General features: G+C 40.2%; 1 protein-coding gene and 1 pseudogene across 2 annotated transcripts; one reads left to right on the top strand and one right to left on the bottom strand.

Moving 5' to 3' along the window:
• Nucleotides 1-20217: 20217 nt before the first annotated feature.
• Gorab (golgin, RAB6 interacting) lies at nucleotides 20218-40572 on the bottom strand. 2 transcript variants are annotated; one of them, XM_041662671.1, is made up of 5 exons: nucleotides 40424-40572; nucleotides 33624-33978; nucleotides 31018-31119; nucleotides 28221-28361; nucleotides 20218-21949 (listed from the first exon to the last, which is right to left on the bottom strand). In XM_041662671.1, exons 1-5 carry the CDS (start codon nucleotides 40482-40484, stop codon nucleotides 21517-21519), a joined length of 1092 nt encoding a protein of 363 aa, XP_041518605.1. In that variant the 5' UTR covers nucleotides 40485-40572; the 3' UTR covers nucleotides 20218-21516. The 2 variants fall into 2 exon arrangements, with proteins under 2 accessions (XP_041518605.1, XP_041518606.1); XM_041662672.1 differs by lacking the exon at nucleotides 40424-40572 and having other exon boundaries at nucleotides 33620-33727.
• LOC121455500 lies at nucleotides 39223-39330 on the top strand (annotated as a pseudogene).
• Nucleotides 40573-72089: the final 31517 nt, after the last annotated feature.

Here is a 72089-nt window from a genome sequence, read left to right as displayed (position 1 = left end):
GACTGTAGAACAACATATCACAGAAAGATCGTGAATAAAATTTTGTGATTCTAAAAAAGAAAAAAGAAAATCTTAGGCTATTCCTCTTTAACCTTATAATGAAATGGTGAAATTGGCTTTTCATTAAATTCCTCTGTCTGAAACTAAAAAAAAACAAAAAAACAAAAAACAAAAAAACAAATATCCAGATACTTTTCCGGTGCTTTAACAACAATAAATAATATATTTTTTGCAGTATTTTGTTACAAGCTATACTTAAATTTACTTATCTTTTCTAATGATTTTATGAAAATTATCTGTTTCAAAATGAAGCAATGGGGACTCAATAGCAAAATATAAAAAAAAATGCTACTCCACAAATAAGTATGAAAGTCAAACCCAGGTCTAATTGACTAAGCACTTAAGCACAATGCATATTGCCTTGAGTCTCTGATCACAAAGTACAGAATCCTCTGGAACCTCAGAGCCACTGAAACCCTGGCTAGATACCCTAATGACATAAAACTCACTTTTCTATCTAGGTAATTTGTTTTACATGTTGGTGTGCTGTTTTTCTCCCCTACAACTCTTTGAGTTAGATAACCATTATTATGAAGCTAAGAGGAACATTTGAACAAAAATGCTGTAGCCATAAGGGGGAAAAAAACAAAAACAAAAACTTCTGGATTCTCTCCAAGGTCCCTGGCCACTGTCTGATGCGAGTGAGATTCTCCACGGTCTTTAAGTGTTATTTTTGCCAGCATATTTTCAAGATGATGTATTAGAAGTACACTGCACTGAGGGCAGCCAGAGGTACACAGTGAGACCCTGTCTCCAAACGCCAAACAAAAACACACACCGACCACACTTGCTATACTTGGCTATCAGACGTTTCCTATGCTGGGGTGTGCAAAATTGCAACGCAGAAGAATGCAAAACACCACGTTCATGTATTACATAGTGAAATGTCAATATTTTGTTAACGTTTCTGAGATGAAGTAAGTGCACTATTAAAATTCTTCTGACCTGTTTAGTTTTACTCATTTAAATGTGGCCATCAATTTTTTTTTCATTACCTTTGTGGCTTCCATGTGTAGCTTTATATTATATTTCTACTGGCAAAACTGATCTCAAACCTTGAAATCCGAAGGTAGCAAAGCTGCTCCCTAGCCTCATGTAGGCTCATGCAAGAACAAAAGCAAAGACTTAGGGAGCTGACACCTATTCTGTCCTGTGACTTTCACTACATGTTGCCTAAATGGACAGAGTTCCTCCTTCTTTATGTATAGCGAGTTCCAAACTGAATGTCCTTCGTTTGAGACTGATTGAGAGTTATTTATGTATTTTAACCTGAAGAATGTAGTTTGTATTATAAGAAAAGGCATGGCTTTACCCCATGAGAACTATGGAGTCAGGTATCTGCCTGTAGTGCTGCTAATTTATATGTGGAAGGGAAGGGAGGGCAGGTGTGCAAAACAGAGATGTGTTCAATAGAGGCCAGTTTAAGCTCACACCAGTAACATTCTGAGCACTCTCTACGAGCCCAAATCTCCTTCCAAATTCAGCGTTCCCCCATCTGAACAGAATAGAGAGGACTGTCCAGTGTGGGCGTCCACACTGAAGACAGGGTATCTGTTCCTTGAGAAAACAAATGGCATTGTCCACCACTCGGCCCAGACACAATTGGTTCTGGAGACTCCAGCTGATTTCCATCTCGGAGGAAGGAATTGTTTCCGTCAGCCTGCCTGCCTGAGATTGCAGTTGAGTCGTATTTAGCCTCTCGTGCTCGATGTTTTAGTGCCTGGCTCTTTTTAACTGGCATATGTTAAGAGGTTTGAATTAACAGGTGCATAAAAACTGTCAAAAAACACTTAAATCTCAAGACAGACTGTCAGTTGTATTAAAAAATATGGTGTTATATAACCACGCACTCTCAACACATCCAGCATGTTACAGCTTGGAATGTCCTTTCCACCCCCAGCCATACAATGCAGAGATGCTAATCCACACCATGAAACAAAAGGCCATGGTCCTTTAGCTGGCAGTGGAGGACGGTGGTTATGAGCATAGAGAGCTGGGTTGGGACAGTAGATCCCAAGCATCAAGGGGAAGATTTTTCTTTTCCTGCAATTGAATCTCCTTTCAGGTTTAGAGATTGATTTATAAGGCCAACTAACTAAACGGAAGAGGAGCTAGCGCTCTAGAAGTTTCCTAAAAGCTGTTCCTTTTAGGGAACATCGCATCACAGGGTTGTGGTGGAATTCAAATGTACATCATCACAGGACGATAGAGAAAACCCGTCAGAAAGTTTTAGTTTTAGTTTCTATGTATGCATGTTTTGTCTACATGTGTCACACGCATGCCTGTTCCCTGAGGGCCAGAAGAGGGCACTAGGTCCACTGGATTTGGAGTTACAGACAGATGGATGCTTCCTCATGAGTACTGGCACCTGAACCCAGGTCCTCAGAGGAGCAGCAAAGCTCTTAACCACTGAGCCATCTCTTTAGCCCCACAGAGGAAATGCATTGATTAAAGCTGTGTGAATTATTGTCATCCAAGCGAATGGATAAAAGACGCAACTTCCCTAAAATAAATGGAATCAAGTATGAGCCAGTAAAAGCATAGGACAAATCATGTTTGCATCTATATTAAGCATCTTCTTATCATATTTCAAAGACAATAGTTATGTTTCAGTAACTCTGAAATTGGGATAGAAATAAGTATTTCTGATAACTGCTCCTTTGCATATAACATACACCATAAAAGCCTTTTTTGAGTGTGAAATTAAACTAAAGTTAGACTTGACCTTGGCTGTGTTTCAGATTATCTCATGTTCGGCACTGACCACTGATCTGCCAAATAACTAGATGGCCAGGGACAAGTCAATTAATTCTTGTAAGCCTTGCTTATTGTTTTTAAATGTAATATAGAGGAGGATGGGTATGGGGTATGTGAAAAAGACTCAGCATTCATCTTAGTTCTAAAAATAGTAAATCCTTTGATGGATAAAATTCTAACACCCTTCTAGGCATTCCTCTGTTGAAGGCTAAACATTACATTGAAATTATGTTTTTATTTTGCTTTATTGTTTTCCTGTGTTCTGACATTGGCATTGCTGGGTCTTGGATTATGATTCCTGTCTGCTGGTATTTTAAAGTGTGGGCTCTAGACCTAGATGGCTCTCACACACCAGGTTTTCAGAGAGTTAGACTCTGAAATGGAGACATGCACACAGAAGTTTATTAGAGAGGATGTCTGAGTAAAACAACGGAAGGCTGGACCGGAAATGAGTGCTGGACAGAATGCAGGAAGGAGCTAAGGAGCTCCAACCACCAACCAGGTCTCCTCCAGAGCTGTGGGGGAGCTCTGGCCTCCAGATTGTCCCAACTTGAAGTAAAGAGACAATCATTTGTACATTTGTAATTGTAATCTGGCTTCTTGCCTACCACCCCCCAAAAAGACAGCACTTTGGCAAAGTGACCCTCTTTAGCCTAGAATAACAGGAGTCAGCACTCCATGAACCACAGTCTCCATCTCAAAGAGGATGCAGGATAGCATCCTCACAGAGAGCTGTGACAAGATACCTAACCCTACCTTTATAAACCCATACTTTCCTTAGTCCTAATTCGAGAACCAGGTAAAATTATAAAGACAGGAATGGCATTGTAAACCATCTTAGAGTGTGTGGCTGCCCAGGGGGTTCTTTAACTGTTGGGCTTCACTGTCCTCTTACTAAATAATAATCTTTCTTCATGAATAAAATAATGTAAGAAAATAAAGAAGTAAGAAACATTAAGTTATCCTTGAGTTTCATCTACAAAAGGAAATGGTGTCCCCCTGGAAGTTGTCTTATTGCCTGAGGAGGGCTGGCACTTCAGACTGTATCATATCATCCGGAAAATGCTTATCTGTAGGCACCAATCTCTGCCCTCCTCCTGTTTCCAGTGTGATCTCAGCCTCTCTAACATCACTCACTACTTAACGCCAGTGCCCTAGGAATTGAGACTGGAGGACTCTCCAGAAAGGTTAATTCTGCTCTCCTTTTCTATTAATGTGAGGGACATCATTAAATGTCCTGCCAGTTTCCTCTGAAGCTGGCTGAGGAAGAGTCCTTGGGCAGGACCAATGGGAGAAGTGCAGAAGTATTTAGCTGTTTTGCCAAATCCCTTTTTAAACACAAACCCAAGCCAAAAATAGTTAGCACGAATACCAACAAGCCGCTTTCCCACTGGGAAGTCTTACTCAGTTGACCATTTAGTTAAGTAGCATTATCACATATAGTCTATTATACATTAATTATAGTACTAAGTTGTTGTGATTACTGGAGGACTGACTTTTTTTGTTATTTTATCCTTACTGAATAGAAACAAGAAGACAGTTTCTTTAAAGAGAACCAAGGAGAAAGGATTTTTCCCCCAAACAGTTACACATGTTTTTTGTTGTTGTTGTTTGGTTTTTCAAGACAGAGTTTCTCTGTGTAGCCCTGGCTTTCCTGGAAATCACAAGACCAGATTGACCTTGAACTCAGAGATCCACCTGCCTCTGCTTCCCAATGCTGGGATTAAAGGCTTGGATCACCACCATCCAGTTAACAGTTACATTTTAAAACTCAGGGTGTTCAGGTTTCAAATGGTACACATCCTCTCAGAATACGCAATCTGAAGATCATGTTTGAAATTCCATAGTGCATGGTAAATCATCAGCACTGTCTTTATTGTTGCCCACTCCCTCTTTCCCTGCTTCCTTGTTCAGAGCTTTTCCCATTCCCGATGCCAGCTCATCTAACCACCACAGTACAACAGCGGGCCCCAGAAGGAGATGCAAGGTCATAAAACACATACTACTAGGGAATATTCTGAATTAAACGAAACTAAAATAAAACCAACTCAAACCAAACAAAACATCTCATTTCTGAAGTCAAGGGACGACACTAAGAGAGGGAAGAAAAGCACTGAAAAAAAGCACCTAGCTTCCCGATATCAGCATTTTTCTTCTCTTTATTCCTCATCTTCCTCTTTCTTTCCCCCTCCTCTGGTTCTCTTCTCCTTGCCCTTCTCTCCTCCCCTCCTCCTATTTATTTATTTTTGGTTTTGATATGCAGCTCATGCTGGCCTCGAATGCACCTGCCAGTCCTGCAAACCCTCGGTACTAGGATGATAGACAATTATGCCACACCCAGCCTTGATCATTTCTTTAGTTGGGAGATAATTTTGATTTTGAAATATGGAACAGGAATGTCTTTTTTTTTCTCCAAACATTAGACAGAAAATCAAGCCCTTCTCAGCCCATCAGGAAGTGGGCTGTAACCATGGTGAATTTAAACTCATAGCAGTAAAACAAGCTAAAAAGGCCCAAACAAATAAAACCCATTTTCTAGTCCTTGCTAGGAGCTAACCAGCCACACTTCATGGGGGACTTGGTTTCACTTCAGCTTCTCTGTATTTAGACACCCATCATCCTCTCTGATGGAGTCTAAGGAGTTATAAATATGGAAGGGAGTTTTATATTAGCAGTGTTCATTGTTTTATTTTGGTTATTATAAAAGATATCAGATGCCTATTATTGAAGCATGTAACCGGTCTCTGAGAAAAACTATTGAGCTATTTATTTTAGTGTTTTAGATCTCAGGAAAGGACACAAGTGTGTGGTTTCATAACTGATTAATATGTGGCAATTATGTCAACATTTAGCAGAGTCTGTTCATGTAATATGATTTAAAGTAAATTAAGTCTTGCTCTGAGTTACAGAGTTGTGGGTGATCACAAGACTCAAGGAAAAGAATGAGATGGGGGTGCTGGAGGTGCTCCTGCCCATTCTAAACATCTCCAGAGAGTCTCTGGGAGCCCTTGGATGTTTAGTCCCTGGCTGCCAAGTCAGCCTGGCCTGGAGGCTCAGGGATGGGCCACCCTTTGCCATGCCCATGGTAAGCCCTTCCTCTCAGCTGACTCTCACATGTCAGGGAGCATCTGTCCCCTCCCATCACACTGTGAGCAACAGCACATCACAGGCATACTGCTCATGCCGCAGTATCTAGTGCTGCATAACACAGAACGATGCAATCCAGAAGGCTGCAGAATGAAGGCTCTCTGAGGTAAACGTCCACCAATGACAATGAGTAAAGGTGGGGTGTGTCAGACAAATGTTCTCTTCTCCCTTCCACCCATGGACCAACTGATTCGAAGCATTCTTTCTCTCCCTACAAATGCTCCTACTAGAGACACTTCCTGTCTACCCAGCTAAGTCTCCGTCCTATCATTGCCAAGCAGAGGCCCATGCAACCCTGCCATATATTTCTTTATTCTTTACTAAGTCGACCTCATAAGTAAAGTCACAGCAGCAACTTCTTTGCCTCAGCATTATTGCCCTGTGGCCCCAGTCAAACAGCGAGGCTGCAGGAAGTCTTCTGAGAACATGACCATTTAGCCGAGCACATCAAACATTGTTTGAATCCTAGGAAAAGGACACATGCATGAGAAACTCTGCCAAAGACTAGGGAGGGAACGGTGGACTCTAAGATGCTGGTAACAAAGGATGGCACAGATGCCCATGTTTCAGAATGTCACAGTGTCTCTTTTTCCTCAAAGCAGTTCCTGGACAAATTAGGTGGACATGTTTGGCCCTCAGAAACCACTGGATAACAAGTTAGCCACAAGCCTCAGCAGCTGCACTGAAGAATCATCAAACATCTTCATAACAAAATGCCTGAAAAGCCAGACAGCAACAGGGCAGGAAGAAATACAGCGAGTGGCGCACCTTGGTACAGGAACATGTTCGGAAAAAACCTGTGTGATACCTCTTAGAAGGTTTGAAGCTTGTAAATTTGGAAAGGGCCTCGAGTGTTGACAGAAGGGTCTAGAAAGTCTGTAAAACCAATTAGAGCAACTTTTAAAATGTAGTTGCTGGGCTGGGGATGTGGCTCAGTCAGTAAAGTACTTGCCCAGAAAGCATGAGTTGAATCTCCACAACCCTTAGAAGGAAAATAAAACAACAACAACAAACCGGTTGTGCTACTGTGAATTGTTAATCCCAGAGCTGGGAATGCGGTAACTAACAGATCACTAGAGTTCACCAACCAGCCAAGCAGTGTTCTAACTGATGATAGAGAAATGTGCAACATATGTGCAATAGAACAGTATTGATCTTATAAAAGAAGGTAACTTGTCATCGTATCGATTAACTTAGAGGGCAATATATCAAGTGAAACAAACTAAGAACAGGAAGGGAAGTCTCCCATGGTCTCAGCTATGTTTGGAACATAAAAACACTGAATAAATGGGAGCCAAGAGAAGATGGTGGCTAGAATGATGATAAGGATAATTTAGGATAATTTACTAAATTTCTGTAAGTGAGGAGAGATAACTTCAGAAAACCTAGTGTACGACAGAGTCACCACAGTTAAAAGCAATGCATTGTGGGCCAGTGAAACGGCTCCGTAAAGTAAAAGCACCAAACCTGAAAACTTACACTCCATCCCTAGAACCCACATGGTGAAAGTAGTAAACCAGCTGCCACAAGCGGCCTTCTGACCTCCACCTTTGCACCGGGGCATGCACATGGCGGCACACACTACAGACGACTTTAGGAACAGTGATTTCTTCAAAATTAGCAAAGAATGCTTTACATAGTCTCAGTCCAAAACTTAGAAGTCTCTGACATGATCCCTAGTAGACACTTAAGTAGACAGATTTAGCCACTTGTCAGCCTCAGGAGACAAGAGTGTGTGTTAGCAAAAAAAGAGAAACAGAAGAGACAGAAAACCCACCGAGGTAGGAACCTGGAGACTCGTTTCCTCAAAAACACAGTAGAGATAGCAAACACATCGATTAGTCTAAGCTAGCACCCAAGCGCACTGGGATTCCATTCGGCTCTCAGCTCTCAGGTGTCATCTCACTCAGGTTAACTCTCAGCGAGAGGCAGGAGCTCCCCACCAAGTTCTCGGCTGCACCATCTCGGGATGGGGACTCCAACTTTCTGAAACATGGTCTTCATTTTAAAATGTGCCTAATCCTATTTGGGGACTGATGTAACAGGAAGAGCATTGTGTTGCCAGCTACAGCTCAGGAACACTTTGTTCATGTAAATCTGGTTTTTAAATGTGATCATTTAGGATGAACAGACGCCTGTGGAGGGTTCCGCTCAAGTCTGACAAATGGGAAACTGTCATTCATTTAGCGAACCAAACGGGGCCTTTGATGCATTATGCAAAATATGTACTACAAACTAAATCAATCCCCGACGATAGGGCCATCTTCTGTTTCCTGATTACTGATGAGAGTCAGGGGGTCCACCGTTTCCATCAAAGAGCTTGACCCACATCCTGATGCTCCCAGAAAGGAGCAGCTCAGAATTCAGTAACCACCCAGGGATATGAGCACAGCATGTGGCCGCTGAAAGAGGGAATGATCAGTGCCAAATAATACACAAAAAAAAAGGTTAAGAAAACTTTCTCATCAGATGTATATGAATGACAGAGGATACCATTTAAATCAAGCTTCAGGAATCGGTAAAAGATGGGAAACAACAGCAAGATGGTTTCCCTCAAACCCACTGGAGTTAGCGAACAAAGAATTCAAGTTTCTCTGACCTGTTCCCAAAGTTGGTAAAAGGGCATAAAGACTGGAACGTCTTTATTGTGCTACTGCTCTGTTTCTGATATTCTGTTCCTTTCTGGAAAGAGCAGGGATACAAGGCTGATGACATTCCTCCAATACAGTAATACAAGATAACAGAATCAGGAAGACACCCATGTTGGCTTGGTGTGGTGACTCATAACTATGAGTTCAAGGGCAGCTTGGCCTAGACAGTGAATCCTAGACGAGCCAGAACTATGGAATGAAAGCCTGCCTCAAAAACTGAGAAAGAAAACAAACAAACAAAGCAGAAAAATAAACACTAATATAAAAATCTAAAGTTTAATAAGAAATAACTGATAGACAAAAGTCACCTTTTCTAGTTAGTATACACTGTCTTATGAAGCCCTGGGATGGATAAATTTATAAGGTTAGGAATGTATGTATAATATAGACTAGAGTCCCCAGAAGGATGAAAGAGCAGAATACACTGAACCAAAGAGAGTCACAGGCTAGAGTAAGAGAAAGAAAGGGACGAGAGGTGTCCAGGCATGTAGCTCGCATGTCTAATCAGACGCTGGCTGGGGTCGAGGGCTGCAGAGTCAGAAGCCAGGTACCAGCTACTTTGAATTCGTGGACTTTCTGGAAGTGTTTCCCCTATCCGCTGTCCAGTTCTGTTTCTGACCCACTTCTGATCAATTTCTGTGTCCTCTCCTTTGCCCCTGTGCTGTTCCGGACTCTTCCATTCTCTGTTGGGATGATCACAACATTTAAAAGAAAACCCTCATTGCTTTCTGCTCTTCTGGTTGGGGAAAAAAATGCAAATAGGAAAAAAATGAGTATGGGAAGAGAAAAATGAGGTCCATCGGGCCTGCCTGTAATCACAGGTACCTCATTATGGCTGATTTATGTTTGGCCAAGTTAGACAATGTTTTTACCAAAGCAGCCCAGTCCTAATTCTTAGAGCTGTGTAGCCTTTCACCCTCAATCTGACTTGAACTACTAATGTGATTTAAGCTCTTCAAGGCACACATTGCCCGAGGCAAGGGTTTAAAGTCAGAGTCAAGTTTGCAGTCTTTCACAAAATATACTTTCTCACCCCTTGTCACTTCTCCAGTTACCAAATCTTTTCCAACCTGTCTGGACCTTCGGAGGCCCACGCATAAATCAGGAGAGATGTGGCTGGAAATGGCTTCCTTCTCTTCAAAGCAATGTGTACCCACCTCAATGGAGTGCTAGCAGTCTCTAATGGGGCATGTGGTTTCCATTACGTCAAGGGAAAGCCTGTCCCCACCGCTCCAAATCGTCTGTGGTTTATAGTGATGAAGCCTCTCCTCTGGACAAACCAAACCCATTTTTAGAAACCTCAAACCCCTAGGTTAAAATCCAAGACATCAGAGACTGGAGAGATGGCTCAGTGGCTATCTTGGCCATGCAAGCTTGAAGGCTTGAGTTCGGATGCCCCCTAGACCCTAGTAAAAGCCAAGCCACACACAGCGTCACTTCCGTTACCCAGGGCGAGGCAGATGGGCCTGGGTGACAGAGGATCCCTGGAGTTTGCTGGCCGGTCAGTCTAGCTGAAATGGTGAGCTACGGGTTCAGTGAAAGACCCTCTGCTCCACAAATGAGGAAAGGAATCAAAGAAACTCTGCTGACTCTCAGGCCTCCAGATGTGCCTACACAGGTGGGACATATATACAATACACACACACAAGCAGAAAGCAAACACGAGCCTCCCTGTGCACGGGCTCTCCCACGTGCACCTGCACACACACACATAAGCACCCACAGTCAAGGAGAGAAAGGATTATTTAGTTTCCCAGATCCAGTCGCTCACTTTGATAGACACTGATGACACCGATGATTTGGCAGTTTGGCATGGTCTCTGAAGAGAGATTCCACTTCAAATACCACTATCCTTGAGGGATTTCTGACACTGAGGCTGTTTGCAGCCTGAGCCAGAATGGTCACGGAAGGCCTGGGAACAAACATAAGACACGAAACCTTGTGGCAACAGTGGCGCCGTCACAGCTTTTCTTGCCTCGTATTCCTGTCCTCTTTCCCTCCTCCTCTCCTATCTGCCCTTTACTTCTCTATCTTCCTTCCCTCTTCTCCCATCTTTCCCTTCCTCTTTTCCTTCCTTACTCAACACCTTCCTTATTGTTGCTTTGGCTTTGAGTTTTAAATTTCATTGTGCACTCAACCCTCTACGCACATGGAAAGGTTAAATCAATGACCCAGATACACTCAGGTTGCTTGTTTTCCCTGAGATTATTTTAGTTTCCCTGTGCCCTTGCTTCTTTCAGGGAGAAGCAGCACTGACGCTTGTAGACAATTGGATAAACAAATAGCCAAGATTGTGCCAAAGAGAGGCCTATAGGGAAACATGCACCAAAGTCCCTTGCAGAAGAGATGAGTGTATAAGCTCGGGGGGAGGGGGGTGGAGGGAGTAATGTCTCCTATGCATCAATTCAACTCATTCAATGAACATTTACTGGTGGCTGTTATTCTAAAAAGTCCTGCAGGTGTGACATAAACCAGTGATCACAAAGAAAAGATACACCCTAACTGCTTTACTTTGGAGTTCAAGGGACCAGACATTTTTGGATATGTAACTTTGATGCTCTCAAACTAGATAGTATTATTTCTAATTTACACACAAGAAAAATAAAAGCCTTGATGATGTTAATTATATAATGTTATGCAAAATAAAACCAATTATTGAGGTTTATTAGGAAAAGTGCCTGGATTTTTAACCAAAAATCCAAAGCTTTGTATGTATGTTTTTTATTAGATTGCAAAGTGTTAAGAGACTAATGACGTCCTAAGAGATGCCTAAGGAAGTGACATCTAGTCTAAGTGTCAATTGAAGGACCTGACAAAGGGCGGGGGAAAATTTCCATGAAATTCTCAGGAAGGCTTGGAGATTTAATGTCTGAAAGACAAACACAGCTAAGACGAGAGAGAAGAGCCACTGAGCCACTAAGCAGACAGCGCAGAGACAGGTGGCTCCATTTAGGGACATTGAATAGAAACGGCTTAAATGAAGGAGAGTTTCATAGGCAATAATTTCAAGGCAGATTTGAGTAGGAAAGTCTGGTGCATACTGCAGTGCATTTGGAATATGAACAGCAGCCTGGACTGTTAGCGTATACAAGGTTGCACTTAGACCCTTGACAGTAAATAATCAGTAGCTAATCTATGTGATCCTCTCCTTTCAAAGTTGCATCATTCTTTGAAATTGAGAATAATTGTGGACCTATTTTTAGATGACTTTGAGAGTCACCAACTAATAAAAACGCTTGTAAATTTCTATACAGAATGGCCAGCACATGATTAGACTCCCATCCTGATTATATGTTTTAATACTGACTCAAAGTCTTCTTGGAGCAGGCGTGGTGTTCATATAACTGGATACATAAGTATCGAGCCAATAAAACTGGTTGAAGAATGTGAGAAATTTATCTAGTACATGAAGTCATTGTTTCATATTTGTCTGAGGCTCCCAGTGGACTCGGAATACCAGATCTTTGCTTCCTTCTGCTTTCCACATTGCTTGTTCCCATGAGGAGACTCTTTTGATATCAGCATGGGGTATATGGAATTCTTTGGGGGTGAAAGGTGTACCTTCTGTTGCAGTAACTTTTTATTTAACCAGTTCATGCCCACGCAAAAACCCCTACTGATGCAATAAAATTTGAAGGAGCATGGCGGGTCTGTTTGGCTCCTCTGTTGGGGGACAGTTACTGGGCAAATTTGTTGAGCAGCTGGAATCGTTAAGGCCACACTAACATTGAAAAATGAAGGTCTTGACATCAACATACTTAAAGATCTGAATAATCTTGGGCTGCTTCCAATTTTGAAACCCATTCTTCTGGGCTTCTCATTTCTTCCTTTCTTTCTCCCACAGTGGTTTCTGACTTTCCCCCTTTGTCTAATGAGCCCAACTCTATGTGGATTTCTAAATTTTGCCGGCCATAATCCTAACAGTTCCTATGTTCAAACCTTTAAGTCAACTCTAGCAAGCATTATTGGCTCAGTCTGCTGGGGTGTGTGGGTGGGGAGAGGGGGATGTCTTTCTTCTTCCCAGATCTTGGTGTAATTGCAGGAATTCTCTGATTTAGCTTGCATTGCAAATCCATCCCAAGGTGCTCTGGCTGCAGAGATGGAGGGGTTCATTAATACATTCCCTGCTGAAATACTGACCTGAAAATAATGATGGGGAAATCAACCTTGATCGCAGCGCTTTTCTTTCCTCCAATTTCTTCTGAACTTAAGACTGTAACTTGTTTTTTTTTTTTTTTAGAGTGATAGCCCCAGGACATACTGGAGTCTAACCAGGAGGGTGCTGAGATCTGGATTTTCACACCATGAAACTGGTAACAGTTTTGACTTCAATGTCTTGAAAAGTAGTGATTTCAATTGCCCTGTTTCCTTTCAGGGGAAAATGCTTTCTTTGCACCTAAACAATCTTCCGGTGCCTTTGACTGACAAGCATATTGTTGTGATTATGACCGGACTTCTTGACTCCTGCAGGGATGGCATTTAAAACTGCCGGAGACTGGCACAAATCAAAATATTCATCAACTTAAACTGTGTCAGCTAAAATGGAAAAGCCCAAATCGTAGTGTTTTATATCATGTCAGAAACCTGTGAGCAAAGTGCAAAACTACTTAACTCTTTCCCTGCCCAGAGAAAATTCAGTGTGTTCACATATATAATTGAAGGAACCAGTATTTTTCCCCTACAGTCATAGCTACTAAATACTTACTATCTCTTTATTATTTTGTTATTTTTATTTTTTATTTTTTTCTTTCTTTTTGGTTTTTATGAGACAGGCTCTCGTTTTTTAGCTCCACTAGCTTAGACAATCCTCCAGCCTCAGTTTCCTCAATCTGGGACCATAGATGTATGCCACCACATTGGTATACAAACCATAGCTCTCACTCAAAGAGAGTAAGAGATTTTTTTTCTTCTTACATATATTTATTTTATGTGTATTGGTGTTTTGCCATGGGTGTCAAGTCCCTTGGAACTGGAATTACAGACAGTTGTGAGCTGCCATGTGGGTGCTGGGAATTGAACCAGAGTCCTTTGGAAGAGCAGTCAGTGCTCTTAACGTTTGAACTATCTCACCAGCCTGTAAGGGATTATTTATTCGGAGCAAATATGAGTGACCATGACTTAGAAACAGGATTCAGGGTGCCCTGAATACGTTTCAGTGTGGGAACAACTACATAAAATTTTATAGTCCTAGAACAAAAGAAAGTCATAAAATGCTCTTACCAAATATATTGGTGGGGACCGCAGGTTATAACAAAGCAAGGAGGAAGGCGCTCCACTATCATTCTGGATGCTATATGATGACATATTTAGCTTTGGGTTTGGTGGAGGCTATGATCTGCTAAATTAATACATTAAAAAATGTTTTGCTTAATACTTGAAAAAGAAGGAAGATCTCAGGCCAGATACAGAGATGGGTGATAAGTGTCTATGAGGAGGTATGAACAGCCCAGGATCATTTTGGTATTCATCAGCCTGTGAAATCTTCAACAGAGGTGTAGGTTTTTCTGGGGGACTTAATTGACATCATGTGTGTGGCTAATATTATCAACCCGACAGGACGGAGAATGAACTCGAAGGCAAACCTACGAGCATGCCAGTAAGGGATCAACAAGACTGGTTTAAAAGTCAAGTGCACCGTCCTGTGGACTGAGGTCTTCGGTGGACTCAAAAGGAGAAAGTGAACTGAACACTGGTCTTCTTCTACCCCTTGCTCTCTGCTTCCAGACTCTGGATGCAATGACCAGCTAGCTACCTTCAGCTCCTTCCCTTAATTCCCCAAAGAACACACACAACATTGTACCCTCAAACTGTGAGCCCAAACACACCTTCCTTAAACACTTTGATCAGGCATTTTGCCTCAATAATGTGGGAAGTAACTAAAATGCTAGGTATCTCTCTCCTTTTAGAGAGTCCATTGATTGCTTGAACTTACTAACTCAAAGAATTCTTCCCTTCATTCCTCATCCATAAATCCATCTGATAATTCGTTTTGTTTTTTTTTTTTAAATTTCAAATCTGCAGGGCTCTATTTGCCGAAGAGGAGCTAAATTTGTGCATACAACTTGCTGACAGTCCGTTAGAACAGACGTGTCCATAAGAGCAGTAAGGCGAGGAGCAGGGTTGCTGCGGGGTAGACCTGCGTCAGCTCTTAAGCTTACTTGGTAAGGTGGAATTACTCTCACTCAGGAAGTGGTGAACTAGACAGTCAAAGACTTGCCTACTCAGTCTTCACTCTCCCAAGTATTGTCTTTTCCTCAGGTGGCAGTAGATAGTTTGCAGACCCTTTGGGAGCTTGTCTTTTTCAGGCTCCTCTGATGCCCATGGGCCTCGCTGGTCCATTCAGAAGCCCCTCCTCTGGAATTCAGATGCCAAGGGCAAAGATTTTAGTGTCAGCTGAGTCCAGGGGACCAGATTTAGGCCCCTCCCACCAAGAAGTGAAAGGCAGTAAGCAGGGATGCATAGACAACATTTGGAGAAGAGTAGAGACCAGAGAAAGGACATCTTTTAAATCATTTCCTATCTTCAGGGCTTTCCCTATGCAGAAATCTTTCCCATCCCTTCTCCTAGTGCCTGCATTTCATCTTCCCTGGAGAAGGGGCAAACAGAACTAAGTTGGTTCCTATTGGTTACTTCCCAAGAAACCTATCTAATGCCCAAGCTACGTAGGCAAAGATGAGTTTGTCTTCATTTAGCAGAGAGTGGGAAAGAGAATAAAAATGTCAATGTAACAGGCTAATATTTTGATGTATGAGCCAAAGTGTTTTCCCCCATAATTTCCTGTTACCCTTTACCCTCCCCCACGTGGGCAGTTAGACCACGAGTCATTCGTGCCTCAAGGGAGGGTTGTCACAGCAGAGTCAGAGAACAAAAGAGACAAATTCTTGGCATTGGAGTTGAAAAAGCTCAGCTTCAGGCTTCAGACAAAAAAGATTTGGAAGACTATTTGATCCATTTGAGCCAATTTTTTTCCTGTCCACGTAAGATAAAAATTCCCCTGGCTGGGATACAAGAAGTGATTTTAAGGCAGAGCCCTGGGGTTAGAAGCCATGTGGTCCCCAGGGAGCTCCATGGCTCTATTACCCCTTCCTCTGGCTAAGTTTTGGAGGGAATGTAGGGTTATTTTTTTTGTTTTGTTCTTTTGTCGAGACAGGGTTTCTCTGTGTAACAGCTCTAGCTGCCCTGAACTTACTTTGTAGACCAGGCTGGCCTCGAACTCGGAGATTCACCTGCCTCTGCTTCCCAGGAGCTGGGATACAAGGCGTGTGCCACCACCACCCAAGGAGAATGTGGGTTTTTAGCTACTCAGTCAGTGCTCTATTTCTTAGTTGGGATCCAGAAGGTGGCAAGCCTTAGAGATCCTTATACCTGATATTATGCAGAGAAACTACCTGGAATATACGGACTGAAGGGTCTGAGGTGACCTTAGAGAGTCCTCATAATCCCAGAGAGATGAGGAAGTGAACCTAAAATTTTCTTTTAGCCACCTCAGAGCTGGGGAATCCCAGTTTGGCCGGTACGTTAATAGTATTCCCAAGGGTGGGTATTAGGGCTAGTGGTTCTGTATACTAGCCTGGAAAGATAACCAGACTGGAGCTGGGGACCAAGTCAATCTGTTCAAAATAGAATCTAAGGTTGAAGGAAAACTTCAGATATCTAGCAGGATCCTGGCTCAAAAACAATCAAGCAGCCTTAAGACTCAGACCCAGCAAATCTTGGACATTGTGAAATTCTGGAAAAGTAGCTGAAATTCACTTTGAGTAACAATTTGAACTCGTTGGACCTGCAAGTCTGTCTGCACTGAGTACTTCTTCAGCTACACATGTTGAAGTGACCAACTGATTTAACTTTATTCAAGACCAGGGCCTCAGGAAGGTGATGCTGTGACGTGCTCCGGACCTCTGCAGGCTCCTCAGGGTCAAAGGTGCTTGTCTGTTTCTACCTCCAGCCACAAGCACAGGGAAAGGTTTTCTCCTTTTTCATATCTATCCAGTGAGGAACACTAATGCCTGTAGTGTCCTTTCTAGAATTTCATTGTCAACCTCCTATCACAGAAACAGTAAAAGGTAACATCATGGAGAATACAGAAGGGCCTCATTCCAAGCCATTGTCTGCTCTTCTGAGCCTATTGGTTTAGTTAAAACTGATTTACTTTTGCTAACATTGTTGACCTGCTACTTTCCCTCCTCCATAACATGCATCCCACCATCAACTACCTATCCTCTTGCGTGTCAAATACTACGTATGTCCCCTATGCTTCTACATGTTGATAAATTTTGCATTTCCTGTTCATCTCTCTACTTCTGGTTTATTTCATAGGTTAAAATTACCGACGTGTAGCTCAGTATACTGACTCTTGCGCATAATCCCAGCCACTGGAAGTCTGAAGCAGGTAGACCAAGGTGAAGGTCAACCTGGTAGACATAGCAAGTTTTAGGCCAGCCAGAGTCACATGGTGAAAGTGTCCAAAAACTCCCCTTACCCACCACTCCCTCAATCCCCAAAGTCAGTGAAGCCTTAGATGAAAAGTTTGGATTTCCCTACCGTGTCTTCAGATCTTTTTCTATAAACACATTAAGAATGAAAACCTGCCACCTGAAAAGGGTCTGAGCCCCAAGACGTCACTGTTTGCTGTGACTTATATTTAGGACATGGCTATACCCTGTAGGCACACGAATTAGTTTCACCCACACTTGCCTATCTTCTGAAGTGGGAAGATGGAGAGTAGCCTGGGGAAGAATCAAGCCAGGACTCCAGCTTCCTTCTGCAGAGGTCCTTTCCCTTGGCTATTCCTTACGTTACCTTATGGTTACTGAGTATCTCACCTCTTATCTTGGTGAAAGACCTGTCCCCAACAGAGGGTGTAGTTTAGCTGGCCTCTTGATGCAGAGGCCTTCCTGTCTTCGAAGAGCAGCACAATGGCAGAGCAGGGCAAGCTTAGACTAAAAGGCTTAAAGATGTCTGTGGATTGCAGTGGCACGGGGAGCCGCACATGAATAAGCCACCATGTGGAAAACGACGCACCCCGACCCCCACAACAACAATAAAGCCCAAGCCTAAGCAACTAATCAGAATTCTAGCAGACCACATCTCCATATAGGTCTGTAGGTTCTCAAGTTGTGACTGAACTGCTTGGCGTTTCCTTAGCTAAGTAAATAGATTGCCAGTTTCTGTGGCGTTTTTAAAAGAAGCCTGTGGTGTGGCGTCAGAAAGCTGGACAGAGCTAACGGCCACATGTATTGTACACATGGCATTGTTACCCAATCTGAAGTAATAGCTCATGCAGTGACAGGATTGTCTAACAGCCGTTACTCATTTCCTTCTTCTCCCAGGAACAGCAGTGCACCAGACCTGGGTTACTTCACCCCTCATATGAACCTCTGGCCTAGTGACGCAGCCCTCCAGGCTTTCTAAAATCACCGGGAAATGTTATCCCTGTCCCATCTTATTGCTTAATTCTGTCTCTATTTTAGGCTCCTGGAGTCATTTGGCTTGGAAAGAATTCTCTGATGTGTGATCTCCGAGCAAGCCTCCGTGTGGAGTTACCCTTCACTTCTCCCTATCCCATCTCCATCTTGTCCTGGCTTAGGCAATAATTACTGCCCCTTAGTTTGACAGCACATTCAACAATTGTAGTAAGCTCTTATACTCGTGTTATTCCCCTTATGAGATAAGATACCATCAAACTTACCATAACGATCTGCCTTACTTTTGCCAGCAGTGCATGAGGATTTGCACTGGTCACCCCAGTGAGTTGTCGAACTTTAAATTCATGACATCTACAAACCCCACCCCCCACTGCCGCTTCTTTGTAATTTACTCTTATTTTGGTAACAAGACTTAAAAAGAAAAAAAAACAAAAGCCCTCTAATCTGACCTGTTGTCTAACATGGATGTTTTATTTTAGTGCTAAAAGTGAAGTAAAAACGTAGCAGTTCTTAATCACACCCACAGAATGCCAAAAAATAAAAAAACTAGATAGAATATTTAAAAGCATGAAGATTATTGCTATTATTGATATTGATGCTCATAAATATTTCCTATCCTCTTATTTTGCTTTTCATTATTTAAGATATTTTGCATCAGCTTTTACAGAGCTAATCATACTCCCTCAATTAGACCATAAGCTTAGGGGAAAAGGGCACAGATCATATACCACTTCAACAGCACATCTGTATGAGTAGCTACATGCAGTTGTTTGATCATCTGCAAAGATGACTGACATTGCATTTTGAAGACAGCTGTTTGGGATTAGGATCTTGCAAAAGTAGCCTAACATTAAGGTAAAGGCAGCCTGGGGAGCAGCTCTCTGCTCCATCTCTCTAGGGAACAGTTCAAGTCAGCCCTAGGGTAGATCTATGTTGAGTGGGGTAAAATTACCCTGGACCAGAGTGGCCTCAGGTCGTGTCTAGCAGACTGAGTTCTATCTATCAAGGCCTTTTAAAATGCTGACTTGGTTCCTTAGAAATACAAAACCCCAAACATCATTTCTAAAGGTCACTGGAAATGGCCTGGGTCAGAATAACTTGAGTCAGTGTGTGCCAATGCCACGAAAGAGGAAGTGGCCGAGTAGTTAGATAAGCTCCTGGACAGGGCTGCATTGCTAACTCCAAAGAAAAAAAGGGTTTTCTAGCCGAGTTTCTTTCTACTGTGTAACTCAAATGCCAGTCCAGCAATGAACTCTGCTCTTGGAATTCCAATCAGAGATTTTATCATGACTTGCAAAACAGCTGTGCTCTTCTGAGAACAGATTTACCACCTGCAAGCACCGTAATTCAGCAGAATTATGCAGAGGTGAAAATTCTGAGGAAAAAAAGTTATTTTCAAGGCAATGAGAACCATTCTTAAAGGAAGTCTGCTTCTCCAGAACCCACAGAAATGGCTCCAGTTTAAAACAAAAAGTAGTCAGCAGGAATGGAGTTTTTAAGAACCCTTTAAATTCAAGTTTAAAACAAAATTATGCTCCCCAGAGAAGGCAGCTTATAACAATCTGGCAAACACTGCCTCATAACTGTTAGACAAGCAGAATGATGATTAGTAATTTTGGGCTGATTTCCTTCATAGAAATGTACTTGTGAATTTATAGACCAAAGCTGATCAGTGTATTTTAAAGGACGTGTTCCAGGGCTGTCCTGGGAAATCAGTACATATGGTCCTCACATCAGGAACCTCCAGTTCTCACTCACTTGCTCTGGATCCTCGCACACATGGGCTACAGCTGCCTTTGCATAAAACTCATGCAATATAATTTTGTCACTTATATCATCACCTGAGCACTCGGATACCACCCTAGAAAAGCTGGGTGGGACAATGCTTTGTCAAAGTAACAGTTTCAATTGAACTTTTATACCACATATTTGAAAGCATTTCACACACACACACACACACACACACACAAAATGAAGTTTTAAAGCAAAATTATTAGGAGGTAGATGCAGTGACACTTTTAGGTTGAGATAGGTAGAAAATGTCACAAAAACAGAGCGGTGCCAGGTGTGGTAATTAGCACATTTCTTCCTTCCATGACTCTGTGTTATACACACATCCTATTTAATATATATCAAACGGGTTTGAAACTTTTTTATGTAAATGAAAGACCATACTGTAAATACATCAGACCTGTTTATTCCTTAGAAAAATAAGACTGTATCAGGCAATGAAGTCTTAAATTTGCATGTATGTCATTCATAAATAAAAATAACACTATCTAAATAAATGTTTGTGTTTAGAAGTCAGTAATGGAAAATTATCTTGCAACTTAGGTCATAGAAAAATACAAAGCATCCTTATTATCAGAAGATAACACCTTAAAAAACAATTTAAAAACAGGATGTCCCCAGCTTTTCTATAATGTATTATGGATATAACTGTTTTTATGTTCCTTTTTTATGATTGAAAACATTTTTATTGCGTGCAATTTCTGATAAATAGATCATAATTTATGATAACAATGGTATATTATGTGGCAAATCTGAAATACTTATATATACATTCACATATATCACAATGCAGTGGTCAAGTATTAGGGAACAGGCAATCAACAAACTATGAAAGTACTAAGAGAGTGAGTACTTTAACAACTGAAATGCTTTATGACAGTATAATACTCAACACAGAAAATGCCCATGTTACACTTTTCGAGAGGAACACATCACTGGTGGATGATGGAGAGGCAATTTTCAAGATTCTCCATGTTCAGATTCACTTTAGAAACTTTTCATTGTCTAAATTTTACCCGTCAATTCATTGGTTGGATGAGGAAAACAGAATGTCAAAAGTAAAATTACACATACATAATTTGTTTATAGATGTATATTAAGTAACCAAAATTCAGGTGTAAACAAGAAACCATTTACTGGCAAAATAGTGTTGGCTTAAGTTGTCTAGTTCCTAACCTAAGCTCTGATTGCCAAATTGTGTTTCGTCACTATAGCAGTATCCAGAGAAGAAACTTAATCTGTCTTTCTCTTCTCCACTCTCTGTCTATGGTATTTTGTCTTTTTAATGACTGCATAAATAGATCATGCAGTCTCAATATTTTCTCACAGGTTAAGCTTGGTCAAGTATTGAGAACCCTCTTGCTCTGCTTTTCTGAACACTAGCCATGTAGTTTTTCTACTACCATTCTGCTCTTTTTGTAGTGCTGAGAATCAAAACCAGGGCTCCAGGCTCACCCAACCTTTGAGTCACTCACTTTGACTCAGTAATAAGGATCGAAGGAACACCGAGGCGTCAATACCCCTAGATAGGAAACTGTCACAATCTGTGACTTTGGAATGACCAGACATGATTATCTAACCAACACTAGGCATGGACTCAAACACAAAAAGGTTTAAAGAACTTTTTATCGGAGATGGGCTGTAATTTATCGCTAAGATATGTTAATGGAATAGACACCAGCCCCTCAAGTGGCCACAACAGCTGAAAAGTCCTTAGTTCCTTGACCTGGACAGTCTAGTCTAAGGGGCGGACTACTGGAAAGTTTGCCTGGCTTGTCTGCCTCGGCAGAAGTAGCTTGCTCTTGAGGCTCTTTGTTCTCTGAAGACACAGCCTCCCCAGCAGGCTGACACAGCCTCTCTACAGGAGCCATTTGCTTGCCTGCCTCTGCTTCCTGTTCTCGGAGCAACTGTTCAACCTCCACCTCCAGTTCCAAAGCCTCCTCATCAGCCTGCACGTCCAGCTGCTGCATCAGCTCCTCCAGCTTCTTGGCCTTCCGGAGCTCGTTCTGCTGTATGATGGTGCAGAGGTGTTCAGTGAGCTGTTCTTTTGTCTCGGTTTTGCGCTGTAAATCCAGCTTTGCTGTAATGTATTCAGCTTCAGCCCTATCAAACCGCTTCCTAGAAGGACACATACAAAGATTGGTTTATTCACTTTAATTGGGAAGCTTTCTGAGAGACAGACACAAACTAAAATGGGAAATGAAATGTACAATGAAGCTATGGATACTAATGGTTTAACAATAGTGGACAACATGTAAGGTCTATTAGGGTAAGATGCTACAACTATCACAACATCCTGATCTGGATTTATGGCCTGTGGTTCTTCAGTATGTCTTTCCAAAGCTGTGCCTGAGTGACAGCAGGTCAAGAGAGTTCCAGAGTGGCAGGTTAGTTCTGGGGTGATGGAGAGAACAGAGAGCCCAGATTTGTAGCATTTGCCAGGCTATGTGATATAAAAACAGCCACTCTGGATAATTTCAAGATGCCTATGTGACACCACAGAACCTCCTCTCAGGAGCTGGCAAAAGCTAGCTAGAGCAACTTGAAGTACACAGTTGGTTAAATTTATGACAACAAAATAAGAGATGAAGAAAGTAGAAAATTCACACCTCCTAATTAATAGATTAGGAAAGTATTTTAATGAAGGAGCGAATATAGTAAAAACAAAGCACAGCCAACTAAAGGACATCAAGTGAGGGCAAGAAGTAAACACCAAGAACAGAAACCGCCAGGCCAGTGTTAGTTTAGACAGGGCTTCTCAAAGCCCACTCTGATAGCTTGGGCCATAGAATTCTTTCTTATGAGGAGTTGCTCAGAAGCTTGCAGGATGCTAAAGAGTATTCCTGGTTTATCTATTAGTACCACCACACACTAAATTTTATGTCACCAAAAATATCTCTGAACATTGTCTTTTTGAGACACACAAGTACTCTTAGTTGAAAATCCCCAGGCTTGCAGGGCGGTGGTGGCGCAGGCCTTTAATCCCAGCACTCGGAAGGCAGAGGCCAGCGGATCTCTGTGAGTTCAAGGCCAGCCTGGACTACAAGAGCTAGTTCCAGGACAGGAACCAAAAGCTACGGAGAAACCCTGTAACAACAGACTATTGTTACGTGTAAAAGGTTTTATAGTCTGAGAATATAGCTGAATGGCAAAGTACTTGACTAGCAACATGAGAAGGAAAAGGAAATAGAAGGAAGGAAGGGAGGGAGAGAGAGAGGAAAGGAGGGAGGGAAGGAAAGAGGAAGGGAGGGCAGATCTGTGTACATATCTGAACAGTGCAGTATGGATGAGTAGTCCAAGTCTCTTGTGAAGTAAGGTAAATAGAGGGGAGAAGCTACCCCAGAAACTCCCTACCCCTTGCATTAGATTGTTATATACAGTAAGGTTGTCATAGCTTCACTTTCTACATGTGGTACTTCTCTTTAAAACAGTCAGTTTCTTCCTCTCTGAAAGAAAACAATTAGCCCGATGTGGGATTCCCCTCTGTATGCTGTAACTACATAAACTACTTTGAACCTATAGCAGGGCAGAACTTAGCTAGGTGGGGAAAACTAAACTGAATGATGGGAGAAAGAAGGGTGGAGTCAGAGAGAAGCTATGGAGCAGCCAGAGATAGACACTGTGAACTTTATCCAATAAGCCACAGCCACGTAGCAATATACAGATTATTAGAAAATGGTTAAATTAATATAAGAGTTAGCCAATAAGAAGCTAGAGCTAATGGGCCAAGTAGTGATTTAATTAATACAGTTTCTGTGTGATTATTTCAGGTCTAAGCTAGCCGAGCGGCTGGGAACCAACAAGCAACCTTCTCCAACATTTGTGAACTAGTTCAATTCAATTACCAATAATATTTGTGAAGGCCCTGTTGACTTAACAGTTTTGATGGCCTACTTAACTTCACTAATTCCTCAGTATGCTATGAATATGTTTTATTACCATTGGTTAATACAGAAGCTGCTTTGGCCTATGACAGGGCAGAATAGAGCTACATGGGAAAACTAAACTGAAAGCTGGGAAAATGAGGGTAGAGTCAGGCAGAAGCCATGTTGTTGCCAAAGGAGAAAGACACTGGAACCCTACTGGTAGGCCACAGCCTTGTGGTGATACACAAATTAATAGAAATGGGTTAATTTAAGATGTAAGAGCTAGCTAGGAATATGCCTATGCTATTGGCCAAACAGTGTTGTAATTAATATAGTTTCTATGTGATTATTTGGGTCTGGATGTCCAGTAAACAGGAACACGGTCTCCATTTACAAAATTCCAATATGAGCTTTAAGTATAACTTAGAGAAAATAAGAAAGAATTACACCTTCTAGTGGAAGATTATCTTGGAAGGACATACAGTGAAAATTATAAAAGGCTTTGAGTGTAGAGAACTGAAGGTTCAAACCTGTCCTCTGTTGGTCAGTAATGTATACCTTTTTAGTCTTTGGATACACAGGTATCTAGCCAGGCTAGCTAAGGGAGAGAAAAAGACTTGTACTGCAGGATACAAGGAACACTGTCACAAGCAAGTCACCAAAATTACAGGCTGTTCTCCATGTTCAAAAGCCACAACCCTTCTATCTGAATGCTCTGTCACAGTCAAAGGCCAAAATGGCTATCAGCTGCCATTAGATTCATCCCATTCAATTTCTCCAAACCCAGAAAGATAGCATAGACAGCCCTCACAAAACTCAGTCTAATTGGAGTTCTTAATGTCATTGGTCGTGAACCACTGTTTTGCCTGTGAAGGAAATGGCCTCAAGTGGATATAAATCTTTGGTCTAACTACATACATGTACCACCAGGGTCAACATCTTGAGTGAAATACTTGGATTTCTACAGAAGGGGTTAGAGAAGAGGTCATGCAAAGACCAAAAACCAGTACAGGAACTCTGGCAGTTACTGCAACTCAGTCTTGGGTCTATCTGCAAAACAATGTCATTAACAGTCACACAGACTTGTGGCTTGAGAGTCAGCAGTGCAAACAGTCCAAAAATTCTTCCAAGTGCCTAATAAACAACTTCCCCTGCAGGGGATTTAAATAAAAACCATCATTGCCATTTAGTGACACATATCTAAAACTACAGTTACATGAAAGCTAGGTTCCTGGTATTTATAATTCTAAAATTGCTATTTACGCTGTGCTCATTTATTGTACTTCTCTTATTTTACTGTCACCTAATAAACATAAGAATGAACATGTTGTTTTTCAGTATCTTCCCATGTTAAAAAAATTATGTTAAAAAACTTTTACTGGGTATCTAGGTCCTTTATTTCTACACTAGGTAACATAACCTGCTTATGAATGTTCTAACATTAAGTCAAGAGCTCTGACATCATAGACATAAGAATACCTCAGCCTTTCCCCAGTACTCTCTTCTCTCTGGATCTATCCCTGTCTGCACTCTCCAGCTCTGCTCTCCTAGTCAGTATAGATTTACAGACTGGTTTCATGACCACTGAATTGAAATGAACATTTGCAGTCAGGTCCCAAGGTTTCTACTGATCTGAGTGCATCCCAGGGAAATCACTTAAGATGCTGTATTTTGTTTATTTGTTTAAAGCCTTTCTGGCCTAAAACATACATATATATTCTCCTACAAAATGACTGATGTTTGAAATATTAGGTTCACAAACTACATGATTAGCCTAGGGGTCTTGTCACTCATTCTGAATCTGGGTAGGAAGGGTACTCTGGAAGAGAGTAAGATCATGATATATAAGCCAGTAAGACATACTGAACTGGAAATGTAATTAGAGAATTGTTTTGTTGTTTTAGGAGGACACTGAATGATTTAAGGTTATTTAAAGGTTTTAAAAACTGTCTCTTTGTCTTGGTATCTTTGACAGTCTTTAAACAAACAAACAAACAAACAAAACCCTTAATGTTTAACCCTTTCTACACCAAACTGTAGCCACAAGTCCATGAAAGGTATAACCATCCGAAGTCAGAAAGAGGAAGAAATTGAACCATAGGGTCTCTTAAAAATCGTGCCCCTGCTAACACCTTTATTTTGGGTTTTTAGTCTCCAGAAAAGATGAGAACTCTCTGGTGCTTTAAAGCATACAGTTTATGGTACTTTGCTAGGACAGCCCTAGGAACCTGAAACAGTGCAGAGTCTCATCCGGAGTCTAAGTAGTGAAGCTGATTGGCCACGTGAACGACCAGTGTGCAGAGTGGTCCATTCAGATGAATTTCTTCAATCTCATGAACCAGTGAGTGAAAATGTATTTCTAAGGATAAAAAGGAGATGCAATTTCCACGTACAATTAATCATTTCCATATCTATAACTGCTCAATAACCATAAGTATAAATTCAGAAAATTCTGTATTAATCTTATGAATGAACAAGACACAATCTTAATTCCTTAGGACTGTCTATGGCTTCTCTATTACCTTCAGCTAACAGCCTTTGAAAAGGAGATTCATACATCAGCATCCTTTTACACGGTTCTATTAGTAACAGCACCATGAAAGTGGTATCTTTAGCTTATTAAACATATGAAATAAAAATAGGATATGAAACTTTTATTGTGTAAGAATTCTCTGTGTAAGTTTCAGTAAAAAATAGTAACCTACTTTATCTATGGTTTCCAAAAGCTAAAACTGACATTTCCTATTTAATAGCCAATGTGAAAAGGATGTCTTTCGCAGCCTATTCAGGACAGAAGTAAAACACACACCAAGCTGATTGTATTTATGTATTTAGCAATAGGCACACAAACACACACATACACACACACGTACATATCTAATAACAATTGAAAAGCAGAGGTCATGAATTTGAAAAATAGAAAGGAGAGATATATTGGAGGGTTTGAAGAAAGGGAAGGAAAAATGATGTAATTATATTATAATCTCAAAAAACCCAAAAGAAATAATTCAATAAAAACCCAAAATTAAGACTTTTTCTGCTGTACCCAGGACTATGAGGTACTACGGACTATCAGGATGAGGGGCTGCAAAGGTGGCCAGCTTAGTTACAGAGAATAAGATGTGCTGACAGTTTATGTGTAACGAAATCCTCGTGACCTAACAGTAACAGAAATTGGAAACTTCTGTTTATCAGCTACTGATGGCATTGATTTAGGATGTCCACTAATAAGGGCAACCCATTCATAGCAAACGAGCAAACAACAATTACCCAAATCACAAGGACAACCACAGGCCTCTTTTAAACACTAAACAGTGAATTAAAACTATCACCAAGCATTTCCGCTTTATTAAATTGTTATATAAACATTCTGATGTTGTGGTTTACCCGAGACTAATGAAGCATTCTGATTGATTTCTAGTGTTACAGAGAAAGATGCAAAGCTGAGTCATTAGCACGGCATTCCCTCATTCCCTTGTGAAGAAAAACACAAATGTGGATGATTAAAGCAATGTTGAAGGGACTGAGAACCCTGAAATTGGGCATATTTTTTGCCCTTTTATCTGCTTGCAAAGCCCATGTAATTCTTTACATGTGTCTATTCACTTTAAAAATATTCCACAATGATTCCTTCTTTTATAAAAATGTTAACAGTTGAAACCAAGGAAGCACATGATAACAGACCATTTTGTACAAAATATAACCAAACAAGGAAAAACAAACTTCACAATACTTAGAGGATATTTAAGAAAATATATCCATAAGTATTTTTTTCTTTCTACTCATAGACAAGAGTCCTTCTTTGTACACCAGGTTGGCCTTGAACTTGCGGTGGTCCTCCTACTTCAGTCTCTTGAGTGCTGGAAATATAACCATGTACCACCACTCCTAGCTTATATTCTAAAGTATTTTCAAAATCAACTAGCTTTCTTACTTTGATATCAGAGTGAGAATTTGGCCCAAATTCTATAAAGGCAGTATCAAAAAGCCCAAATTTTAATAGAAGGAACACAAACTTGCTGTTAGAATAATATAGTTCTTACGAGACCTGGATAGAGGTGGGCAGTCCTTGGGCTTCCCACAGGTCAGGGAACCCTGATTGCTCTTCGAGCAGATGAGGGAGGGGGAATTGATCAGGGGAGGGGGAGGGAAATGGGAAGCGGTTGTGGGGACGAGGCAGAAATCCTTAATAAATAAATAAATTTAAAAAAAAAAAAAGAATAATATAGTTCTGCAGCGAGCTAATCAGGCATATAATTTGATAGGTCTTGAAATATTCAGTATCTCAAACGTTAAATAGGTAAAGGTTAATCAGGAAACACTAAAATGCAAATGAGCAATTCAGGAAATGCTGTAAGAGGAATTTTAACAAGGTAAAGCCATAGGACAGGCAACCACTTGAATTAGCATGTTACCCATGGCACTCTCATGAGACTTTACTGGAGACAGACATAAACCCACTGGCACAGTGAGTAAGGGACACGGCTCACGTCAGACTCTTCAGACCTCACCATCCTACCCACCGTGCATAGGAATACTCTAGGCTGGCCTGGTCAATTCTGTTCCTGAGGATTCCAATGTCAGCCGACACCATGTCATCTAAGGCCTGTAACTCCTTCTGGATCCTCTTCAGTTTCATCGTCTCTGCTTGGGTCCTTTTAGATCTGGAAAACCAGGAATGTGAGTTGGAAGAGAACACTTTAAGACCACATTTCCATACATGATATAAATGGAAAAGGACGGTAACTGTGTATATAATTATAGTTCATGATATTCTTTTAAGAACATAGAAAAAAATCAGAATTGACAAAAAAAAAATCAATGCTCTTTTCTCGTTTTTCAAAACTTTCTATTAGTACATAACAATTTCATGAACAAAGCAAAAATTAAGGTTTTTATAAAAGCTCCTGATAAAGCCGGGTGGTGGTGGCACACACCTTTAATCCCAGCACTTGGGAGGCAGAGGCAGGAGGATTTCTGTGAGTCCAAGACCAGCCTGGTCTACAAGAGATAGTTCCAGAACAGCTAGGGCTATACAGAGAAACTCAGTCTTGAAACCCGCCCCCAAAAGAAGAAAAAAGGGAGAAAATAGTTACTGATAAGCAGTTCCTTTGTGGACTTACATGAGAGAACATGTTGGGAAGTACCCAACACAGCTTTCCAAACCCGGACTCCAACCTCCTTCCCGAGTCCACTTTCAGCTCCCATTCTCACTTGACAGAAAGATCCAACCTCACTAATGACACTTCCTTGTCTGAAAACATGTATCCTTTCAACTTCTTCAGTCTCATCTTGTTTCCTAGGAAAACTGTATACAGGCCCTTACATTTATCCATGGGATTCAGACTCGTCTCCGTTGAAAAGCACACCCTACTTGATCATTCATCTGCCTCTTACTGCACCCAAGTACACATATACTTCAGACACAGGGTAACAAACACAAAAGTGAACCTTTAACCATTAACTCATCCATTCAGAATTTCACACACATTTCCTAGGGAGCAGAACCTGCCCCCAAGTGACACCACCACAGGGCAGCTTCCGTCCCTGACTTTAACTGTTTGAGGCATTCATCTTCCCTTTCTGTGGACATCAGTAAGCAGCAGTCTGACTTTAAGAGCTTCATTATCATTTATTAACAACAGAACCATGCTGCGTTTCCCTGCATTTCTGCCTACATCTATGTTACTCTGTCTTTAATCAACAGCAGGGGCACGGAAACGATGCATTCTTTTTAAGACAGGGGACAACATGGCCCAGGCCGGCTCTGCACTCACAATTCTCCTGCCTCTACCTCCCAAGTGCCAGGATTGTAGGTCTGCAGCACTACAGCAAGCTGAACACACCTAAATTCTTTTGTAAAATGCCCAATAAACAGTCTCTACTCTTAGTAAAGGCTAAGGAAATCCCTTTTTAAAGCATAATCAATCACTTGTAGAAAAAAGATGGTATTATTCTTTTATAGTTTGTTTTTTTCTTGAAATATAACCCAACCTGTGAGTTGTATCTTTATATATTATACTTCATGAGAAGTTGTAAAAGAGGGAAAAAACCTTTTTCAAATGCTTCTCTCTCTGAATTATTCTTATATCTACCTATCTTCCTTTCATCTCTTATGCCCTTCCATCAATTCAAACCTCAATAACAGTTTATACACAGTCTTACTACACAGCTGTGCAGCCTAGGCTGACCTTGAACTTAGGCCAATCTTCCTGCTTCAGTCTTGGGAGTGCTGGGTCAGTAGGTACATTCTACCATTCCTATTTTGTAACACAAGACCTGCTCTACGCACTATGGTATGGTTCCTAACACACACACACACACACACACACACACACACACACGAATGCTCTCTTTATTGTGTTCCAGGACAGCTTATATAGAATCTCCTTCCATGTCCTCTTAGCTGCAAGCCCACCAGAAACCACTCCCCTGCCATCAGGAACTCCTGAGGGTCTCGTGCTCAGAGCAGCTGCAAAACAAGTTATTTGCTCAGAGTAGCTGCAAGCATAGGAAAACAAGCTGTTTATTCCAGCAGGCAGGGGGTCACAGAAAATTCAGGGTCCGGGGGTCCACAGTCCCCAACACTATCTGGAGGTCCTAAAAGCAACACATCACTGAATACTTGCTTGCATTCAGTCCAGTCACCGCTTTACTGACACAACTTAAGACCACAGGAGAACTGGAATTACAAACTCAAAGCATAGGAAGAGCAGCAGGGACAGGGAAGAATGGCTCACACAGGGAATGCTGCAGTTTGGAACCAGTATGATACAGTACATGAGGAGAGACTACTGACACACTAACCATTAAAGCTATGGAGAAAAAAAAAAATCAAACCTCACACAGGCTACATGATGGCTGCTGTAAGTTAGCAATGAAACAGGAACTTATTTAAGAAACACGCCAGTAAGAAACACAATCAAAGTGTATGACAATGTTAGTCACTCCTGTACCACACTTACTCTCTACATGCAAGATGCCAACACTTTTCCACATTCAAATTGGACCTGCATTTGCTGCTCACATACACACACTGATACCCATTTCTGCTGCCCCCATGACTGTGTGTTAACAGATGGTTAACATTGATGCCAGCCCTTCACTTGCACTTGACATCACAAATACATCATGATTCATTACTTTAAAAAAAAAAAATCCTCCCTAAAAGGTAAAACTAGAATTTCAATATCATTTAAAGCATAATTTGTTTTATTAGAGTTGCAATGCAAGTATTGGTTTATTAAGTAAGGCATGGGAAAATAAACATAAGCTCGAAGAGATGACTGTACGTCACCAGCCCTCATCCAGAAGCCTCACCTTTCGGCGATGGCTTGAGCCAAAAGGGCTTTCTTACGTTTATTTTTCTCTTCCATTAGTCGCTGTTCTTGTTGGAGGACTTCCCAACGAGATTTTTCTTGCCTGGGGGAGGAGGGGAGGCACAAAAATGAATTTATGAAAAAAGACTGTTACCCAGCCTCACACCTTACCAATCTGTCTCCTACACATAAAATTTAATCAGGCAGATTACATTTATTTTCTTTCAAAAATCCCTTTAAAAGAAATGCATCTGCAGCTCAATATTCTGTTCTAATCGAACAAAGAACACGATCTGAAGTAGAGAGGCGTCTATAAATTGGACCTTTGAAATCTATATATGTGTATAATCTAGGAACCCACAAACTGTAAGCCCAAGGACTGTGACATTCTTTTAGGAGTACAAAGAAATGTGTACGTGGATAATAACATACGTAAAATGGAAGTCAAAGTAGATTGGTCTGAGGTTGATGTCATGTTTTACCTTTTAGAATTTTCTTTATGAATAAAGCCTGGACTTCCTTAACATCTTAAGGTAACAGCCAGTGACTGTTCATTACATTTTTTTTTTCATTTGCTCACTTTTCTCCAACTGTTTTTACAATTGGTTTTTAATTGAAACACGATTATATCACTTTCCCCTTCCCTTCATCCAACACCTCCATATCCCCCCAAGTTGATAGCCTTTATCATCACATACACATATAAGTATGTACAAATATATATAAATACAACCTGCACAGTCCTTTATCTCCAACTCTTGGAGCATTTTAAATGAGTAGTTGTCTGAGCTAAAGGTAAATGGAATACGCTAATATAGAAGTCAAAGACTGAAAACGTACTCTATCTTCTAACATGTCTAATTCTGAAAGAGGACACACGAATATTTCCATAGTCATAATGCTGTCAACACAAACAGGGTCACAGCAAAGCTCTTTCTTCTCCCTACTGGCGTTTATCCAGCCCATCCAACACCTTTACCCAGAGACCTAGCAACCACTTATAAACCTGCCCTTTTCTTTCTGCTACTACAGCTTCCCTTAGGGCTGGCACCAGTCATTCTCATCCTTTCCACTCCACGTCCCTCTCTCAAACTACAAACAAGCCTCTCTACTTACTCACTACTCTGACGGGGTATTTTCTCTTGGGACTCTAGTATTAATTCTGCTTCACCAGAAAGTACGCATTCCCGTTATCCTGCTGTCTATTTCTCCACTGTTCGCAGCCTTTGCCAGGCTCAGAAAACCAAGATGGCATCATAGAACACTTTAAAATACGCTCTCTATTCCTAAGCTCATCATATCAGAATTTTTCCTTTTTAAAATCAATGGCTCCTCAAATTACTGTCTCCCATGGACATCACAGAGTATCCAAAACCAATGTTATTCCTATGACATCTCATATAAGTTGTCCATCTCAATCACAAATTCAAAGCCTTCTATGATGGAGGAAGGTCATTGGCTAATAAAGGAACTGCCTTGGCCCATTTTATTGGTTAGAAGATAGGTGGGAGGAGTAAACAGAACAGAACGCTGGGAGGAAGAGGAAGTGAGCTCAGACCCCACAGCTCTCCTCTCGGGAGCAGATGCCTGAGAGAGACACCATGCCCCGCTCCCCGGAAGACACACGCCATGAAGCTCCGACCCAGGATGGACTAGGCTAGAATCTTCCCGGTAAGACCGGTTCTCACAGATTATTAGAGATGGGTTGATCGGGATATCAGAATTAGCCAGTAAGGGCTAGAGCTAAAGAGCCAAGCAGTGTTTAAATGAATACAGTTTGTGTGTCGTTATTTCGGAGCATAAGCTAGCCAGGCTGCCAGGGTGCTGGGGATGCAGCCCTGCCGCTCATATTACTACACTTCTAGAGCTGTGTTATAAGACAAACCAAAAACCAAGCAAACAAACTTAATTCATGTGATTTTATATATCTCATCAAAATCAATTATATCATAAAACTCTGGTAGGCAAGGTTCTTATGACACAAAATCAACAGAGATGAGTACTATATCTGAAATTGGGAAAAACACAAGATACTTTGAAAAAAATCAGAAAAGGAAAAACAAATGGCATCTTTTCTTTCCATTACTAAGAATTCAAATGTTAGCAAATGGAAATCTCTGTATGGGTGGGGTGAAACTATGTAGATTTTAATAAAAAAATATTTCAACTCTATTACTTACTGGCTGTGTATGCTTTAAGAAGATAAGTGTGTGTGTGTGCGTGTGTGTGTGTTTGTGTGTAAATTTGAGAGAGGGTCTTGCTATACTGCTCAGCTCAGCCTGGAACTCACTGTGTAGATCACTCTGGCATCAAGACTTGAGAGCTCCTTCCCTTGCACAAGTGCTATGCCACATGTCTAGTGTTCAGAAAACAGCATCTTCTCTAAGTTCTAGGTAACTCCTCCGTCAGGTGAAAACAATAAGCATGTATTATAATAATGTTGTAAAAAGTAAATGACAAGACAAAATATTTAGCTCATAATATGTTTAGGTGGTTGATGCTTTTCAATAGTTTACTGATTTCATTTGTAGGCAGAAAAAAAAATCAACAAACTATATTTCTTTCCAGTCCCTGGGGAAAAGATGAAAGTCTCACAGACTTACTAACAATTCCATTTTCTTTTTCTCCACTTTGCAATCTGGCTTTGGAGTTAGAACCTCAGCATTTCTGTGACCATCGTGGGAATTCTGGAGTCCGGGTTCCTGTGGCTGACCTTCAACACTCTGTGGCTTCCCATTGCCAGTAGAAGGGGAGAGTGAGAGAGGACTAGGGACAGCAGGGGAAGGACGTGGTTTTTGATGGTTAACTCTCTGTTTGGGTGGAGAGAGCAACTGCTCTGGAGGTAATGAGGCTGATCCATCTTGAAGACCAAGTTTTTGGCTTTGCTCTAGAAGGGCTTTTTCTCGCTGAAGCTGCTGTCTAGTTTTTTTCACAGGGAGACGGCGCTGAGGCTCAAAGAGATCTAGGTAAGAGAAAACAAAAGAAGAGTCCTTACATGAACATTATATATATAATTATATATATATATATAATAACTATAATGATAATTTCTCTAAAAACAAGGTAGTCGCACTAAATTTTATAATTCTAGAGGTCCCATTCTCTATTTTGAAAGCCCAGGAAAAAACCAACCATTTTTGGGGGGTTCAACAGTTCTTGTTTCATACTATTAACATTTAACAAAATCAGCTTCTCTTTCAATTCATCTTTATAGGAAATCTATTTCATTGAACCAGGTCTGGGGAACACACGGCAAAGTTTTCATTTCAACTTGAGGACTATAGAAGAACTGACTAATTCTGATGAAACTGGGTAGCCAATTGAATTTTCTGAAATACTGTTAGTGTTGGTATGATTCATGATTCTCCCTGTTGTGCAGAAACAACTAATGGCTGGTTCACAAATGAGATGCCCTTCCCTTAGATTTACATATTAGAACAATTCTACTTAGTTCTACAACTGTTTTAGCTTGTGGATCAAAGGCATATTCACCAAAGACCAGATAAGTTCCAATGAATGCATTTAAACTAATTTTACCAGCATCCTAATTTAAAAGCATCAGAGGAAGATAAAACAATTACAGGGATTTTGTTTAAAGCACAAATGAAATAACAATGCTCCTTTTGGGAGAAATATTGGTACCAAGATTAAATTCTTAGGGCAGATAACTGGAATTTCACTCTTATATTACATTTAATATGATCTACAAAATTGCACTGTATAAAATTATTATTCCTTACAAATGAGTAACTCAAACAGGACTTTTAAGGCTGGGCATGTCACACAGTGGTAGAGCATTTGCCTAGAATTTACAAGGCCTTGTAATCACCAGCACAGCAAGAAAACAAAAACCAAACAAACAAAAGACTTGTCAAATACGATATTTAAATTCTACACACTGACCTCTGAAGTACAAATTTATTAATTTAAATTTTCAAAGTAGAGCTGTAAACTTTGAAGTCATTAGCTTGGCTTCAGTCTAGCTCCCTGCTATACCAGTTATAACTGTCCATTATTAACCCAGGGAGGCAATGCAAGGAGATATGCATGGAAACTATCTTTTAAGAAGACAGAGGTAATATCAAAATTGTGGACTGTGTTGGTTAATGTGAATCATCAACTTGATGAGATTCAGAATCACCTGGGAGATGATCTATGGGCACAAATGTGGAGTATTACTCTGAGTAGATTAATTGAGATGGAAAGACCCATCCATTGTGACTGTCACCATACCCTGATGGGATGATCTCCTCGAGTGTCTAAAAAGGAAAAAGTGAGTTGAACATAGGCATTCATGTTCTCTGCTTTCGGAGTAGGCAGAGGCAACATAACCAGTTCCCACAAATGCCTGCCTCCGGGACTTCTCCACCACAATGGCCAGTACTCTCCAACTGTGAGTCAACAGAATCCCTTTCCTTTAAGTTGATTTTGGTAGTGTGTTTTATCATAGCCACAAGAAAAATAACTAACACATGGACTTTCTCAGAAACACAAAGTACCCTCCTCTATTTTGCAATATGAGTTTATTGGTTACTGTTCATATTTACATTTTCAGAAAATATCACTGAGGCTGTTTTGTGAAAACATTAACTGAATAATTAAGTTTCTTTGTAATTCAGCTATGTCTTTTTTACTTTATATTTTTACAAAGCATAGACATAAGGCTTAGAAAGAATCATTTTCCACTAGCAATAAATAAACAAATCAGGGCATGTAAAAATAGAACACATTGTTTAAGTACTATGCACTGGAAACTATAAATATCAAAACTAGGGCCATCCAAGGAGCATAAATCTAGTGCAAAGGAGGACTGGCCGCAGTCACTTCTAGTCAGCTGCTGTCATTAAAGCAATTTAGGTCAATACAGCCAGACACTTTGATTCCCACAATTAAAAACAGGTACTTAAAAATTATTTCTATTTGTATTTTTTATGTGGTCCTGGATTGAACCCAGAACTAGCACATGTCGAACAAGTGCTCACTCACTTAGCTCTGGCCCCAGCTCCTAATATCAGTTTTATACAAACTGCATGGGGTTTCAAGTGTAGGGAACTCTATCAACCATAAAAACCTAGATTATGCTATAATGGAAAGAAACTTTTAATCTTCAGCAGCATGTTCCAGCTAAAGGCCAGGCTGAGGATGCAGCTCAGAGGAGAAGCAACAATATGAGGCTCTGGGTTCGATCCTCAGAACCATAAAGCAAAACAAAAATCAAAAAACAAAGGCCAACAATCACATGCAAATTTTGTAAACAATTCTGATGAATATCATTACTAATATTTTAAAAACTGGATAGTCAAGAACAGGAAGGAAAAAAATCCTGAGAAGTCAAACAATGTTTTTAAAGATTTTATGTATATGAGGCTTTTGCTTGCATGTAAGTATAGCATGTACATGCAGTGGCCTCAGAAGCCAGAAGGGGCCGTCAGATCTCAAGAAACCTTAGTTACTTAAGGTTGTGAGCTGCCAAGTGGGTGCTGTGAACTGAACCTGGGTCCTCTGGAAGATCAGTGAGAGTTCTTTAGCTGATGAGTTTTCTCTTCAGCCCCTAATAACTTTCCACGTGTGTAATTTAGCCAACAGGCTGCTTGTGAGCTCCACTCTCTGTCTACTCTTTAGGCCCCACTCCCTGATCCGTCTTCACTACCATCTGAATCATGTGTTGTTGAGCATAAGGAAATAAGTCTACAAATATTTCTAAAATGTATTAATTTTACAAAAAGTGTACTGTCAAGTTTTTTCTCTATTTAGCATCACACTGACAATATTCATCCCCACTACTGGCCCCATCACTGCCATTCTCTTCAAATGCTGAGTCATCCAGAGGGACAGACTGGAGTTTACTCATCTCTTCCCAAGGACACTTAGGTTGGTTACTTCTGTGAACTGGGCTGTTACAACTTCCTTATGTGCTAAATTTTGCCTTGGGTATTATTCCCAAAGTACCAGGTGTTAAAATGTAACATTAGATGTTAGACTGTTTTCCAAAATGCATTTCTCCCAGCAGTATGTACAATTCCACTTTAATACATGTACTATTTGGTCTAATGTTTGACTTGCAGTCACCAAGAGAGCCCTAAGATGGTATCTCACTGTTTTTGATTTTTAAGTTCTGCTTGTTGTTGATGGTTAGTATCTATTCATATTCCTTTACTTTGAAATATCTATTATTTCTTTTAGCTTGTATTATTCACACATTATTAGCAAAGAATTGATAACACAACTAAAGAGAGAATATTTTAATGCCAGAAATGGTCAACATCCAGGGAAGAAAATCTAACAATACAAAACATTAAAGATTTATATGGGGCAAAAAATTCTAAGATTTGTTACAAGGTATTACAGACGGTCTAAATAAGTGGAAGCCACACACCCTTACTGGTAGTGTTAATTACATGATAATATCAAACAGCTCCAGATTCACTGCAATTCTAACCAAATTCCTATCCAGTGAAATTAGGTAAAATTGTTCTAAAAGGTGTTTGTAGATAAGTATAAATGCTTAGACTAGGAAGGAAATTAGTAAAAAGGGACCAGAGTGAATACTGATGTCAAGACTAACGGTAGTGAGCAAGATGGCTGAGCACATATAGACACTTGTCACAAAGCCTCAAGACCCGAGTTCTGATCCCTATGACCCACATGATAGAAGGCGTGAACTGACTCTTACAAGACATCCTCTGACTACCATGCCCATGCTAGAGCCAAGGCAAAAGGGCTCATACACATACATACAATAAATAAATCATAAGGAATAATAAAGGACACCCAGGAATAAATATCTTAAAACTGGTAGAGCAGGTTGCATTGCATTCTTCCATTTTTATAGATATTAAATCACCTCAGATCATATGTGCATATACAAATATACATGTATATATGTATGTGTATATGTATGCCATACATTTTTCCAATCTGTATGATTGAAAGTAATTTATGTTAAGACATCAAGACTGCAGTTGACTACCACCCCTCCATTTCAGACACATATAAATGTTTCCAGCCCCTAAAATTATGACTTATTTTTACTAAAGTTATTTTCTAGTAAAAGCATTTAATTACCAATGTTCAATTTCCAATCTTCTTTTCTTCCTGTCACATATAACTCCATGTGACAATATCAAAAGTCAGTGTGGAATGACTGTATCAGCCTCACCTGGCAACCCATGTTACACACGCCACTAAACCGAAAAATAAACCTTCATTATTTTAAAGAATTAGCTATGTCAAAGCTTTTTCTTGATTCAATTTAAACTGTCTTAGCCTGATTTCTTAATTATCAATACCTCTGTATGTTTGGCTCTCTCCCTGTTCACATCCCCTTGTCCCTCTACCAATCATAATTCTGTGTTTCATTCCTTTGATATTCTTCAGATATAACAATATCTGTATTAAAATACACCTGCTTCACATAATTTGTTCATATATAAACTCTATCAGACCTACTCGCTCCTTTTGCACATATTTATGTAATTTATAAATTACTGAAAGTAGCTAGTGATTAAAAGAATCTCACTAACTAGCACAAGTTATTTATCCTCTCGCCTGTAAATAGACAATTGGTTTGTTTTTAACTTTTGGGTATTATAAACAAAATGGCTAAGAACATTCTTGACTACATGTGCACTCAAGTGTTTCAGAAACACCCTGTCCTGATTTTTGTCAGCAACCAATCCCATCTTCCCAGATTACTAACTTCATTCTTCACAGCTGCGATGAAGATTCAATTTTTGCAGCTTTAAAACTGGGAAACACAAGACTTGGGGTTTTTAATGCCAGTCACTTTGGTTCACATTAGCTACACAGAGACGCACAGATGTTTCCTTGGTTCTCATGGCAGTCATAGGTAAGTGATTTTATATCCACAGTCTAAATTACACCACCAAATGACAGGTCTTGACGCTCAGGTCCTTATCACTGTCCAATCAAATCCAAAATGCAGAAATACTTTAAGATACATTTTTAGATAACAATCATATTAGAGTCCTTCATTAAACCTTTGCCCTGGCCAGCTAACTTCTGCCAACATTTAACCTCCATGAAATAGCTCCAGGGTGCATCAAATCCTCAGCATGAGGTTGCTCTATGGCTACCACTTGTGCAATATCTATTACCATACTATTTTATGGTCTGGCTCATTAATCTACAAGCTTTCTGAAGGCAAAGACGCCTTGCTCATCTTTACACATCTAATGTAGAGGCTGTGTTGCACGACAAGTTAGCATCCCCCTTGACAAGGATGGAACGGGCCCTTGGGCCAGATAACACACCTAATTCAGATGCTGATGCCCACAACTTGAAAGTCAGATAAGAAACAAAGCATATAGTATAATAGGCTTGTGAATGGAGAACGAAGTCACATAACAAAAGAATCTAAAGGCATCCATCAGAACAGCATCAGCGGGTCACACCTGATAGCATAATCTATGTTTTTAGAAGCCCCTTCCCTGGGCCGGCCCAATGTCCCCAATGTATATAAAGTACACCGAGCCCATGTTAGCAGTTTACTTCCTTTTGCACCTGTCAGCCCTGGATAAGTCTCACATTTTGGCGAAAAATTACAAAGAACCTGAGCTACATCCACACTTCTCACCAACTACAGACATAGAAGGATTTCTTTAATTTTATCCCTAACTAAACAAAGCATTTTTTTAAACGTTGCCATGAGTGACAGAAGGTTCTCCCAGAAGTGCTGGGCACTACCAGGATCACCACAAACATCTGTGTGAAATTTCAATCTCAGGTTAAGAGCGTTTCATATCGTTTCCTGCCAAGCATCGGAAAACTAATTCATCAGAAGCAACCTACAGAGCAATTCAGTGATACATATTTTGTACGCCCAGTACGTGTGAGTGTACTGTGCACGTGCACACAAGCACACACGCGCGCTGCAAATCGAGCCCCTCAAAAATCCTTTCGGTTTGTTGACTCTCCAAAACTGAAAAGAACTACAAAATCACCTGATAACCAGAAGTGGACGCAATGACGATAAAAATCATTTCTTTTGCACGTATTCACTCTCACGATCCCCTCCTGCTTTTCTAAGTTCACCCCAGTTATGATGCTCTAGGCAATCCTCCCCTCCACTCACCCTGACCCCAAGTCAGCTACAATCCTTTCTGGAGGAGCCTTTCGGGTGGTAGCTTCGCTTTCTCTCCCTAGTCTCGTTCCTTTCTACTGAAAAAGTCACTGTAGAACGGATCCTAAGATAGAAACCCTCCGGGTCCGCCTCTCTGGCCCCGGCAGAGAAGACACCCACCTGGAGAGCCCCATCATCCCTGGGGCGCCCCACCGGCCCTGCCCGCCCACTTGCAGCTCCAGGCCACACGCCCCCTCACCCACCCGCGAGGCCTCCAGTCCTCGACGGGCGCAAGACTCCGCACCCGCGCGCACATCCACGCTACCTTTATTCTGCTTTAGCCTCCTCAGCTCTTCCTCCGAGAAGCCCGCCCAATCCTGAGCCATCCGCCCGGCGCTAGAGACCCCAGGAGCGCCCCAACCTCAGCTCGCCCACTGCCAACACAGCTCCCCGGGCACATCCGGGTTCCTTCCGCGGCACGGCCACCAGCCAATCAGCGCGCCAAGCTGGGGCGCGAGGCCCCCTCGGACTTCAGGTGAGGGCGCCCCGCGGGGCTGCCCCGAGCGATGCCTGAAGAGCCGGCTCCGGGGACCGCGCCGCCCGAGCCTGAGCCTCGCTTCGCAAGTCTCTGTTGCGGGCTTTTGTTCTTCTAGCTCCATCACTTGGAGAGAAATGGGGGCGATGGGAATGTGAGGAAGGGCGGAGGACATCAGGCAGGGAGGCAGTGGCAGAGGAGGCCGGAAGGAGGCGGGTCCTGTGTGGCCAGCTGAGCGGAGCCTGCAGGCTGGGTTGCCTGGGAGGTGGGCTGGACAGGCGCGGGCCTTGCATGTAGTTTGCTTCCCACTTGATATGTCTCTTTGTTTTTATGACGAATGAGTCTCAGTATCGCAAGAGATTTTGCTGATCTCCAATTCACAAGCCTCATCACACCACTCAAGTCCTAATTGATGAATTTTTGTTTTCCTTAAAGCTAACTTCTTGAACTTCTATTTCTTCGTTTTAAGTAGTATTTAGAAGACTAAAAGATGGAATGCTTGTCGAAATATGTGTAGGTCAGGTTTTTTTTTTTTTTAAAATAGATCAATTACTCTATTTTAAAATGTTCTTTTCCACTATTTTTGCTAACAAAAAGCAAACCACAATACCTTGGCTACATTTGAAATTTCAGTAAGTAATTTTTGGTGTAAGAGTCAATACTTTTAATCAAGTTGAAATAAAGGAGTATACTGGAAAATAAAGTATGGTACCAAGAATTGAAATGTTAGGTATTTTTCTTGTAGTCTTTGAGCTTTAAAACTGAATGGGTTTCCCAAAATTCAAGGATACCAATAAAGATGGGTTTATTATCAATGCATTTACAAGGTAAAATGCCCTACAAAAGGCGTAGTTTTGTTCACATTTTGAAAATAGACTAAATATGTTACAGGAATACATTAACTCCAGAATAGTATGTCATAATCAGTCACAATCTGGTAATTTATTCAGTTTGTCCTCTGCACACAATAGTCATTTAGTAGTAATCCAATAACTGAATTAGTGTTCAGCCAATTGCATGCTCCCTGTTGCATTTTATACATTCATTTTCTTCCTATGAGTTTCAAGATTTATCACTAATCTTAATAGAGTTCTAGTTATGGCATTTTAAAAGAGTTGCCTTGCCCCAAGATGCAAATCAAGGCACCAGCAAGATATAATAAAAGCTAATAAAATCCATCTGTATAAAGTTATATTTCCCCATTTGCAGCATTCTAAATCTCTTGTTTGTTCTGTTGGCCCTTGCTCATGAATCCTGCTTTTGTCAAATGGTATAGGATATTTTAGTGAGAGATTAGCTCCAAATGTCCTTGGTCTGTGGGAATTCTTTGGGTTGAGAGATTATCTCTACAGATTAGTTTAGCTGGAAGTCTCAGTCTTGTTAAATCAACTAGATTGGAGGTAATTTCCCCCCATCTGTGTTATAAATCTGGATCCTACCACTATAATACCCCAGGGGTGTTATGGTGTTTCCCCACACATGACACGCTTCCTTATTTTTCAGAAAAGTAGACAGTATTTTTATAATCATTATATAGTCTACTCTTTTCAGGCTCTCAACTAGTTTATTTTCAACTATATGTAGAAACCTCAATTTTGGGTGGCTATGTATTATAATGTTCTCTTTTTGTACGCTTTTAGAATCTGTGATATACATTTTTTGTGTTTAAATAAAAGCTTTATATTTAATTCATCATGTTTATGTTTCATTTATTTTGTCTCCTGCTGTTTCTCAATTACACCAGTTGATGGTTTGTTTTTTTAAACCAAAAATCTAGAAGCAGATGTGGTGTTTCGCCCCTGTAATTCCAGCACTCAGGAGGCTATGGCATGAGTTTGAAGACCATCTGAGTTACACAGTGAATTACAGACCAGCCTGGCTACAATATGAGAACCACTGTTAAAAATAAATAAACAAATTAATATGTATATTAAATATATAATTGTGTTTCTAGCCTTTTTATAAGATGGGGCTGGCTGACTCAGAAGGTCAAAGTATTTGATGTGGAAGACTGATAACATGTGTTCAATTCCTGGGACTCCACATAAAAGTGAGAGGAAAGAACCAACTCTATAGAGTGGTGCTCTCACTTCCAGCTACATTCTGTTGTATGGACACCCCACACACATATCCTCCCCCCACACATCCCCCCAACCATGGTAATTTTTAAAACACATCAAATAGCTTCCTCCTCCACTTTGAATAAAATCCCAGTTCCTCCATGATCCTGTATAATCGGGCCTCTGCCTGCTTCTTTTCTCTAAACTGTCTTTTTCCTTTCTTCACTCTTTGTAAACTGTGGTCAACTTTGATCTCTTTTGGTTTTGGAGATGCACAAAGCTTCTCCCTCAGTTCTCTGCTGGCCTAGCCAGAGGTTTTCCAGTTGCTCTTCCTTAAGCTACGCTCTTTCCCTTGCTTATTGCTTCTTCCTGCTTTGGTTATGGTCCCCAAACCCACATAGGCTGTTTATGACCACGCTATCTAGTGTACCTAGATAGCAGCCTCCTGTTTCCTGTAATTTTTTATGATTTATATATCTCTGAGTATAATTTCTAGGTTATTTGCGTTTTGTGCTTTTATTTTCATTACGTTTGATAATAGTTCCACAATATGACCGCTAAATCTCTTCTTTACCCAAAATGAAGCAGACTGACAGATGCTAAGCACTCACTATGCATTGGAAGAACAAATCTTTCTGAGTTAAACATTGACTTAAAACATTTTCACTGTAAGTGCATCTGAGATTCCTTTATAGAATGAATTTCTATGATGCTGAAAAAACATGAACCACATTTTTCATTCTCTTTGCAGCTATGAACTCATAAGTTAGTAAAAACATTTTAGCTAGTGGAGAAAAATCAGTAAGGCGTTTTCTTTTGTAAAGCCGAATGTGGTACACTTTCATAGCACCATGGCCACCATAACCTGACAGAAGCAATGGAAGAGGGGCAAGGATGCTTTCGACTCAGTTGCTAATGGTAGTTTGTGTTTCATTGATGTGGGATTTTCCTCTGTATGCTGTGAGTACCATTGATAAATAAAGGAATTGCTTTAGGCCTATAGCAGAGCTATAGGGGAACAGAGCTAGGTGGGGAAAACTAAGCTGAATGCTGGGAGAGAGAAGACAGAGTCAGAGAGAAGCCATGGAGCCTCCACCATAGACAGACATACTGAAACTTTGCTGGTAGGCCACAACCTCGTGGTGTTGCACAGATTAAAGAAGATGGATTAAATTAAGATGTAAGAATTAGCCAATAAGAAGCTAGAGCTAATGGACTAAGTAGTGTTTTAAGTAATTTAGTTTCTGTGTGATTATTTCGGGGCTGAGAAGTCAGGAAACACACTAACAGATGGCATAAGAAAAGCTGCTTAGTTCACAGTGGCTGGAGTATGTGGCAGATACTTCATAGATCATGAAGTAGAAACATGACAGTAACCAGGCACTGTGTGTATCTTCAAAGATCTGCACACTAATGACCCTCTTGTACCCACTAGTTTCTACTTCCTGGAGATTCTGGAGCCTTTCAAATTAGTGCCAACAGATGTGGGACAAGTATTCAAAACAGGAGCCTTGTCTGGAAAATTTCAGATTCAAACCTTAGCCAGCCTTAATATACTACTTTAACAAGCTTCACAGTTTTGAGGAAATAGGTCTTACACTCTGCCAAATCTATATTTAGTCAATAACATAACACATAAGTAGTTTTATTTACTTTTAAATTTTTCTATTATTTTTTGTATCTGTATACACTGTAATCTGAGTGATGGTATATTCAAAAATTCCGTGTGTTAGAATTAGGAGGTGAGAATTTTTTAGTGGGTAACTCGGTAAAATGGGCTTTGGAACCCTCATGAATGGGATTCATGTCCATATGGAATAGCATAAGAGAGCATGCAAGTTCCCCTCACTATGAGATAATACATTTAGAAAACAACTTGAAGCCAGATGGTGGTGGCACACACCTTTAATCCTAGCACTCGGGAGGCAGAGGCAGATGGATCTCTGTGAGTTCAAGGCCAGCCGGATCTACAAGAAATAGTTCCAGGACAGGATATGCTCCAAAGCTTCAGAGAAACCCTGTCTCAATAAAACCAAAAAAAAAAAAGCAACTTTAAAGAAGTAGAAAACAGTCCATCACTCTACCAAATGGTGTCTTGAACTTGAAAGTCTATCAGACAATAGAAAATAAACCCTGTGTTTGTAAATTTTATTCAATATATTATATATTATTATAGCAGACCTAAATGTACTAATTATATCTTCAAATAATGTTTTAACTTTACATTCTCTTTGCCCCTTTTCCTTTTCTTATATTACTTGTGGGTTATACCCACTGGTACAATGTTGAATAAAAGAGGGATCAAATAGTCTATTGGATTCTGGCTGTGATGACCAATCTTGTTGTCCACTTGTTTAAACTGACAGATGCCTTTCTCTGGGTGCCTATGACAACATTCTTAGAGAGGATTAGATCACGGCTAACCATTGGTATATTGTGCTATCATAGTACTAGATGGAATGCTCCATTAGTGGTAATTGTGTCAACTTTCGTTGGTTGTGATTTTGAGTCTGCTATGCCTTTGCTACTTTCTTTCTGCTTGTTTTTTGTGTATCAAGAGAAGGGAAGCTAACTACACCCACCATAACTGTAGATCTATGCACTCCTTGCAATATTCTCAGTTTAGTACCATACCTCTTTAAACTCTGTTTTTAGCTACATGAACTTTAAGGATTGTATATCTTGATTCCTTCACATATTTATAGCAAAATGGCCTTTTCTTTTCCTGAACTTTGACACCTAAATTGTTTGACATTAAAACAATTATGTGGGCTTTATTTCAAACATCAACTTTAGTATGTCCTTTCATTTGCAAAATGATCTTTCCTTTCTTATCTTATTTGCTATACTCTTTATTTTGTTGCTTTTCATAAGGCTTGGTTAAGATCGTAGCATGTGTTTATTTATCATAGTCTATAATTGGTACCATGCCACATGTATTATAAAAATCTCATGTATATTTCTACTTTTTTCCATTTAATCTTCATGCTATTTTTATTATACATATACCATAACACCCACGCTGCATTATTGATTTTGTTTAAACTGTCAAACATCATTTAAAGAAATTTAAATAAGATAATCCTGTTTTTTAATCATGGTATCAATCACTTTTGTAGAGTTGTGACCAAAAAGAAAAGAAAAAATGACTTACTTGTGATTATTGTTTCAGAGGTCTCATTTCATGGCTACTTGGCTCCATGTGCAGAAGATCATGGAAGCAAGGTTGTGTGGTAGAAGATGCTCCTCACTCATGGAAGATGAGTAGCAGAAAAGGAGACAGAAACTAGAGACAGGTATAACCTTTAAGGTACACCCTTAGTTACGCACTTCCTGTAATTAGGCCTTATCTTAAAGGTTTCCAGAACCTTCCAAAGTGGAACCACTAGCTGGGGACTAAACACATGAGCATGTAGAGGACATTTCATATTCATACCGTAAGACCCACATAAATAGAATTCTTTGTGTTTTTCAGTTCTTTATGCATATCAATATTTCCAGCAGGTGTCATTTTTCTTCTGTCTTAGGGCTTTTCTATATGTCTAAGCATGATGATGAATTCTTTTTTTTTTTTTTTTGATTTTTGAGACAGGGTTTCTGCGTAGCTTTTGGTTCCTGTCCTGGAACTAGATCTTGTAGACCAGGCTGGCCTCGAACTCACAGAGATCCGTGCACCACCATTGCCCGGCTCACATGATGAATTCTTTAACCTTTTGTCTATATAAAAAACTATTTTGCCTTTATTTTTGAAAGGTACCCCATTGGCTATAAAATTCTAGAATGACTTCCACATGTTTTAGTAAATTATAGATGTTGCTCTATTCTTTTCTAACTTGTATCATTTCTGGTACAAAATCCATCACGTTTATCTTTGTTCTTTAGTGGATAACATGCCATTCTCTGACTTTAAAATCTGTTTTTCATCACTTTTGATAAGTTTGAAAATTGATGTGGGAGAGTCTTCTGTTTTGTGTTGATTTTATTGGTTAATAAAGAAACTGCCTTGGCCATTTGATAGGCCAGCCCTTAGGTGGGTGGAGTAGACAGAACAGAATGCTGGGAGGAAGAGGGAAGGGAGGCAATCACCATGCTTCTCTTCTCTGGGACAGATGCCATGGAGCCAGCCTGCAGGTCAGACATGCTGAATCTTTCCCGGTAAGTCACCACTTTGTGGTGGTACACAAATTATTAGAAATGGGTTAATCAAGATGTGAGAGTTAGCTAATAAGAGGCTGAAACTAATGGGCCAGGCAGTATTTAAAAAAACACAATTTGTGTGTTGTTATTTCGGGTGTAAAGCTAACCATGCGGGAGCCAAGCAAGACGAAAGGCAGGCCTGCTTGCTCCCATCACTACAGAAGATGATGTTTCACATCATTGTTTCCAGGTATTTTCATGGCTGTGTTTGTTTTAGATGCTGAGCTGTTGTCGGTTTATAGTTATTAGCAAATTTGAAATTGTCTGGACACTAGCTCTTCAAGTTTTTGAAGTTTCTTCCTTCTCTTCTTTTGTGATGACTATTACACACATGCCATCTACTTGAAGTTTACCTGGAGATACTGAATAATACTTTAATTTTTAGCATTCTTCCTTCTTTGCTTCATTTTGTGAAACTTTTTTTTTGCTACATCTCTGAGTTTATCATATTTGCTATTGTCTTTAATATGTACTGTTCCTCCCATATAAGGAGTTTAAATGTATAGAATGTAATTTTCATTTATAGATGTTTAATTGTTTGGTATTTTCAATGTTTCTTTAATTTTGTGAACAACGATGATAAAATTAATATCACTGTTTTCTGATTCTGACAACTGTGTAAGTTATGGCTCACTTTCAGTGGTTAGTAGTTTTCCTCATCCTGATTCATATTTTCCTGATACTTTGCATACCTGTCAAAATTACCTTATTAGGTACTATTTTTATGTTTCTATAATTTCTTTGAGCTTGTTGTAAGGTCCAGTTCATTTACTTAGAGTTTTTCTTATCGTTCCTAGTATTGTTTTAAGACTATGTGTCATAATTAGAGAAATGGCTAACCAAGATTATTCTCTCAAGTGAGACAAGAGGTATTATCTTCCCCCCAAATCCTGTGAATGGATAAATCCTGCAGTCTGATAGATAGAAGCAGGCATTGTTGTGAATGCTGTGTACTTCACTTGTCTTTTGCACAGTTCTTTCTTTGACCTCATGCAATCTCATTTGCTTGTGCCTATCACTACCCTGTGAACACTTAGAAGGACCCACTTGTGACCCCTGGGGTTCTTTCAGGTACTTCTTTTTTTGTTTTGTTTTTGTTGAACTATATATTTTTCTCCACTTCCCTTCCCCCCCTCCCACTTCTACCATCTCCCATGATTCCCATGCTCTCAGTTTACTCAGGAGATTTTGTCTTTTTCTACTTCCCATGTAAATTAGATCCTTGTATATCTCTTTTACATTCCTCTTGGTTGTCTAGGTTCTCTGGGATTGTGAATTGTAGGCTGGTTTTTCTTTATGTCTAAAAGTCACTTATGAGTGAGTACATATGATATTTGTGTTTCTGGGTCTGGGTTACTTCACTCAATATAATGTTTTCTAGATCTATCCATTTGCTTTCAAATTTCAAAATGTCAGTATTTTTTGCCACTGTGTAGTACTCAATTGTGTAAATGTACCACATTTTCCTTATCTATTTTTTGGTCAAGGCACATTTAGGTTGTTTCCAGGTTCTGGCTATGACAAAGAATGCTGCTATAAACACAGTTGAGCATATATCCTTGTGGTATGATTGATTGTCCTTTGGGTATATACCCAAAAGTGGTATTGCTGGGTCTTGAGTAAAGTTATTCTAATTTTTTGAGAAGTTGATGTACTGATTTCCAAAGTGGTTGTACCAGTTTGCACTCCCACCAGCAATGGGGTAGTATTCCCTCTTTACCCCACATCCTCTCCAGCGGAAGCTGTCATCAGTATTTTTTATCTTGGCCATTCTTACAGGTGGAATCTTAAGAGTTGTTTTTATTTGCATTTCTCTGGTGGCTAAGAATGTTAACTATTTTCTTAAATGTCTTTCAGCCATTTTAGATTTCTTTGTTGAGAGTCTCTGTTTAGGTGTGTACCCCATTTTTTATTGGATTATTTGTTCTTTTGATGAGCAATTTCTTGAGTTCTTTGTATATTTTGGAGATCAGTCCTCTGTCTGATGTGGGGTTGTTAAAGATCTTTTCCCATTTTGTAGGCTACCATTTTGTCTTGTTGACCGTGTCCTTTGCTTTACAGAAGATTCTCAGTTTCAGGAGGTGCCATTTATTAATTGTTGCCCTTAGTGTCTGTGCTGCTGAAGTTATATTTAGGAAGCGGCTGCCTATGCCAATTCATTCTAATGTACTTCCCACTTTCTCTTCTTTGTGGTTCAGTGTGGTTGGCTTTTGTTGAGGTCTTTGATTCATTTGGACTAGAATTTTGTGCATGGCAATAGACATAAATCTATTTTCATTCTTCTACATGTTGACATCCAGTTATGCCAGCACCATTTGTTGAATATGCTTTCTTTATTCCATTTTATATTTTTACAATTTCTAAGAAGAGCTAATACAAATACTTTTCAAATTGTTTTACACAGTAAATGCAGAAGGAACATTGCCAAACTCTTCATGAGGTGACAGTTACCCTGCTACCCAAACCACACAAAGATGTAACAAAGAAAGAGAATTACATGTCCCTAATGAACATTGATGAAAAATACTCAATAAAATACTGGCAAACCGCCGGGCGTTTAATCCCAGCACTCGGGAGGCAGAGGCAGGCGGATCTCTGTGAGTTCGAGACGAGCCTGGTCTTCAGAGCTAGTTCCAGGACAGGCTCCAAAACCACAGAGAAAAACCCAAAAAAAAAAAAAATACTGGCAAACCAAATCCAAGAATACATCAGAAAAACCATCCACCATGATCAAGTAGGCTTCATCCTAGAGATGCAGGGATGGTTCAACATTTGAAAATCTATCAATATAATCTTCCATTGGTTTCTAGCCATAAATAAGGGTCACGGAGTCTACAATTGGTGAACCTAAAGAAGCTAAGTAAGAAGGTGAACCCAAGGAAAAACATATAGTTATCCTCTTGCCTATGGGAAGTAGACATAATTGCCGGGGAGAAAATTGGGGTCTTGGGGGTGGGGTGGGATGGGGGTAAGGGGAGATGGGGAGACAAAAGGGAGAAGGGGAGGATGGGGGGAACTTGGGGAAAAAGGAGGATTGGGATAAAGGAAGGTTGGATAGGGGAGCACGGAAGCACAATTCTTAGTTAAGGGAACCACCTTAGGGTTGACAAGAGACTTGAACCTAGAGTGGCTCCCAGGAGCCCAAGGCGATGTCCCCAGTTAGTTCCTTGGGCAGCTGAGGATAGGGAACCTGAAATGACCCTATCCTATAGTAATACTGACGAATATTTTGCATATCACCATAGAACCTTCATTTGGTGATGGATGGAGATAGAGACAGAGACCCACACTGGAGCACTGGACTGAGCTCCCAAGGTCCCATGTAAACGAATAGAAAAAAAAACCCACATGATCATCTCACTAGATGCTGAGAAGTCTTTGACAAAATCCAACCTCCTTCATGGTAAAGGTCTTGTAGAGATCAGGGATTTACGAACATACCTAAACATAATGAAGACAATATACTTTGCAAAATAGTGTCATTATGGCTTTTCATATGTAAATTGTTTTAAATTGACCTTTCTCTGTTTCTCCCTTATCCCCTGACACACTTGTGTCCTTTTACCCCCAGTGGTGTTCCCTGCACTTCTCTATGTATCACATGTGTTCTATTATCCTCCTTTCTTCTATTTAACACCTCATAGTCCACTTTTAGCTTCATGTCCTACATGAAAACACACACACATACACGTGTGCACGCACACACATGCATAGTAGTGCTAAAAGCAGAGGGAGATAAAAAGAGAATGTTTATATGTGAGAAGCAGCAAGCAATAGCTGAGTCCGAGTCACTTTAATATGTTATTCAGATCCAGCCATCTTCCTGAAAACTTCATTTTTATTTATGAATGAATACAATTCTATTGTGTACATGTTCCACACTTTTATTATCCATTCAACCCTTACCTGACTTCTTGGTTGATCTCATTTCCTTGACGCTTTACCTGCATCAGTGTAGCCCCTCGATACGCTTAGGGAGTAGTTCAGATATTCCTGTTTCATAGATGAAGGACCCAAATCTCAAAGAGATAAAATTAATTGTTGCAATTTGCATATCCTACACACAGTCAGGTGTTCCTGCACACTGTCGGGACCTGTGGACTCAGGATCTATGAACTTAACTGTCCTGCTATTTTGTTTAAGAGATTTCTTAGTTTCCAAAGAACTATCGCAAGCATTCAGTTGATTTTTTTGTGTTGTTTTTTGTTTGTTTTCTCTCTGAGATGAGGTCTTGCTCTACATGTGTGTAATACATACATACATATATATATATATATAACTTGCTTGTTATATATAATATATAGTGTGTGCATTATAACTAAAGAAATATGAAATAGTTTTGAAGTTAAAACACTATTTTTATTCACTAGCTTTCCTTGGAATTTTCTGGCTTGATTTTCCCAAATTTTCCTTATTTTTATCAACATTTCTTAATCCATTCCTTAGACTGTTACAGTGGCCTAACCATTTATCTTTTTATGAACATTTGTGTTCATGCCATTGGTATTGGAAAACATGGTGGTTATCTATAAAAGTTATTTAAAAATAAGATTCTGGGTCTGAGGCAATGGAAAATTCAGTAAGATGCTTGCTGTCCAAGAATGAAGACATGATCCATGCCCAGAACCCACTTAAATAGACAGCCATGGCAGAACCTGCCTGTAACTCCAGACAGTTAAAACCCTGGAGCTTGCTGATCAGCCAGTCTAGCCAAGTCTGTTAGCTGCAGACTCAGTGAGAGACCCCTGATTGTTCTGGAACTCTCTCAGTAAACCAGGCTGACCTTGAACTCACAAAGATTCTCCTGCTGCTGCGTCACGAGTGCTGGAATTAAAGGAATGTACCACCACTGCCCAGCAAAAAAAAAAAAAAAATTTAAATGTAGAAAACAATATAGGAAAACACGTACCATCAACGTCTGGCCTCCACTGGCATGCAACATGAACATTTACACACATGAATATACAAATGACAAGGTACAAGTAGTCTAGCAGCTTGTTTTCCTCTCCCCACTCTGGAAAACTTTCAAGTTTAAATTTGTAGTTATCGTAGAACTTTTTTTTGTTTGCCTTCTGTGATAGAATATATAACAGTCCTAGGTGCCCTGGAGCTCACTCTATAGACCAGGCTGGCCTTGAACTCACTAAGATCTGCCTGCCTCTGCCTTCCAAGTACTGGGATTAAAGGCATGTGCCCCCATGCCCAGCCATAGTCTTAGAATTTTTATCTGTTCCCCATATGCATGATTATTAGGTGGGGTTAAAAGGTACATGATAAAATACGTTTTATTTATTATGGATGGATGGATGGAACAAAGAATGCTGGTGACCACTAGAAGAGACAAAGAGAAAGTGTCTAGGCACAGTTTGTGGCAGATAGCATATTTAGTATGAAGAAAACACAGTATGTGGCCAATAGAGTTTTGACAATGTGATGTTCTGCTTTGGGATATGTTCTATGTTTATAATCTTTTGACTTCAAAATTCAACATTCTTAGTTTAAAAGAATCATGCTAACTCTAAGAAAGTCCTAGAAAACTGAATTTCTCTTTTTTTCCCCATACTTCATCTTCTCTGGAACGTTATAAATATGCTTTCCAAATGAAGCGGCAATTCCGTTTAGCCACACTAGTATTTCAAGCTTTTTTTTTTTTTAAAAAAAAATGAAAACACATAAAAAGCACTAACTAGAGCTGCTAGGCAAAATAACTCTCCTGTTTAACAGTTTCCATCAGTTCCCAGTTTAATGACCGTGCGATTCTGCCAGCTTTCTCCAGAAATAATTGACGGAATGAAGTCATTTCTTTGGATATTTACAAACACTAGATTTGTAAAGCGATATCTGTCAATTCCCCGTTGGCTTGGAAATGGCTGGGGCTGACCTGGCACTGCAGTGCCACTATTTCGGGTTCAGCATATTTTCACAGTCACCCGCTCTGTAAGATGAGGGAAGGGAAGGGAAGGGAAGGGACGAAGGTAAAAGTTTTGGTTTTAATGCTCAATCTTAGTTTTGCATTTGGGAATTTTCTTGTTGTAAAAAATGACAGTGCACATCTTGGATTTTATCTAAAACAGAAATTAACTAGATGTGTAAACATGACTTCTAGACTATCTTGCCAAATTATTGATATGGTTGAAGAAATCCAAGCATTGGGTATCTAGAGAGAAAGCACATACACTGTCTTATCAATCATGCTAAAAATGAATTATGATGGTTATTCTATTAATGGCACTTTTTTTTCCTCTAACATGTCTTTAGTTTGGATTGATTGCTAAGATTTTATTTTTGAACGTATGATATCAAATGGAGAGCAGACAGGATAAAGATTAATGTGAGTTATTTTATCACAGACAGTCTACGAGAAATTCCAAATTATGAAATACATACAAATGAGATTCTTAAAGAATTAAAGTAAAGGGTCAAATTATAGTATCATAGTAATGACTTTTTAAGTAGTGATTCTGAAATTATTCAGAAAAAAATTCCATAGAGACTTCGAATGAGTTTTGCAATGAATTCTGAATATGGTAATGTTTGCAAAGTGATATTGTGTGGTTTAAACTATTGAGGGATAGAGAAAATGATTTCAAGATGATTTGGAATAAGATATGCATTAGCAAAATAACAGACTAGTGAAGGTGATAAGTATTATATAAGAAATATTAGGAAGATATAGTTAATACTAGTGCAGAATACACACATGCACCCTGACATGTTTTTGAGTCTACGTTATAACTGATTAAGACCTCTTTAAGAAGATCCCAGAAAAATCCAAAGCATTAGTTGTGAACATCACCAGCGTTTCCAATCTACTTGACTATTCTAGCTGGTCTTAGGTATTCTACTATCTTTGGCTACTTGGGAACGTTCAATCATATCTTTACTCTAATGCAAATGGTGAACTTCATGGCCACTCTTTCAATTGAGCAGAAATGACTAGACATGATGCAAATAAATGCTTACTGGGCAAAGGGACTGCCCTTCCCATCTTAAGTTATTTCTTCATGTCCCTTAGGAAACCTTCCCAATACTCCTTCTTCTGTTTTCCTAAGTGATCCCTTTTGTGCTTGTTTGAGCACTTGCTGACCTTGCCTGTGAACCACCCAAAGAGTGCGTGCAGTGGTTGGAGAGCCAGCGCGAGCAAGCTTCCACCCATTTGACCGCTGAGTCCTAAAAGGACTCCTTAGCCATGCTAAGTATGGCTTGGATTTAAGTTTTTAATGCCAGCTCACCACACCTTTTGTAGGATAATTACCTCTTAACCAAACATTTCTGAGTTCCTAATAAATTGGCCCCCTTAGTCACTTAACTATTTTAGTAGGTTCTTCTCTGAACTCAGTCCAGGTTTTCCATAATCTGGTTAACAAGGTGCTCTGCAGGGAACCCAGTGTCCAGGTGTGGTCACTTTGCCGGAGCATTTGGTGCAATTGAGGGAGTAGGAGAAGGATGACAGACATCTAATATCCCTCAGGCTCCCATAAATGTATGGCAGCTTTCCAGTCTACAAAGTTGAGCTCACAGTAAATGAGTAGGCAAGTGGATTGGAAATGGCCCCTTAATTTAGGTGGAAAAGCCAGTGAAAGCTGGCTTGCAAGGAAATAGCGTGGATGTGTATGAATTTGAAGAAATTAATCATCTAAGTAGTGTTGTAGCTCACTTAACATTGTAAAGGAGAGGCTAATGACCCTTTGACATGTAGTATTCACAGGTTCAACAATGGCCTAACCAAACATCACCACTGCTCTATCTCTACCTATTCTTACACTGTATTTGTATAAATAATGTCACTGAATTGTTGTTCATGGGGGCCCTAGTGAAACCTGACAAAAGATAAAGGCTCTTTGAAATTAAGTGATTATCTCAGTTTAAAGCAAGGACGTAACTAGAGTCATATTTAGTTGCTAGGTACACAAGGCCCCAGGGGCCATGTCAGGGTCTAGTAGCAGTTCGGGAATAAAATTTAAGTGCTTACTGGTTAATCTTTTGATTTTGATAACTATACTTATACCCATTAAAAACCCTTTAGTCCTTAGATTTACTTTATTGACAGTTTTTTTCACCCAAAAATAAAATTTCAAGAACATCAGTACTAAGGGAAAGAATTGTATCAGTTTATTGTGGTGTTGAGACCCCATTGAGGAGTCTACTGAAATATTATTCAGGTCTAAATAATTCAGTAATACATACCTGAAAACCATGCTTAAAATTAATACTCATATTTCCTAATATTTGAAAAGGTAAGATGGATGTTTAACTGTCTGATTACATGGCTAATTAAATATGTGTATAAAATGGCCATCCTAAAATGCTTACTATTTATGCATGGTAATACATATCCTTTTAACCATTAATATCTGCTCCTTATCTATTTCTTTATCATAAATTTTAATTGTATTTATTCATTTATTATTATTACTGTGTGTGTGTGTTCGTTCAGAGGACAACCTGTAAGAGTTAATTTTCATTTTCCACCTTTTACCTGGCTTTCTCAGACTGAACTCCTGTCCTCAGGCTGTGGTATGGTAAGTACCTTTTCCCAGAAGCCATCTCACCAGCCCTGGCCATCTTCAAAGCGGGCGGCTGTTGCTGTACATTGAAAGTAGCCAAAGAGAGCCGCAGCAGTATGGATGCGTAGCTTGCAACCCTACTCACTCCTGCTGCACGGTAAGGATGCTTTAAAGATCATAATCCTGAAACCTTCAGGGATGGACGGAGATGCTTTTTCCTCACATCCTGGATGATGGCTTGCCACTTAGATCCTCAGATCACCATCCTTCAAAGGATCACATGATGGGTATTGAAACTGGACTTTTGTTTCAAGTTCCTTACTCCCATTCTTCCTTTCTTAAAACTCTTACCATATGAGGGTGACTGCTTACTTAAGAAACCAACACTCAGATGAAGATTTTGGGGAAGGACAATACTAATTCAGTCAATAGGATTCTCTTCTTTCTTCTATCCTGACAGCTCTTTGTAGCAGATCGAAGGAAGAAGACAACAGACACAGTGCTCTTGCGCTCAGCTCCTCCTTTGAACACAGCTGGACTCTCAAGTAATATTTGGTCTTTAGAGACTGATACACCCAAAATAACTTTGAATAGTTAAATCTGACCACGTGTGAAATGGCAGTTGCCTTTTAATTTTAATGGAATATTTTAGAGCATTTTTATGGAAAAGCTCTTAAAATTCTCTTTTTTTCACTCTTAATGAAAGGGGAAAATGTGTTACTGTAGCTATGATTTTTTTTATTTTAAATTTAAAGCAATTCCTGCAAATCTTAACAAGTAAAGTCAAATATTTAATGCTTTTGGAAAATTGCCTTTATAAAATTTACAGGACAAAATAAAAATTCTGGATTTAAATTTTTTGAATAAAACAAACTGATTTTCTAAAAGCACTTACATCATGAATCAGGATTTCCAATTTAATTTGCTGTATGGAACCATAGAACCACTTCATGACCCTAGTAGAGCTCAGGCTAGTCTCAGATTTTGTAGAAGGAACAGAGTTTGGTTCAGAAATATTAGTATTGCACCTAGAAACACACATTTCTTTCATGCACGCAGATTGGGATAGCCTTAGGTACTTGGTCCTGAAAGAAGCCACAATTACCAAAGGTTATCAAAACACACTAATTCTGGGACTTCACAAAGTCCCTGACAAGAGGCAGTGAGTGATGTGCTAAAAATTTTTATCAGATAAACTGGCGTTCTTAGGTCACCTGAGAAAGTGTGTGTGTGTGTGTGTGTGTGTGTGTGTGTGTCTGTGAGTGTTTATTTTTGCACACCTGGAGATCAAAACTAAGCTAAGCAGGTGCTGTGGAACCTAGTTATGGGCTCAGCCCCTGATCTTCATAGCATTTGAAGACATTTTGTGACTGCCTCGTTGTCAACTTGAGTCACTTTTGAATGATTAGCTTAACATAGTGACTAAGAGGACTAAGCAGCGGCATTTGTTGATGCTGCTGGCACCTTATGAAAGCTGTTTCTTAGCTAGTGTTCTGCTCTGAATGTCCTTTCAATGGCATCCTTCGAAGTGGCCCCATTCCTGTGGTTGTCCGTAAGCATAGTTCTGAGGAACAGAGTCCTTACGTACTTGATCCAAGTTCCTACAATCAGTAATTTAGATTCACCTTATGGCCCGAGTCAAGATTTGTGTTCTTAATATATTTTCAAATCATTTTACAAAGAAGCCTATCTAAAGCATATTCAGCTAATAATTTGGGATATTTTACAGTTTTTCATGGCAATTAATTATGTGAAGAATGGATGCTGTGAAACTGTCATTGATAAATTAGTAGAAAAGGGTAGGCATTTTAAGTTTAGAACAATTCAAAATGATATAATTTTTAATCATTTTAATAAAGTGGAGATTAAATAGTAATGTGGCTAAACTACGGCCATATCTTCAGTTAATTAAAATCATCTGTTAAGAAACTATAAATCTCTACCCCTTATATTGCTCCCTAAGCCAGAAAGAATTTGAAATGCCTTGTATACAAACACTCACAGGTGTATATGTATGTATGTATATATTTATATATGGCTAGTTATATATACATGTAAGCATATATAACTATATATATTGGAAGTTAGGAAGGCTTACTTAAAGTAAAATAAGAATAAGAAAAACATCACAGAACAGAAGTTGAGAATAATACACAGAAACTGTGTTCCCAGAGCTCTAGTACAATTTTTTAAATATGTTTTCAATTGAAATAAAATGACATCACTTTCCCTCTCTCTTTCCCCCTTTTAAGCCCTTTCCAGCTACCCTCCCTTAAACTCCTCCCCTGTTCCCCCACTCTCAAATTAATAGCCTCTTTTTCTTTATTATAATTACATATATATGCATGCATGTGTATGTATATATATATAACTTGATGGGCCTGTTTTTTATTTGTATATAAATCAAAGCTGTAGCCAAAGAAATGATATGCAATGTCAATACTTTCTTAAAGGAATATTTTTCAAGGCCACAGGAATAATTTCAATTGAATGGTAATGAAGATTATACAGTGAATTTCCTCAAAGAAAACCCTCAACATACTTTTAGGGTTTCATTTCTGTTGAAACTAGAGAAGCTCTTTATCTCTGGAGATACAGGACTGGGAAAGTCCCTGCTGCCGCAGACAACATATACTTCACACCCAGGCTGTGGAGGACCTGCGTTGGATCTGATCGGAAAACCTCCTCTCTGTGGATCTGCATTCACAGTATTGGAAGGTGCTATGCAGGCTTCCAAAGGAGGGAAGCAAGCAAGAGCTGCACTCCGCTGTAGAGCCAATGCATGGCCTCAAGGAGCAATAGTGGCATGCCTTGGTAGTAACCAACAGCTCTCTAATTCAACTTAAAGCCAGGTCAACATGAGGGAGATCATACCCAGTACTGGCATGCCACCCACCTCCCAGAGCTAGTAAGATCATGGATCAAGAATCTAATGACACCACTTGACTAGACCAGCAATGTTTCTCAATATTTACCCTGTGCCTGCAGATGCGTGCAGTTCTCACCTATCACCAAAGAAACCTCACCACACTGTTCAAAATGCAGAGAAGGACTGGTGGTGAGCTTCCCAGCTCCGGAGGATACACCTACAGAACAACTCCAGCCCTTAAGTTTCAAGGAACACTATAAAAGAGGAGGAAGTAGGAAGGTCATCAGAGCCAGAGACCAGAGAATCTTTTGTGAGATTGTGTTGTCTAGTGGAACAGGAAAGTTCCACTCCTAAAACCTCAACCTATACCTGCCTCAAGAAGACCTGTAGAAGTACAACACCAATAGATATGCTAACATAGAAGGGGGAAACAGTATCCCCATGGATGAGCCCTGTAACTGGTTATCATACACACACACACACACACACACACACACACACATACACACACACATACACACATACACACATACACACACATACACACACACATACACACACACATACACACACATACAACACACACACACAACATACACACACACATACACACATACACACACATACACACACATACAACACACACACAAACACATCTACCCAGCAACAATAACAAAGAAAAGGAGGCTATTTAGAAAAGAAACAAAAAAGGGGGCATATATGAGAGGAACTGGAGGGAAGAAAGGAATGGGGGATGTTGCAATTTTATTTCAAGTTTTTTTAAAAAAAATTACTTAAAAGGTAAAAATGTACCGCCTAACACAATCCAACAGCCAAACTATGCTAACCGTGCTGCCTAATGGCTTCATCTTGATTTGGTTTACCTAAGATAGGTGGGTAGCTCAATGAATGCCACCATTAATGTTTTTATGTTTTTAGTTCATTAATTTATATTATGGTGTATCTATGGCTAGGAAGGTATTAACATGCAAGAGAGAATTTGATCGCAATGAATCTCTGAGCAGAATTCATTGAAGGGACTGTTTGCAATGTGTGTAGTGCAATCATGGAAATTAACAAGGGATGGCAGCAACAACTGGGATCCATGGTCCCCATGGAAGTGCCACTGAAGAGAGCAGCAAACAGAGCCAAAGTATTAATGGATGTGGTTACATAATAGCTGCAGGAAAAGTTACCTTGGCAAGAGTTGTGACCCCCAGCCTCTTGGCTGCCTCTTCACTTAAATGGTGGTGTCGTTTGCTGCATAGCTTTTGGTTTTCATGAGATTAGATTTATTAATTGTTGGTCTTCATCTGTGCTATTGTAGTCATGTTATTATTTTTTTTTCCTGTGCCAGTGAGTTCAAGCATTTTCTCTACTTTCTCCTGTCTCGAATTTGGGGCATGGGATCTTGTGTTGAGATTGTTTTGTTTTTGTTTGTTTGTTTTTTAAGACAGGGCTTCTCTGTAGCTTTGGAGCCCATCCTGGAACTTGCTCTGTAGACCAGGCTGGTCTCGAACTCACAGAGATCTGCCTGTCTCTGCCTCTCGGGTCCTGGGATTAAAGGTGTGTGCCACCACCACCCAGCGTGTCGAAGTTCTTAATTCATTTGGAGTTGTTCAGGGTGAAAAATAGGAATATACATATACTATTTGGTATGACCAGTGTCATTTGTTGAAGGTGATATCTTTTCTCTAGAGTATATTGTTGACCTTTCTGTCAAGTATCTATAGGAGTGTGTGATTTTATTTGGGTTCTCAGTTCTCTTCTATTGATCACTGTTCTTGTTTTTATGCAAGTGTTATGCTTTTTTCAATACTATAACTCTGTTATATAACTTGAAGTCAATATTAAATGGGGATAATGGAGCAGAACAGGAAGGTTTAAATGGGATAAGGGTGTGTGGAAAGGCAAGGTAGAGGAAGTAGTATGAGGGTGGATAACTGACATAGCACTAAGGGCGTTTCACAAAATTATTTGGGCCAGGCAGTGGTGGCGCACGCCTTTAATCCCAGCACTCAGGAGGCAGAGGCAGGCGGATCTCTGTGAGTTCAAGACCAGCCTGGTCTACAAGAGCTAGTTCCAGGACAGGCTCCAAAAGCACAGAGAAACCCTGTCTCGAAAAACCAAAAAAAAAAAAAAAAAAAGAAACACAAAATTATATGGGAACATTCTGCTTTACGATCATTCTAAAATGTGTAAATAAACAGATATAAAAAGAGTTTAAATGGGGTTACCTTTAACAGAACAACGGTGCCTCTGCTAGATATCAGAGGCTTATAAATAAAAAGCTTAATGCCTAGAATTGGTTATGTCTTTTGGAATTGTTTACCAGTTAGATCCCATAGATCCCCAAACATTATAATACAAGCTATTACCAATGTTCTAACCCTTCAAAATATGATAGTAAGACTATATTGATGAGGATAATACACACTAGAGTCATAGAATATGGAGAAATCAAGTTGGTACCTAACTAGAAACTTATCCCTACTGGCTAGGTTTCACGGGTTTGCAAGGTGCTGTGCATGCTACATGTGGAGAAAAGCAATCGCCAGTTTTACCCAGCTGTAAACCCTTATAATATTTCCAACAATTGTGGTACCAGTGTCATGGGATTAATCAACCACTTTCTGATAGGATTTGAAGTCTATTCCACAAGATGAGTCCCCTGCCTGATATCATTACCAGGGGCAAGAATCTGCGGCTAGATAGGTCACAGGCTCTAGGGAAGAATCTATCGCTATTACTTCTTTCAATGGCCATAGCATTACATCGACTCCTTATAACCTTCCATTATACCCAAAAGTGTCTCTTGGGCAGTAGATGGCAACAAACACAGAGACCCACCAGTGACCAAGGTGTGGGGAGTAAGAGACTAGAATTCTAATCCCTAAGTGCGGAGTCTACATTGCATTCGCTCCTAAGGGATCGTTGAAGGAGGAGCAGAGGCATGGTAAGATCAGGGGTGATAGAGAGCTACAAGGAAATGGTGTTTGCAAGCACAGCAGGGGAGTTGCTCATACAACTTCACAGTCGTTGAGACAGCACAGGACTGGTGTAAACACAAGCCAGATAAAATCCCACCATGAAGAGGGGTGGTGGCCACCAAGTTCCATCCCAAACTAAAAGCTGTTGGGAATTGGTAACTGCTGAGAGAGAATGAGGTAGCTCTCTCTAAGGGTGTGTTCCCTAGGGTGTTGATTACCAATACTTATAGGGCGTTAATTACCTATACCTATAGGGCGTTAAAGACCATATACATCCAAGGGTGCGTGTGTGTGTGTGTGTGTGTGTGTGTGTGCGTGTGTGTGCGTGTGTGTACTTATATCAACACCAACTGTACTCCATGGTGTTTGTTCTGGGTTGAGTAAATGAGGGGCAAATATGATAAGATACATTGTAAGAAAATCCTCAACCAATTAATAAAATATGAGAAAAAGTGAAATCTAGGCCCCACAAATGAGATAAAATCTGTGCTCTTCATCCATTAGCCTTTAGCTTATTTCATCATCACGATGACTTCCATTTACATCCAGCAAATATCATAAGTTTATTTTTCTTTATGTCTGAATAAATGTCACTGTGGCTGCATACCACATTTTCTTTATTATTCTACTGATAGACACCCAGATAATTGTGAGTAGTTTTGCAATAAACGTGAATATTCAAGTATCTTTGCGGAATACTGGCTTCAAGTAGCTACCCCGGAGTGTTATAGCTGTGTCATGTGAGAGTTTCATTTTTAGTTTTGGGAGAAACTTTCTGTACAACGTATTTAGTAAGGCCACATGTATGTATTATTTGGTTAGTTATACTCGCTCAATATCCAGAAAATTCCTGTATTGGAGCTTTATTAGTTTATACCCAGACTGAATCAAGTTGCAGAGACTCCAGAAGTATAATCCTCTGGGTTAGGCTTTCCAATATTCAAAAAGTCCAAATGATTTCACAGTGACATAAAGATTTGAAAGCATTTTGTTTTTTACAAAATTAATTTGATTTGTCATCTGTTTAAGAGGTTTCTGCCATGGACCTTGATTGTATTTTTAATTCGTTAATTTTCTTCTTAAGTTTATTTATATATTATTTTAGAATTAACTCATGGTAGAAATCTTTCTTAATTTTAATTTTATAATTATAGCAGTGCTAGAAAAGAATAATTTTGTTTGGGAAAGAAAAGAATCGAGAAACTCCTCCCCCACTCCTAAGCGTAAACTTAAAAATCCAAGTTCGATCTCAGGGCATCTTTCAGCTAAAGTGTCAAGAGCCTGGCTCTGTGGATTTCCTCTTGGCTTGTTGGTAACTTAGAGCTGAGTTTATGCTTACTACTGTCAGTAAACAGTACAGCACTACAAAGGTTCGATACGTTTGGAGTGGAGAAAGGAAGATTGGACTTGTGGTTTAACCCTGCTCCTTCATTATGGGAGTGGATGAAGAGTGTGCAAGAGTCATACGGCAGTTGAGGGTTGGTTCTTTGGGTTGTTCTTTGTTTTAATGCAAGGGGATCATTTTTGAGACAAAGAGGAGAAAGGATCTCAGGAATAATTGTTCGTACCTTCCATTGAAGAGTTGGTGGGCCTTTGGGGGGAATTCCTGAAATGGAAAATCAAATCACTTGATTACCTGGGAAATCCTGAGATGAAAAGCTGGGGAATAGTAAAATCACATGACCGTGGATGGTAAGATGCAGTTTTCCCTTCCAGAGACCTGGAGTACACATGGATGGTCTTGATTCTCAGGTTATCTGGGTTGTGGAGCTTTGCACTGGCTCTATAGTCACATTCCCCTCAGATTTTCCTGTCTCTTATCCCTCACCAGAACTGTCAGTAAGAAAATGGTGCCTGAAGTGGTAGCACATTGGCGGCTCAGACAGTGGTCATTTGCAGCTCTTGTCTCCTTCATTCCTCCGAATGGACGGTACACATGGGTGACAGACCTCAAGCATCGGGGTTTTATTAAGTAGAAAGGGGGAGTTCTGTTAAAGAGAAACTGTCCCCAGGGCTGAGAAGTGACAACGTCTGAGCATTTTTTTTTCCCCCCAGAGTTGCTGTGAGACTCTTAGAATAGGCTTAGGAACAAGGATTTTTTCAAGGTTGTTTTTTAGTGTGTTTCAGCTGCTGTCACAAAACAGCATACAAGAGGTGACTTAAGAAACAAGCATTTGTTTCTCACCACTCTGGGTGATGGAAGCTCAAGGCCAGTTTGGATTTTTTGGTGAAGGTCCTCTTTCTGGTTTATGCATAGCTGTCAGGGGAACGGAGGGGAGGGGAGAAGGAAGGGGAGGAAAGGGAAGGGGAGGAGAAGAGAGGGGAGGGAAGGGAAGGAGAGGGAAGGGGAGGGGAGGGGAGGGGAAGAGAAGAGAGGAGTGGAGAGGAGAGGAGAGGTTCTCTACTAGCTCAGAACTCAGAAACTATCACTTCCCAAAGCACCCTTTCCAAACACGTCACATCGAGGATTTGGGTTTTACCACATGAATTCTAGAGGGTATAAGTATTTTGACCCATAGCAAGTAGCTTTAAATTACTTTTCATCTGGTCCCTAGCCAGACTCAAAAACAGGCAACACGATGCAAGTAAGATGATGAGTACATTTCTCTTTGGGAAACATGGACCAATCCTTCCCCTTTCCCTTCAAATACATATCACTTTCCCAGCCTCAACAAGTAAGACTCAAGCTTCTGTTTTATCAAAATTTCTATCAAGACTTTAAAGGGACTCAAGTACCAGGACAAGGATCAAACTATTCTGTGTCTATTTACTGAGCCAGAAAAGAAGTATGAAAAGAGAAACAGGAGGAAAAGGATGAGTATAGGGAGAGAAAGATCCCAAAGGGTTTTCAGGGATGCTCTACGCTCTCTCTGGCAATTTTGGAGAAAGATAGGGCCACACACTTTCTTGTGTCACAAAACAACTTTCCTGTCACCCACCCACCTACCCTCTGTCACCAGAAGGCTCTGTTGCTGGCAAACTGACCTTAACTGGTGGAGGTTGGCGAACCCCAGCCAATGCCTCAGGGTGGGACAGAACCCAGGCGCCAAGCAGTATCCCTGGCTGCTAATTTGCTGGACACACAGAGCCCTATTCTGTAACCTCCCCCTAGGTTGTGGGTGAGTGGAACCCATTAACATTTAAAAATATTTGCAGAAATCAGAAGGGGGGAAAGGTATTTCTGGAGGGCCAGTACACAGAGAGCTCTTGCGCTTGCCAAAGTTTGCTGGCATGGCTCAGGCTTTGATAGAGAACATCTGGGTGACGGCTGCTCTTGCATATAGATGGGGCAGAGGGCAGGAAACAAAGGGGGCTTGTGAGGGAATGCTCTCCATAAGGGGGGAGGCCTTACTCAGTACCTATCCTACGCTTAGTAGGAGAGGGGAGGGAGAGACATGGGAGGTTTTGGACTCATGTTGCCTTGGTCCTGCATGCTAGAGACTGCGTGATGACAGAGGACCAGACAGTGGCTTCCCCTGCTAAACAGAGAAGAATGATGCAGGAGCATCATGTGTGGTTCCTTCTCTTGGAACTTCTTTTTAAGGGGCAAGGAAGTTCATCTGCATAAAGAGGGGTTCTACTTTAGTGGAGACAGATCTGTCAGGGCTACCTCAACTGATGAGTCCACCCACACAACGAGACAAAATGAGTTACATTTCAAACACCTAAGTGTTTTTATTAACTGAAGCTTAGGGTCAGGTGTTGAAAATCTATCATTCGTGAATAGATAGTGTGTTGGATTCTACCGTATGTACACCCCACAGCTTGCACGCATATATGAGAAATTTGTGTTCAGACATAGAGGAGAGAATAGGTGTGAAGGAACTATTATGCTCATTTGCACCTATAACAATAGGGTATACGAACAAGTATGTGCATTCCCATACAGACTTCATTTACAACGCTTTTCCTCTCCTTTTCCCTTTGGTGTCTTTCTTGTTGCTCGTCTTCTGCCATAATTAGCTTTTAGTTTTTTACAACTTGATACCAACCTTGCCTACCTGGGAAGAAGGGGTTTCTACTGAGGAACTGCCTCCATCAGGTAGACCCATGGAGCATATCTGTGGGCATTGTTTTGATTGTCGACTAATATGGGAAGGCCCAGCACATTGTGGACAGTGCCAACCTTGGACATTTGTGCCTGAGCAAGTCAGAGCTGCAAGCCAGTATGCAACTTTCCTCCATGGATCCTGACGCTGCTCTTGCTTGAGTTTTTGCCCTGATCTCCTTCAGCGATAGAATGTGATTGGGACACAGAAGTCAAATAAAACCTCTTCCTGGTTGCTTTGGGTCAGTTTTATCAAAGCAAGAGAAAAAGGAAGCTAGGACCCTTTCTGACCCAGCTCCAGAAAAGCTACTCTCCCGTCTGTAGTGCTTATCTGCTCTGGGAATTGAACCATGAGCGTTAGCAGACATTAACAGGTGAATCGAGGAGATGGTTATGATGGCAGTGGAACTCACAGGCCTTTAATCCCAATACTAAAGAGGTGAAGACAGGAAGGGATATGGCTGGGTGGAGAGAGGAATATGAAGTGAGAGGGGACATGAGCTCAGGGCTTTCACTCTGAGGACTTGGAGAGACAGGCTAGATACCCTTTGGGTCTGAGGATTTTATAGAGGTAAGAACTAGTGACTGGCTGCTCTGCTTCTCTGATCTCTCAGCTTTCACCCCCTAATGTCTGACTCTGGGTATTTATTATTAAGACCAATTAGAACTCGTGCTACAACCCTGTCTCGAAATAAAATAAAAACCAAAAAAAAAGTGTTAACTTTTTTCTTGTTATATTTTGTCTGGTTTTGTGTTTGTTGGCTTGGCTTTTTAGAGGCAGGGCACGACTACATAGCCCAGGCTAACCCCACACTTGTGATTCTCCTGCTTCTCAGTCTCTGGACTGATGGAATGATAGAAGACACTACACCCAGTCTTCGTTTTTCCTTTTGAAATGAACATAGGACTGACAATTTGGCAGAGAAGTAAACCTTCGATCAGGGATCTTGTTCAATCACATAAGGTAATTTTGTCTAAGAGAACCGATAACAGAAAGGTCTCAGGCAGTCACTCCAGTGAAAACTCTGAGCAGCTGCTCAGGTAGCACCCCAGTGTTCATAACCAAACCTGGGGGGGGGTCTACTTATCAGAGAGAGATTAAAGGTTTCAATTCATCTTCATGAACCTGACTTGCAGAGAGAATGTGTTGTCCCTGGTGCTGTTTAACTGATTCCCAGGCTGATGAGTTTCCACAGGTATTTCTCGACCTTTTGTAACCTCTGCCCTTTATTGACAAAGAAAAACCCCATATTTCATTGGAAAATATTGTACACTATTCCCGGAGAAAGAGAAGACCCAAGATGAATGAGGCAAGGAGAGAAATTATCACTCTATTTTTTTCCTGACCCTCCCCCTTTTTTTTTCTGGATTCCCTTTCCAGTCACGAAGATTATACAAAAATAATCTTTTCTATTGCATTTGGGAAATATTTTCTTGCTTACTTTTTCTAAATATAAGGCTATAATATTGGACACGTTTTATTTAAACAATGTACATTCTTTTCTGAGGTTCTATTGCCCTATATCCTGAAAAGTAGAAATAGGATAGTGTCTCAGAAATTTAACATAAGCAAAAATGTTAGAATACAAGATTTTTTTTTAGTCTCTTTGGGGATAAAACTATGAATTAACTTCATGAAAACTTCAAATTTTTAATCTAGTTTCTAAACCATTGAGCAGCTAGTTTTGAAGAAATAGGGGCAGAAATGAGGATTTGAGAAACCTTTCTGTCTCTCTTGATTTGTCCAGCCAAGTACTCATGAAGGGCTCCCTAGGAGGTGTCTTCTTGTCTCCTTGTCTCCTTGTCCTTCGAGACAGGATCTTACTATACAGGGTTGGGTGACTGAGAACCAGGATCCCTTCGCACCATCCTCAAGGTGTGGCGATCACAGGTGTACCCCATCAGTGTGTCTCTGTGGGAGGTAGCTTGAAGCAATTAGGGGTCATCGTCTCATTATCTACCGTTATTCTGAGTATGTTGTAACTCAATTCTTTTGAGTCAAAAAGTATCTTCATTATCTGATATTATTATTATTATTATTATTATTATTATTATTATTATTGCTATTTTCTGTGCTGGGAAACAAACCCAGAGTATTTCACATCATAATTTCAGACTTGAAAAAAAGTCACTCCCTATTGTTACTAAATGGTTTATTCCACTATTTAATTGTTTATAATTAGAAAAGACAAAGAGAAACAGATGTTTTGGGTGGGTTTCTGACATCTGGTGTGGTGCTGTCTTGGACTGTGTGGTGAGTTTGTACTGATAGAGTACCTTGTTTAGTTCTATGAACCTTTAAAAAGCTCCCAGCCACGTCTCTGACTTCTGGTCCAGCCTTCAGTGCAGCTCTTGTTGTATGGCATGCACCGGGCTAAGCATTCCCAGTCATGTGTTCCCTAATCCTCAAGCATCTCTTTGAGAGAGTCAATGTTAGCCATGGGTCACATATGAAGAAAGAGAGTTCTGAGTCATTTCGCAAGTTAGTAGTAGAATCAATCAATATTCAAACCCTGATGTATCAGACTCCCGAACCCACAGTTACTGTGTGAGTCCATATTGCCTTTAGAAGTAACAGACCTTTTATCTTACAAATTTCCGTGGGTTTCACACTGAAATGCTACTTCTGGGGCCATTTGATTCTCTTGATCTGCTTTGTCTAGATTTGTTTCTTTGAGTCAGGTTTTTAACTATGCCAGACTAGCCTCAAAATCCTTATGTTACTGAGGATAACCTTGAACTTCTAATCATCCCGACTCTACCTCCTGAGTGCTGATATTGAAGACATACATCAATTCTTGGTTTTGAGTGGTGCTGGGAATAGAATCCAGGGCTTTGCTCAGTAAGGACTCTGCAAACTGAGCACCATTCCCAGCCCTGTGCCTCTACACTTGGAAAGGAAAATCTTGCACCACCTTGGAGGTATGGGGTCATGTGTGTCACATGTCTATGTTCCCATCCTCTCCCTCTCCTCTTGTGCCGCTGATATAGCGCTGACTGCTAAGTTCTCCCTTACAATTTGTCTGAACCACACTGTGTCGACATGAGTTTTCCTATAGAAGCTTTTTTTTTTCACTCTCAAGAAATTTCCCTCGTGAGCATTTAAAAGAGTAAAATTTCCCAAGTAGAAATTAAAATACTATTCGTGTTTTGAGTTAGGAAAGTTCATCCATAACTACAATTTAACACGTCAAAGTCTTTGTATGTTTGGGGGTGGGGAATCAAGGGTCTACCTCAGTGGGAGAATACTTGTCTCAGATGTGTGAGACCCTGAGTTCTACCCCAGACACTCTAGAAAAGGGAAAAAAAGTGAGAATAATTCAAAGCCTTGCTCTCACAGCACCCATGTCTCTGAGAACATTTTTTTCTGTTTTTGCAATAGAAAGGTGTTCGTTGTTCGCAATTTAAGACCATCAAATTATCCTGATGACAGAAATAAGGGATTGGTAATTTAAAACACACCAGCTGGGAAACTAAGGAGAAGCAAACTGCAAAGCAACCTAATTTCCCGTAGCTATCATATTTTCTTAACGATGGTGCCATTTTACCTGGAAGAATTTGGTCTTGGAATGTTAAAAATTAATATCACAGTGATATTGAGCTCAGAACTAGAGACAGGTTGCCAACTTCTTTAGAATATTCATGAAAAGATTGCTGAATTCCACTTCACAAAACCCAGTAATTTGATCTTTGTCATCTCTGAACTGAGAGAATGTGTCATTTTTATGAGTGGGATGACAAATGCCCACAAAATATAAGAAAAAGAATAAACATCCCTTGCATTTGGTATACTGGCTAGCAGCAAGGATATTAAAGGAGACAAAACAATACATGTTAAAACCAACACTTAATGACATTAGGTATCTCAGATATGTTCTTCTACTTAAAGATAGATTGGCACAATGCTAGGTTATAAAGACAGTAGATTTTCTATTTTTAGAACATCAATCTTCTTAGCTTAAACAGAATCATAGTTTCTCTGAAGAAGTTAATTAAGGAGTTAGCTCATAATTGCTGAGAGTGCTTTTTTTTTTTTTTGAGACAGGACTTCTCTATAGTTTTGGAGTCTGTCCTGGATGGAACTGGCTTTTGTAGACTAGGCTGACCTTGAACTCACAGAGATTTGCCTGCCTCTGCCTCCTGAGTGCTGGAGAGTGCTTTGTAAAAGAAGTGGACATTTCATTGAATAGTTAACTAGACTGACTGGGTGGTCCTATACATTTTCAAAACTTGCTTTGCTGATATAGAAAAGAACAACTTCAGCAGATTTGACTTACAGAAATAGGGGGATAAGGAGGAGAGTTATATAATGTTTGGAAACTGTTTATTGGTTTCCAAAATAGAGAGAATATTTATTCTCATAAGTCTTGGACTGCTAAATTCTTACTAGATGCAGTCTTCAGATTGCAATGCAGATGGGCATTGCTTTCCCTAAAGAATACATTTATTGTTTTGAGAACATAACACAAACTTCTTGGAAGGAGCTGCGCTGGGTGATTTCTCTGCTGTACACAATTGGGTTATGCTGAGTTTATAAACACAACAGATATTTCATTCTATTTTACTGGTATTTATGTCTTGTCTATGCTAGAACCTGAGAAAGACACAAAGTCCATACCCCTCTCCAAACTCCAAAGAGACAACATCTGGTAGGGACACTTTATTTATGGCTCATGCTGTTTGCCTTTTCCTGTGAACACACACACCAAACCTTCATTTTATGGGAATAACTCTGAAGTAGACCAGATGAGAAAAACTGGTGGCCTCGGAGAGTTTATAGACTCTAGTACACAACAGCCATTTACTGTAGGAGCCAGGATGAAATTCAGCCTCTAATACAAGCCAGAGAACACTGGCACTCTAAGGGGGTAGTCTCTAACTCGGATTGACAAATTATTCATGTAGCCTTGAATCAATCACTACTTTTGGTGCTGCAGTTTCCCCAAACCTTCAATGATGGAGTTGAAATAAATGATCTCTAATAGCCTCTCTAATTCTAAAGTTTCAGTATTCTCCTGAGAGACAGTGTGCCAAATCAGAAGCACGATCATTCGGTGGGGGTCCCAGGCATTGTCTTCTTTGTCTTACTGTGTTTGTACCCCACACCCCTGCTTTTTCTATAAATCCCACTGGAAGTCTGTCTGTCCATTCTGCTCTCTTACAGATCAGTGCTTTGGCTGTAGTCCTTAGCACCTTAGTTCTGTGGTTCCCAGTTGCTAGATCGCCTTTTCAAATATAAAGTCAGCTCCTTTGATCATACGAAGCTCTTGGCATCGGCAAACTCTCTGGAGTCTCTTCAGCTCTAACAGAAATTGCCCTCTCAAGACCCATTGGAAGAACTTAAAGCCTCTTCCACTTCATCTTCCATGATCTCATTAAGGTCAACCAGTTGTGTAGCCCACGGAGTGTTGGAAATTACAGGCGTATTAAGTTCAAGTCCAAGAAAATATAGTCCACTCTCAAATTAAATATCTTTCCACACATCGTTCATATCAGTCTTCGCCATCATTTTTCACCACTTTTCCTATCCTGGAAGTGGAACTGTGCCCAAGTCCCTGACACATCGCACCCCTCATCTTCAGTATCATTGAAGAGCTGTGAAAGTATGTGCTGCTTCATGTCCATTCCATCGTGGACACACAGTCACTTCTCTCTGGCTGCTATGTGCATGTGTGTGCTGGGTAAAAGAACCTTAAACTTTAATATTTTCTTCCAAAGACTCCCAAGTTTATTGAGTGACCAGAAACATTATTCAGAACTAACAATGTTTTCATTGAAAGGTCATTACTCTCACAATGCTAAGAGCTGAGCAATCATCACAAACCAGCCACTTACTGAATACCTCCAATAACTCCTGTTCGGCAGCTACCCTGGTAGTACTGGATGGTTTCCTGTGCGATGAACAAGCCAGCGTTTTCATTTACATTCTCTTTTGAATTTCCTTTAGGTAACAAGTGGGGTGGTCTGTGGCTGCCATAAAGCCAGACAGTCTTTTCTTTTTTTCCTTCCATGCAATAAATGTACAGGAAGGTATGTGTTTCCATTCACATTAAAGGCAAAATTGCAAAGGCTATCAGCCAATTTCTATTACAAACTTGAGAAGGCCAGGAACATGTTCTACTGTCGCTCACTCCGTATTTACACCCTATCCTAAAATTTTGATGTTAGACGAGCGTCTGCGGCAATTTGAGTCAGTTAAATTAGCCATGTCTAGCACTTAAAATGCCTTCCGTTGTACTCTTATGGTTACATAAACCAAGGGCTTATTTAGTAATACTCAAAACCACCGAGTGCAGTAGACAAGGCACTGAGGCCATCTGTTCACACATAGTAATGGGACATACGAGTGTGTGCGTGTGTGTGCCCATATACAGATGCATCTGGATGGGAACTTCTGGGTCTGGAGAGGAACCTCTTGAAACTATTGAAAATATTACACATTGTACAGAGTGTCTCCCAAGTCTGGCAGGACCCCTTATGCCCCAACAAGAAAACATTGTATCTCCCCAGAGTCCTTGACTTCTGAGAGATTTCCTGATGGCTCTGTTTAAATTCAATCTGACCTTTGACTTTCAGATTGAGGTCAGAAGACATTTCTTTGGTGAAACCTTTTCCGGCATATCCAGAGGCTAGACATAACTAACAACTTCCTTCTTTATGGATACTGGAATCCACACACTACGGCAAGCCTTACAGTAGATGTGGCTCAAGTTTTCTGTCGAGAGAGCGAAGAATTTGAAAGCAGCAATTCTGCTCAGAAATATTTTTAAACTAAATTTATTTTA

Source organism: Microtus oregoni, unplaced genomic scaffold (assembly GCF_018167655.1).
Source record: "Microtus oregoni isolate MIOR12 unplaced genomic scaffold, Mior012 000013F_ref0000133, whole genome shotgun sequence".
Classification (NCBI taxonomy): domain Eukaryota; kingdom Metazoa; phylum Chordata; class Mammalia; order Rodentia; family Cricetidae; genus Microtus; species Microtus oregoni.
Note: the sequence above shows the minus strand (reverse complement) of the source record. Positions and strands in the feature narration are given on the sequence as shown.

What these genes read in the sequence shown, in the direction of transcription:
- Gorab (XM_041662671.1), bottom strand. Translation starts at nt 40,484, where the DNA reads ATGGCTCAGGATTGGGCGGGCTTCTCGGAGGAAGAGCTGAGGAGGCTA. An exon ending in GAGGCTAAAGCAGAATAAAG is followed by an intron (nt 33,979 to 40,423) that starts GTAGCGTGGATG and finishes TCTCTTACCTAG; the next exon opens with ATCTCTTTGAGCCTCAGCGC. An exon ending in GAGAAAAAGAAAATGGAATT is followed by an intron (nt 31,120 to 33,623) that starts GTTAGTAAGTCT and finishes CTCCTCCCCCAG; the next exon opens with GCAAGAAAAATCTCGTTGGG.